Consider the following 72089-nt stretch of genomic DNA (forward strand, 5'->3'; position numbering starts at 1 on the left):
TAGTCTTGTAAGAAAAATTGCTCTTTTTGTAGCTTCTATAGATATTCTCTTTTAAAATATTCATTTCTCTTTAACTATATCCTTTTTAAAACATTCATTTTTGGAAGATATTCTCAACACAAGATATCTACTAATTGAAAAAATTAGTACCAAAAAAGTACACTTTTCCATGGCCATCATTTAGGCACATCATTTAGGCATATTTTGCACAAAATCTCTCATTTTTTAGTTTTTCTTTGGAAGCATCTCAAATATTTTTTAGCATGCTACAAATCCAAAAAAATATTCTTCTATATGTATATAAACTATTGGCATGCACATTCCATCAATTGAAGTTACTATTCTTTTCATACTTCTTAAAATAATCAAGGGCATTTTTAAGCCACTTTTAGTATTGTTCAAAATCACAGATCTTCTAGGTAAATAATGTTCTCTTCAAAAAGCTTATCATACCAACCAAATAGAATTAAGTAAACTCATATCTTTTTAATTATATCCGATTTTTCATAAAAAAATGTAAACCAACCTTGAGCTTTTTGTTTTACAACCACATTTATGGCTCAATTAGGACTAGGGTTGAAAAAACGAGAAATCCAAAAGGCTACAGTAGAGCTTGAAAAATGATTTCACATGGGAGGAAGAGTGAATAATGTAGCATGGGAATGTAAAAGTAATAAATATTGAAAGTTTAAAGGTGGGATATGGGCACTTAAGGAAGATAACATGAGCAACAAGGTGTGTATTTATTTAGAATTATGTTGGTAATAATCATCTCAGGTTATTTATGCTAAATTTATTTTTGTTATCTTATTTTCTTTTGTTATTTGTTCATTTTGTCTCTAAAGTCAATGCTTCATCATGATAGAGAGAACATAGACCCTTTGTTAGTAAGAAAACCATATTCTTCCATGATCCTTACTCCATTGTCACACTAGAATGCTCCTTTTGATAATGGGAGTTAGGAAGAGCTCTCTTTGCATAGATGGAGGCAAATAGAGATAGTCTTTCACAATGCTTCTCTCTCACACAAAGAGGGGGAAGAAGAAGAAGCTAATGCAAGAGGGAAACCTACAAGCAAACCTATTTAAGGAAGCATCCATCTAACATGTATGAATCTAATAGCATCATACAAGCAAGTGCAAGAGGAGCTCACAAGTATCCTATTAAATGGGAATTATTGTGCATTGCTTATTGATAAAAATGACTTATATACAAGTGAATAGATTTCACACTAGGCCTGCCAAACTTAAAAATGGTCCAACCTCTATTACTAGTCTTTTGCAAGGGAATGACTGTGTATTGCTTATCGATATAAAAATTACTGATATACAAGTGACTAGTTTTCACTCTAGGTCCGCCAAACTTAAAAATGGTCCAACCTTTATTACTAGTCTTAAACAAGTATGTAGTACAAGGAGTCCTCAACATTAAAAAGCACAAGGTAACTTTGTGAAGCACACATATTTTGAGCTTAAATTCCTATGCCATTGATGTTTGCCTAAATGCCTATTTCACACCAATGCCTCGAAGGTGTCTCCAAAGAGGTTGTTGAAGATGTCAACAAAATGGTGATGATGGTGAGAGGGAATTCTATCTAAAGGGTGTCATCTTGCTTCTGCATTGCTCATATAAGGGATGCCAAAACCTTCACAATGCCAAGTTCTTGGAATCAACCAATATGAAGAAAATAATCAAGAAAAATGTTAAGAAGCAAAAATCTAAACCTTTTTATTATGATGTTTCTAAGGCCATGAATTTCTCAGAGTTTTTATCATGTAACATGCATTTGTATGGAAATGGGGGCTCTTTAGCTCTGATTTCATCTTTGTAATTTTTATTTTTAGTTTTATTATTTTGTAAAGTGTTTTTAGACACTGCCTTTGTGCTACAAAGCCAAGTCATAAGACCACCCTTTAACATCATGGCCACATTTCAAATAAATAAATTCAACGGCATGGGATTTCACACATGGCAGGTTAACATCAAATTCACATTAATGAAAAAGGGTTTGTGGTCAGTTTGCAAATGGTAAGGACAAGAAGCCTTCCACTAGAGAAGGAGAGGGAGCATGGTTTCTAAAGGATGCTAGAGAAGGAGAGGGAGCATGGTTTCTAAAGGATGAAAAAGCTGTAGCTATTATAGCCTTAGGACTCAGTGACAAACATATACATCAGCTAAGGATGCTGTTTGATGCATGGAACACACTAGATAAAATATTTGGGGCCAAGGGTAAGCACTCTAATATTGGGTTAAAGATAAAACTTTTTGAGTTAAAAATGAATCCTGCAGATACTTTTTCTACACACCTCAATTATATGAAAAGTTTGATGGCACAATTAGCAACAGGTGAAGATCCTGTGGAAGAAGAAGATGCTATTGCAGTGCTTCTCAATAGCATGCCCAGTGAGGAATGTGGTCACCTTGTTCAACCTTACAAAACCTTCCAAAACCTACATTGGAAGCCATTGAAGCTGCTTTATTTGAAGAATTCAAGAAAAAGCAAGAGAACCATGGTCTTGAAGAAGGAGCTTACTTCATCAACAACAAAGCTAGTAAGAACACTAGTTGCACTCATTGTGGTAAAAACTGGTCATATAATAAAAGATTGCAGAGGTAAAAAAATAAGCCCAAGCTACAATGCAAATATTGTGGAAAACTAGGACACTTGGAAGATCAGTGCTTCACCAATGAAGCCAACATTATCTCTGAAGACTCATCTCAAAGTGCCCCCAATATGGAGGTAAATTTTGTTAAAGCAAAATGGCTTGTCAACTTTGTTCTTATTTGTTGTTCGACCATGATTGACCCATAGGGGGGTGTTGGAAGATGATTCATCCATGGCCATACCCAAACTCATTAGAGAAAATTTATTCGGTGCATTAGGAAGCTTGACTTTAGACATGGGATGGTATTTGGGACATCTATTGTATTTGGGATAATTGATTGGAAGAGTATGGTACTTTGTAAACCCCTAAATTTACATTGCGTATTCACATAGAGTCCAAAGATGGCCATGATGGAACCAAGGGGGGGTGTTGGAAGTTGGCTCCCAATGGCCATCTCCAATCATTGCTTGAATGGACATTGGGTATGGTTTTTTGTCATAGACACCATAGACCTTGGTTCATGTGATTGAATGGTTGTAAAAGGGTGCATTGGCAAAAAGTAGTAAATGGGTAAAGGGATCAAGAAGAAGGCGCCTCATGCAAGTGGGCAAGTGGATATTCAATAGCCTAGAATATAGCTTACTACCCATGTGGAGATGATGACATCATTGCTTATGTATCTCAAGGCTTCTACCTTGGCCTATTTAAAGGCTACTCTCATTAATTAAATTACATGCATTTTTCCCTGCTATCATGCTCATGGCTAGCTATTCTTTTGATCCACCATATCATTTAATTCAAATAATGGCATGCAACTTTTCCTTGACTTTTGGAGCATCTCCACCTCGCCTCTTGATTTTAGCATGGTTGGAGGAAGGTTTTTCACCTTAGAGAGAAATGATGCATAGCATAGTTGATTCTTGGGCTTGTTTTGGCTTCGGTTGCATTGCACCCACTCCTCTCCCCGATTAGGTTCTCTTCTTGGTTCTTTTCTTGGGGAAGGTTTTCATGCTCTCTCTCTCTCTCTCTCTCTCTCTCTCTCTCTCTCTCTCTCTCTCTCTCTCTCTTCTTTGAAATATAGTTATTTTTTAAGTTTTTTTAAATGATGTGACATTAGTGCCACATGACACATATAACCCTAATTTTTTTCAGGTGACGTTGTGGCACTAGGTCCCACATGGCACATGCAAACCTATATTTTTTTCCATGTGGCACATGCAACACTTTTTTTTATTTTTTAAAGATTCTTTTGGGTGTTAATGTGGGGGCAATCAGGTTTGCCACATGACACTATAGATATGTATGAGATATGTGGTACACAAAACCCTGTTTTCATATTTTTTGGATGATAACGTGGCACCTGATGCAACGTGGCACAATGAGCCAACATCATCAAATGGTAAATGTAACCATTAATGCCATTATTGGACACTGTGTTAATGCATGTTGCATTGCCATGTGGCACATATAACCTTATTTTTTCTAAGATTTTTTTGAGTGATGATGTGGCATCGAGCTTGCATTGCCACATGGTACATGTAACCCTTTTTTCAGGTTTTTTCAAGTGAGATGTGGCACCCCCCCATTACCATGTGGCAATGTGGGCGTGCATTGCCATGTCACACATATGCAACCCTCCTATTTTGATTTTAAGATTTATGTTTGCATGTGTGTGTGCATTTTCTCTAAGGAAATGGGTGTTTTGAAAATTTTAAGGGAGGAAATTTATAGGATCTACGGGGGTAATGCATGTGCATGTTTTAAAATTTGTCATTTTTAGTTTCATTTTGTGAGTTTCAAGTTTTTAATCATTTCTAGGTATATGTGCATCCATAATTAATAAGAAGTGTTATGTTACATACATACAATGAGGTTTAAGGTTTTGGCTTACCATGTGGCCTCATTAAGCTATGAAGGTGGAGAGTCCATAGTGAAAGCCTTGACATCACTGCTTTGGGGCTGCTTGATAGTACCACAAAAGTGTATGTATGGCTCTCTTTCGGTTTAGCACCATGGGTGGCTCTTTATTGATTGGAATAGGCATGGGTAAGTCCACTAGAGGCAAGATGATGCCTTTTGCTACTTGGCATCCATAGACTCCTCTGACTTCTCTAAAGGCGGTGTTGGCACATGAGCCAATGTGGAACCAAGAGGTGGAACAACCCAGTGCTCTTCATTCTTGCTTAAGCTTTGGGGTTAGCATGGCTTTTGTTCTCCGCTCCATCTTTGGTCTAGTGTTTAGTGTGGTTGTAGAGGCTTGGTGTAGGTTTTCTTGACTACTTCAGAACCCACATGTAGGGATTCCCTTTGTAGAAGCCTTGTGATTTTAGCAGTTTGGTTGGGACCCAATGGAATATTAGTATTGGGCTCGAACTGTCATTCAAGAGGCTGATCCGTCAGACTCCCTTTGGCTTTGGAGACTGGGGTGTGGTCCATGAGTTTTTTGAAGCACAAACATAAGGGTTTTTATCGTAGGAGCCTTGAGAGCTTATAACATATTAACGGGGATCCCCAACAGGGCTGGGGGGGTTGGGTAAAACTCTATTACATGAGGCTCTTGCTTGGAAAATCTTCGCCCAAGGTTAACAAGGGACCAGGGTACTTTTTCTCTCTTTAGGAGGTTTTTTTCCTCAAGTGCATATACACACTCCTATGAGTGTGTGTAAGTGACTTTACCTTCTCATCAGCCTACTTTGATGTATGTGTTGCTACCTTGATCTCCACTCCAACCATTAGTATCATGGTAAGTTCTCTTGGCTCTCACTTGCTTGTTATCTTCTCCTTGGGCTGCTCTTTTGATTGTCTTAGATTGAAATATCCTCTTAGGTGGAGAAGGCATACCTTATAGTGTGTTGTTAACTATGTTAATAGTTTTTTTACACATCTGGAGGAATTTTGAGTATGTTTTGGGGCTCATTCGCATGCTCTAATGTTTTTGCAGATATTCGAGGGAGTGTTAGTTTGAACTATCTTTGTTTGATTTTGGGTCTTTTACACTACAATATCATTTGGTGTACAGCCCTAGGCCAGTGTCATCAATGTGGCATGTTCTAGCTCAATATCAACAACTTTGAGAGCATCGTCATCGTTGCCATTGATTTCTACATTCCTCCTAGTAATATTACTACACTCTACACTTTGCACTCTATCATTTTTTCTATGCTTTGCAGGTTTCCTTTATCTTATCTCACTGGCATCAACCATCTCGATTGCGTTTCACTGGGCATTGATAGTACCTATAGATAGTTGGGATATTTCCAATCTATGTCAGAGATTAGTTATTTATAGGCTAAAATACTAGGCAGTGGATGTATTTGGGATGTTTGAGGATAAGCTTAATGGGACCAACTACCCACCAAAAAGGGCTTTGGAATGTTGTTACTAGCATTGAGGTATGCCCTACCTCACTAGTACAACAACATAGTACAAATAATTTGGATGGTGATACGAGTTTTGATGTAACTGTGGCATCCACCTCCGAACCTCCCACAGCAGAAAACAAGCTAGGTGGGATAGCAAGGATGCACAAGTACATGCATTGGTGGAACTTTCAGTGAAAAGGAGCATTATTCCTCATATTCGCTCATGTAAAACTTTGAAACATATTCGCTCATGTAAAACTCTGAAACATATTTGGGTGTGATGCTTGTTGTGCACTTTACTAGGTGTGTAACAAGGCACGAGCGGCCTACTTATGCAAAATCAATAAAAAGTCCAAGCATATGAATGAGGGAGATTTAATGGATGAGACAAAGACTAAAGATCTCACGGAGTAGTTTGCATGTATATATGAGGGAGATTTAATGGATGTGACAAGGACTAAGGATCTCGGGAGTAGTTTGTATGCATTGATGAGGCCTATCCAAACAGTTCTTTGGTGTCAAATGTTCTCATAGCTCTACTAGATTCATACCATGGTTTTGCATCTACACTTTGGCTCATGATGAAGGGTAGCCCCAATGCCTTTACCTTTGATGAGTTAGTTGCAATGCTCTTGTTACAATAAGAGGAATCTTGGAATCCAAAGGCATAATCAGCCCGCTCTTTTAGAAAGGATGACCCGAGAAGGGGGTGATAAGACTAAAAAGAAATGCAAATGCATCTATTGTCAAAAGAGCTGTTGAGATATCGAGCTCGTCTAGTGAGGCGGTGGACACTGATGACCCGCCTAGGGGATAGGCCCCACACTTACACCACTGGCATGGTTGGTGAGATCTTGGGTGATATGCGGCCAGTGGGATGACAGGCTGTGTGACAGCCATTCTAGAGACTGGCATAGTTATAGCACCAGCTCATTTAGTTGGGTTCACACTATAGAGAACCCTTGTATGTATTTGGTTGAGTACCTTTCATATTGTGTGTACTCTTATCTTGTATATGGTGTGTTGAGTGTTGCTTGAAGTAGAAGTAGATTTTCAGCCTCTCACCTTGTGTGTTCTCTATTAGGGTTTTGTGTGTGTGTGTGTGTGTGTGCTTGCAAGAGCTCAAGCTCTCTTCCCCCCTGCAAATTTTCATGGTATCAGAGTGTGGTTCGTGTTGTTAAGGGCTGAGCTGCAAGCAAGAGAACCACAGGAAGCGGTACGAGGGTAAGAGCCTCAACTACTCTTCCATTTTTGATATGTGAATATATTACTGGTTACTATGAGCTAGGAACTATCAAAAAGGCCCCTGAGTGGATAGGTGGTGAGCGTTCTGGTTACCGATGATACCATAGGTACACCGATGAAGGAATGATTGGAAATAAGGATTCAACCAGAGATTTTGAGGATTATGATCAATGACACAAGGGTTTCATTAAATGATTGTTTTCAAAGATAGATGATGCTGAGAAAAAAAAGGCAATTTCATATTGGGTGTGTAAGTGGTGTGACTAGTTTTAAGTTTGCATGAATATCTGGATAGGGGGCCTGGGAACTCTTTTCCCTGGTACCCGAGACAAAACCTAACCAAATTCTTAATTGGATCTCATCACTATAGTGGTTGGGTAGTTGGCTAACCCACGGGACTGGATGGGGTTAGGCTAAACTGATGGATCCCTAAAATGAGACAAAAATTTCTGTTCGTATGATAGATGAAGTAAATCCCGGATAAAAATTATTCTATGGAAAAGAATCAATAGCTATGCCTCTCAATGAGGAAAAAAGCATTGGTCTCTATGATCCAAGTGCAATCTTTCCCTTGATCTGACTATGGGACTTACGGGTTCGGTCAGATCAGTTTAGTTAGTTAAGGCTTTTGACTACGTTAGAGAAAAGTTATCATGGAGGAATCGCCCGTGCTTTCCGGGCAAGGGAAGTTTTTTAGATTGCTTTGATTTACAAGCCAATGTATACATCTCCTTCTCACTCTTGGAAAATTTACCAATTTGAAAAGTTAAGGAATAATGGATAGCTCTTGTATATCCTTGCATTTGAAAGATCTCAAAGTTACTGTTGCGTATACATTATGCTCTCATGTCATGGATCACGCTAGTATTTATGATGGCAACAGTAATATATTTATTAGCATGGCACTTAACAATCTATCTACATATAATTGTTTCCATTCAGTTCACAAATATAAGAGCACAATAAATTAGTAAAAGTAGGCTTTCTAGAATCTTGCATACCTGAACAAGGACCCACTATTTCCTCAAACATCTTCCCAAATTACAATCTCTTAAGATCGGCGAGGTCCTCTTGAAATGTATCTGGGAAAATTATTTTGTACTTATATGTTATTTCTCCAAGGACAGCCACACCTTGTGCTCTAATCTCATGCCATATGACTTCTCTTCTTAGCCAATCCTGAACAAACTTACATTTGCAGCGTTGCCATTGAAATTGTTATTCATACAAAATATAGTGCTTTGTATATATCAAGAAAATAACAAAAGTAATTATTACTTACTTTTAGGGATTTGTAAGTCCTTTAGCCTCTCGTATCTCCCTCAATCAAAATTTCTAAAATCATTTCTTTTCGGTCATTTGGCAATGAGCTAGATGCTAAGCTATAATTTGGTTTACCTACACTAGTCGTTAGTAACACAATACTGAAATTAAATTGCAACATTTAAACCATAATATGTCATTTCCTACCAAAAAGACAAAGAGGGAAGAGTATAGGCTTTCTTACTCAAAGAAACCTTTTCCTTGTGCAGGGTTTCCTATCACCACCAGCCATGAATGATTACTCCAAAATATCTCATTTTTTATTAATACTTCATAATTTTTAACTAATAAATCTAGTACTTAGTCAACTCTTCATCTTATGTGAGCATTTACTCATTTTTGGGTATTTTCTTTTATTCTTTGGATTTATCTTATCCCAACACTTGGATTAATCTTATTGGTCCAAAGGAACCTTTATCCAAAGTTTTCAAAAAATCTTGACCCTTAGGATAAGGTCTTCTAAATCATTTTTAATTAATTCCAATTGCACCTTGGAAAATCTATTTTGATTTTCTGTTTTAGGAAAACATTTTTTGAGATTTGTAGAATTTATTTATCCAAAAATATCCCAATATTGATTACCACTCTCTAGAAATTTTTATCTCACTAGGCCAAACAAGGAAAAATAATATTTTCTTGTATTCAGAAACATAGAATGATTACAAGGGATTGAAGTAGAGGCTTATTTGTTATTCAGGCCGAGGAGGAATCTTACATCCTCTCCCACTTGAAAAACGTGAGATGCCCTCATCTCGCAAAGTGGGGGTAATCCTTTGCCAAATCTTCTTCTTTCTCCCAGGTGGCGTCTTCTAGAGGGAAGAACTTCCACTTTACTAAGAATTCTCTGAGGACTCTGCTCCTGAGAATCTTCCCCTGAACGTCAAGGATTTCCTCAGGTTGGAGTACCACATGGCCCTTAAGTCCGAGAGATCAGTTGTTCATCATCAAGCATGTGACTCTCGGACTAGGTACATACTTCTTAAGCAAATTGACATGGAATACATCATGTACCTTGAGATGGGGAGGCAGAAGAAGTTTGTAGGCTAGATTGCCCACTTTCTTTATGACAGCATAAGGCCCACAGTATCTGGGAGAGAATTCTTGTACTTCCCTAAGGATAAGGAACTTCTTTTCGGTCGTACTCGAATGAAGACCATATCTGACTCTTCGAACTCTCTCTCTAACCTCTTTTTATCTGCATAATGCTTTTGTCTGTCTTGGGCTGCCTTTATATCTTTATGGATTGATTGCATCTGCTGGTCCATGTCATCAAGCATTTGTTTGGACATTTTGACTTTGATCAATGGGTCAGACCAAGTCAACGGTGTAGGGAAATCTTGTCCATACAAAGCTTTGAAAGGACTCATCCCAATGCTCCGATGATAAGAAGCATTGTAAGCAAATTCGACCAGATGCAGATGACTTAACCACTTCTTGGGTTCCCTACCGTAGCATGACAGAAGGATATCTTCTATTACTTGATTCACTCTTTCCGTCTGGCCATCTGTTTCGGGGCGATAGGCTGTGTTGAGATCCAAGAAAGTTTCTACTGCTGCAAAGAACACAGTCCAGAGTTTCAGTGTGAATTTGGGATCTCTGTGACTTACTATCGTCCTGAGGGTGATAGGCTGTGCTGAGATCCAAGAAAGTTTCTACTGCTTCAAAGAACACAGTCCAGAGTTTCAGTGTGAATTTGGGATCTCTGTGACTTACTATCCTCCTGAGGGTAAACCATGCAATCTGAAGATCTCCTTAAGGAAAACTCTGGCAACATCCACTGCAGAGTATGTTTCTTTCAGTGGAATCAGATGGGCAACTTTGGTTAGCCTGTCAACTACCACAAAAATGGAGTTGTAACCTGATTGCACTGAAGGTAATCTAGTGACAAAGTCCATACTGATGCATTCCCACTTCATCTGTGGGATGTCTAGAGGCTGCAATTTCCCTAGCATCTTGACTCTCTCTGCCTTGACTCTTTGGCACGTCAAGCATTTCCGCACATGATCAAGTACATCCTTTTTGAGTGTTGGCGGCCCAGAAGAAGCTTTTCTTCACAGACATACAGGTTTTTATAAACCTTGGATGTCCAGCTATCAAGCTATCATGGGCTTCTCTCAGAATTCTTCCCTTTATTCCCTCATCATTGGGGATACATAGCCGATTATTATAATACATGCATCCTTCATCCAGTTTGTATCCAAGAACTTGACTCATTTCTTGAGGAGTCTTGCTTTCCTGCATCAGAAGGGTAGCAATACGGGTAAAGAATTTGTCTTGCAAGATTTTCTCCTTTGCTTCATTGATTAATGGATTTGACACCACTGCTATTGCAAGCAAGAAGGCTTTTCTGCTGAGCGCATCTGCCAACCACATTTTCTTTCCCCAGCCGATACTTTATTTCAAAATCAAATTCTTGCAAGGTTTGCATCCATCTCCTTTGACGCATGTTGAGATCCCTTTGGGTGAAGATCCACTTTCGACTTTGATGATTTGTCATCAAGGTGAACCTTTGTCCCAAAAGATAATGTCTCCACAACTTCAGAGCATACACTACTGAGAGTAACTCCAAGTCATGGACGGCATAATTTCTCTCATGTGTTCTGAGTTTTCTGGATTCATAGACCACTGCATGACCTTCCTACATCAGAGCACCACCTAAGGCAAACCCACTAACTACCTTAAAGGCTGTCTTTAGCTTGTCAAAGGCACTCTGACACATTGTAGTCCACTGAAAAAGTGTACTCTTCTTGAGAAGGTTAGTTAAGGGGGACGCTATCTGAGCATACCTAGGTATAAAGATCCTATACCATCCGGTTAACCCTAGGAATCCTCTGACTTCCTTTACTGACTTGGGTTCTGGCCATTCTACGACTGCTTGGATCTTTGCGGGGTTAGGAGAAATCCAATCCTTTGACACTATGAATCCCAAGTATTCCACCTGGTCAACAGAGAAAGGACATTTTCTCCTCTTTGCAAAGAGTTGGTGTTTTCTTAGGATTTCCAGGACCTTGCGCACATGATCTTCATGCTCTTTGCAGCATTCTTTGAGTATACCAAGATATCATCAAAGAAGACAAGAACAAAATCATCCAAGTATTCTCTGAGAATATCTTGCAGAAGATGATTTAATGTCACCGGGGGATTAGTCAATCCAAACGGCATGACTGTGAACTCATAATGCCCATAGTGAGTATTGAATGTTGTCTTTGGGATGTCCTGCTCCTTGATTCTGATCTGGTAGTACCCGGGTTTGAGATCTATCTTTGTGAGCATTTGGGTCCCACTTGACCGATCCAGAAGTTCATCAATCCTAGGAGTAGGATACTTATTCTTAATTGTTAATTGATTCAGTCCTGTGTAGTCAATACAGAGTCTTAACGTTCCAGCTTTCTTCTTTTGAAAGAGAACGAGCGCCCCAAGGTGAGACACTGGGTCTGACGAATCCCTGTTCTAACAGTTGTCTTAACTGATCCTTAAGTTCTATGGCTTTAGGGACTGGCATTTTGTATGCACGCTGGGCTACTGGTGGCTGAGCTCCGGGGGTTAATTCGATCTCATGATCTACTTCATGAGATGGAGGCATCTCAGTCTTTCAGCTCTTCAAGAAACACATCTGCATACTCAACCACTCTGGTTCTTTAGCCTTGCATTTTATGTCTACTGGATTCATTTTAACGACATACACAGCTTGCCTCTTTCTGATCTCTTTTAATAATTTGGAAGCCCTTGACTAATTGTAGCACTGGGGATCCGAAAATTTCAATTCCTTGAACTTTACTCCCGTGAAGGTCAAGGAAAGAGATGGTTCTTTTGTGATGATGAATGTTAGCTTGATTCTTTTGGAGCCAATCCATTCCAAGGATTCCATCATATATTCCCAGGGGTAGGACTCTGAACTGGCACTCTGTTATGTTCCCATCTAGGCTAAACTGAATAAGGTCAGTCTCAAGGTGAGTGAAAAGAATCTTCCCACTAGCTAATTCCACTTGCATAGGTTTCCCTGATTTTTGATTTAGGACTAATTTACACAGACATCATGGGGAAATAAAAATGAGTATTGCCTGAATCAATCAAAAGCTTGAATTGCTTACCCTGGTACTCTGCTGGAGTATGGAGGACTGAGAATTAATGGTTATTCCCCTGATGCTCTATTGCTGCATAGATCTATCCTTTCTCTTCCTCTACTTCCTCAGCTATGGTGACTGCTCTGGCTGCATTCTGAGGTGGAACTCTCTCTCTTTGGTTACTCCAATTCTGGGAGGGAGTTTGGAGACTGCTTTGCATGGAGGCTGCAGGCTGAGTTGGCACTCTTCTTGGGTTACCCTGAACGGGGAACCCTGATTGGAGTGAAATGAAGGAGTCAGTCTCAGAACTTTGGGACCCTGGCTTCCTTGGCCTACCAAAGGAGATGGGGAATCCTTGAGTTGGTGCCCATATCCTTGATATCCAAAGCATTTGTTCTCACTTCAAAGCTGTTCCCTTTGCATTCTGGAGTTCCTAAGAATGTATTTCGGGGGAAAGGTCTTCCTTCATTTCTGAAGCTTCCCATCTCCACATTCTGGTTAGGATCTTGGTGTCTCTTTGGAGGCGGAAAGTTGGAAGAACTTCCCAGTGTTGTCTGAAATCTTTTAAAGGATGAGGGAGCTGGCTTTGGCAGGACTTTCACGATGAAGGCTTTGGCAAAGTCCTTCGCCATTTTGACAGCTTTTGCCATGGACATTGGCTTGGCATTCTTGACCAATGTGTCCAACGGTTCGTTCATTCCCCGAATGAATTTGGCCATGAGTTTCTCTTCATCTAGAGGTGGTGAATATTTGATAAGAAGAGCGAAGGCCTAGTAATATTCCTTGATGGTTTTGCTCCCCTGCTTTAGCTCTAAGAATTCATTCATTTTGGTTTCCAAAAACCCAGGGGGACAAAATCTCTTCCTCAAATAGGTTTTTAGGTCATTCCAGGACTGAGTATTCCTGTCCAGACGGTTAATGTCACAATGGTTCCTCCATGCCACCCTAGATGTCTCCACTATTTTCAGCCTGGCAAGAGCCATTTTGCTCCGCTCATTGTAGCCTGTGACGTCAAAATATTCTTCCATATCTTCCACCCATTTCTCCACAGCCTCGCCCAGGTTCTCACCTTCTCCTTTGAAGGGTCCTGTGGTGGCTGAGTTCTATGAAGAGCCTTACGAACATCGCAGTCAAGCTCATCATCTTCAAAGAGAGGGTCTGGCTGACGACCACGGTTTCCTCGTCTCATGATTTTGCCAAAAATGATATATTATTAATTTTATTTTGATATCATCCACGAGATCCTAAGACTTAAGGGATTCGAAACATAATTTCTTAAACAAGATAAATGATCTTATTGGAGATCTATGACATATGTCTGGTAACAGATTTTTCTTTATCAGTTCGTTCATAAACAATCACTTATACAACAGGGAAGTTTTCTCCAGAAAACATTTCTTTATTTATGTAAAAGTTGCAATATGTATATAGAGTAGCTTAGCTCCAGAAATCAAAATCTCCTCGCGGAGACGCATAAGACAACGGTATTGGGCCATAGCCATGCCCTGATACAAATGTTCACTTACTGCCAAGGGAGCTATTATCTTCTCCTTATTTAGGAATAAAGCAACTAAGGAGTCTGTAGATTTGGCATGAAAGTTTGAAATTCTGAGTCTACGGGTGACAGAGTGGAGGTAGAGCTTGGAGGATTGGAGCTTCTTAGTTGAGCTGGGAGAACTCAAGGGACACAAGTTCTAAGCATTCGTAAGTGCCCTACGCGATAGGTGTGTTCTATTGCTCCTCCTTAAAGTGAATGCATTGAGTTCTCTCTTGGAGGTGAGGTAGCCCATAACAATATATTTATCATATACATGGATACACATATATTATCTGTTATTTTTTGGTACTCTGACTATCGGTGATATCCAATCAATGTGCTCCATTTCATTTAAGAAACGTACTAAAACAAGTCTATCGACTTCTTCCTTGATGGTTCTAGAAATAGGTTTCATTATATGTGTTATCTGTTTGTTTGATTGGCCCATCCACCAATGGTGGAATTGTGTGCTTGTACACTTCTCGAAGGACATCCAAGTCTGGATGGAAAAGAAAAAACAAAGCTATATATGAGGGAAGTTAGTTCTAAAGATAGTGACCAAGAAGAGGAACAAAGGCAAGTATCTTCACATTACAAAAACTATAAGATAGAGAATAGGAAGTTTTGTGCACCAACACCAAAAAGAGAGAAGCCAAAAGAGATAGGGGTGTCTTATGATGGTCTGACATACGTGATTGGTTATAAAGGCATCCCATCGCTTTGTTGGGATATTGTGAAAGCACTATGGCAGCATGTGAGGTAGGTTGTTTGTAGAAGCCACTTGCAGATATGGAAGAGCCCATGGATAGGGATGTTATAATTTATTGTGATAACATAAGCAACATAGAGTTGGCTGTATCATGCTAGGATGAAGCACATTGAGGTGCATTATCACTTTGTGAAGGAGAAGGTTCTAGCTAATGTGGACACAGAGGTCAAGCAGTTGGCTCTTCACAAAGGCATTGGGTATAGGGAAGCTCCCCAAGTTTAGGAGCTTACTTGGAGCGGAGTTGCACTCAAGGGGGAGTGTTGAGATATCGAGGTAAACTAGTGCAGACATGGGTCACACAACAAGATGACATCTCCACACTTATACCACTTTTTCATCGTTGGTGAGATTATGGGTGATATGCCACCAATGGTTTACAGGCTGTATGATTGTTAATGGTTTTCAGGTCATATGATTGCCAATGGTTTATAAGCTATGTGAAAGCCATTTTGGTTCACTAAAATTATGGCATAGTTTTAGTGCCAACTCACGTTGTCGGGTTCACACTATAGACCGACCTTGTGTGCTTTAGTAAGAGAGTACTTTCCCTTATAGTATGTACTCTTATGTTTATGTTACGATTGTAGAGAAGAGAAGAGATTTGAAGAAATTTTAGCCACATCATCTCTCTTGTGTGCTTGTCTACTCTTCTATGTATGTGCTTGCTTGCAAGGAGATCACCCTATTCCTCGCATTCTTCTGAAATATGTTGGGGAGAACTTCACTTTCTTGCCAGATGGAAGCTTTATCATGCTTGATTTCTATAATTTGGCTAGTTGTCTCTCTGCATTGCAAATTAAGCTAGTACTCCTTCCATGACAGCTCACAATGAACTCTTTGAGGTCTCCTTTCTGTAGCCATTTTGCATAGTTTCATGCTTCTTTGGGGACAATAGAGCACGCGTTTGAATTCCACCAAATTTCTAGGGAGTTTTGATGGAGTTGGTTTGATGATAGAGAGCATGGGATATAGAGAGCACGATTGCAGAGAGTAGCAGTGCTAGAGAGTTTTGATGGAGTTGGTTTGATGATAGAGAGCATGGGATATAGAGAGCATGATTGCAGAGAGTAGCAGTGCTTAATAGACGTAAGGTCTTAATGAAGAGCAAAGGACAATCTACCCAACTCAAGAAGGGGCTATAGTTACACTGATGATCGTTGGCTCTGAGTACTTTTTTCAATGAACTAGATGTGCACTATCGAGACCCTTATGATTGAGTATAATCTTTAGCTTTTGGAGGAATTGTGTGAAAAGGCACACAAAACAATAGAAATTCTTGATCATGAGGGGATACAGGTATAAATTCTTGATGTGACCTCCATATCCTTTTCCCGATGCATGCCCTTTATGGCCATTTCCTTTGACAACATTGGCATAGCAAACCTAACAACTGACTCTTCTTCTTCCGTACGCATATCTATCATATGCACACCACTCAAAGGTCTGGAACATCACTATCAATCCTTCTTCTTCCTTCATCTTTCAAATCCAATTTCTTAATATGCTTCTCTGGGTACAACGAGGTCATATTTCACTTGTTTGAGCAAGAATTATGGATCCTTTTAATTGCTTATATGTTGTCATGCTCCATTATCATGCTTGTTGAATGGATTACTTTTGCACATAGACTTCTTTGAAGAGCACAACCAAATTAACACTAGACTTGAAGAAAAAAACCAGTTTTGTTCTTTTAGAGGCTTAAATTCAAAAAAAATGTTTCTTTTTTAGTGTATCATGTCAAAAAGATTCCTACTAGGGATATACTGTCAATACAAGGTATTTGTTGAATAAAAATATCAACTATAACAAAAGTCTCAAAAACATAGTCTTTCATGGTCATTATTTAGACACTTGATAAAAAAGATATAATTTTTTATTTAACATTAAAAATACATAATACCAATTAAAGACACCTCTTTATACTACAGAAACTCTTATATATGTTAAGGCCATTACTCTCACAACTAAAGGCACATTAGAATGCACCTACTACCAACTAAAGGCACACTTTTTTATACATGGACCCTTAAAGATAGACTATTTCAATTTTAAAGCTATTTTTAGTAATTTTAAAATAAAAAATTACCAATTACATGATTGTTTTATAAGACTAGGTAGATGCATGCTATGTTAAAAGATTCAAGATTTACACCATTCTAAGGTTTCCTGAGCCTTGCAGATGTGTTGCTTGTTTGGTAGAAATCGATTCCTACATCAAAGGAGGTATTGTAGGTCACCATCATCTCAGGAGATAATTCTGCATAGCTGACCTAACCACTATGATTTAGATGCATAATTCTGGTCACACCTACCTGATTACATCGGTAGAGATGAAGCACAACACGTCTACTAGTGAGAACTGCTCATTTGGATCATTACAAAAGCTTATTTCAATTGCAGCAGTTGGTAGCAAACTGAGGTGAACTGAAGTGACCAAGATAGTAAGCAAAAGCCACCTGCCGATGTAGCCTAAGTTGACACTCACAGCACTGTATGAATTGTTAGATATAAGCTATTTGAGTTCCTTAGTAATAGGATTAGGGTTTTGGGATTAGCTCATCCACAAATTAGACTCAAAATTTATCACTCTTGTATCTCATCTATTTCAAAAATATAAACAGTGCTGATTCAGCTTTAACTTATTCATTCACTATGATGTGTTGGTCGTCGTTATGTCTCATTTCCTCCTATCCTCATAATTTTAGCATGGTATTAGAGCCTCATTTACTCTAGTATATAGAGTCTGCCTAGGCACAATCTAGCCCCTCAGATCAAGCACACTAGCATCTACATCAGCTTTAGCCACACGCTGCCTCAGATCTGCAAGCCATTTGCTCCGCATCGGTGCTACACAAATTGCTAAGTTAGTCTTCTACATTCTGGCATTTAGCATTTTGCACTTGGTTTATAGTTTCAACATCAACCACTTTTTCTTGTAGACTCGTATTTGCAGAATCTACATCAGCTTTTGAGGTGCTAATGCCATGTCATCTTTTGACCTATGGAAGCCACATCATCCTCCAACTTGCTGATGTCATGTCATCCTCCGACTGTCGGATCCAACTGTCTTGAAACAACTATCGGAGCGTGCCGTCTAAAATGGCTATCGGAGCTAGCTTTTTAAACCATCTCTACAGGAGCCAGTTGCCTTGAATCAGTTACCGGAATCAGCTTTCTAAAATGGTTGATGGAATTAGCCATCTACATTAACTGTCAAAGTCAACCATGTGAGTCGACTTGCTCTATTAGACAAGATGTCGACCTGCATAGACAGCCGTTGATCTACTCTGCTAATAACCAGCGACTTGCTGATGATAGTCACTACTTATTGCCGCACAGCTTTTCGCATTTCGGAGTTAGCATTCAACACTTGGACGGGTTTACTCATTTGCTTGAGTTTACTTTCTTGGCCAGGTTTACTATAGTTAGAAAAAACTTTCGAAGTTAGCTGTCGGAACCCAAAAGGTAAAATCAAAGTGGGGGTTCTTTTGAGTCAATGGCACCCAACTTGAGTACCCTACACTTAGGAGTTGAAAAACTCAATAATACAAACTATGCAACATGGAAGCTGAAGATGGAGTCACCATTATTCTTCCAAGATAGTTAAAGTGGTTGTTCTTCTGAGTCAATGGCACCCAACTTGAGTACCCTACACTTAGAAGGAGTTGAAAAACTCAATAATACAAACTATGCAACATGGAAGCTGAAGATGGAGTCACCATTATTCTTCCAAGATAGTTGGGAGATGGTTTCTATGGAGAGACTAACTGATCTCACTGCTAAAGCCCTAGAGAAATGGGACAAGAAGGCCATGTTTTCTATCCACATGATAAAGCTAAATGTGGAAGATGACATCCTTAGCTATTTGAGGGAGGTGCTGACTCCCAAAGAAGCTTGGGACAATCTAAGGAAGGTGTATGAGCCTAAAAGCACTTCAAGATAGATTTCCTTGAGAGATGAACTCACAAATGAGACAAAAGGAAGCCCAATGAGAATGCTATAGACTTCATCAAGCAGGTGAAAGATTTGCATCAACAACTAATATAGCTGTGGGAGAGAAGATGTCTAACACTAAGCTTGCTACAATCATCATCCATGACCTGAAGGTAAGCTATGAAGGTCTTGTTCAAGGCCTCATCATTCTGAGGGAAAAACCCTCTCTAGAAGAAATGGAGCAGATCCTTAGGGGCAAGGATCAAAGACAAGAAACCATGAAGAACATCCATGGTAGCATCAACACTTCATCAAGTAACAATGACAAAGCCCTCTTCAAAATAAGAGGCACAAGAAGAACAAATAATCAAAGAGGACAAGGAAGACATGACAAATACCAATCCATCAACAACACCAATGATCAAGGTACTCAAGAATATACTTATTCTTCTAATGGTAGAGGTGATTATTCCTTTAGAGGTAGAGGAAGAGGTAGAACTTCTCATAACTCCATTCAATGTTATTACTATGGACATTTTGAGAAAGACTGTAGGAAAAAGCAAGTTGATTTGAAGGGAAAATCAGTTAGCTATACTGAAGATGGAAGCTCTCACAGCTTCACAAATGCCAACACTTTTCTCTCTATTGAACATATCAAAGAGGCCAACCATGTAGATCATGGCAGCGAGCAAGAACCATGGTGGATTGATAGTGGGGCAAGCTCCCACATGACTTCTCATGCTGAATATTTTTCTAAGTTGGATTCTACTCATGATGGTTGGATTTATACTATAAACAACACTCCTAATTCTACCAGGTAAAGGAGAAGTTTCTCTTGAGCTGAACACAGGGGGAAGGAAGCATCTTAGAGATGTCCTCTTGGTGCCTTCACTCACCAAGAACTTACTCTCAGTTGGAGGCGTGGTGGATAAAGGCTTCAGAGTGGAATTTCAAGGTTAACAATGCCTAATCAGAGATGCTTAACACAGCTACGAGGTCGTCCAAAAGAGATTAAAAGCATGGAAAACTCTTCAACTTGAGTGGATCAGTAGCAAAACTGTTAGCAATGCAAGCTAATAGATTAGCCTCCTTACCTTCATTAGAATTATGGCATAAAAGGTATGGTCACTTGAATTTCAATAGCATGTGTCTGTTGAAATCAAAAGGTATGGTTTTGGGCATATCATCTCTGCAAAAAGTTGATAAAGTCTGTGAAGCCTATTGCATTGGCACACAGTCCAAAGCACCATTTCCTAGAAGCAAAAGTAGAGCAAGAGGAGTCCGTGACCTCATTCACACAGATGTTTGTGAGTCAGCCCACACTCCTTCACTTGGTGGTAATACATACTATGTTTTCTTCATAGATGATTAGTCCAGATATACTTGGGCTTTCTTCATGAAATCTAAAGCTCAATTATTTTGGATTTTCAAAGAATTTCATATCATGGTTCCGAATATGACAGGTAGAAGCATCAAGGTCCTCAAGTCAAACAATGAGGAGAATACCTCTTAAAAGACTTTAGCAAATGCCTTCTTGAGCAGGCAACTGACTTGTAGTTATACACCTCAACAAAATGGAGTTGCTGAGAGGAACAATAGAGTCCTGTTTGACATACCAGGATGAGTGCTCTCCTCCAGTCGCTATCTACTATGATGACGGAAGTGCAAGTCGAGGGAGTCGAAGTGGATTTGTCTCCCTCACCCTACGTAAAAAAGTGAATAGGGCCTCTAGCAACATGAGAATAGATGGCTTGATGCATATCATTAGTGATAACATCATGATCTAAGGACGCTCTATGTGTTGCTAATTTGTGGTGGATAAATCTGGTGACCAGAAGGGAGCTACATACATAAGTGCCAAGGTGACTAGGGTGTCAAAAACCCAACCCTTCATCCTCGGCTCCTAAAAATGAGTATAGAAACACAACCTCTCCGATAGGGCTAGAGATGCATATCCTCTAGTGAGTCTGTCAGCTACTACCTATTTCATAGAGAAGCGTGGACTAGTGAAGGTAGCTCTGAGATATGAGCACACCACCTTAACTGTGCTACCCATGTAAGTGATCTCTGTACGGCCTGCAAACTGGGTCGGAGGTGTGGAATACCACAACCTTGGTTTTCCCAAGGTTGAATAAGAGCCCTCTGTGTGTGCAAAAATCCTATAAAGTATCCATGTGCTTTTGTAGCCCCTCCTCAAAATCTACAATCAGTATAATATCATTAGCCTATAAGAAGATAGAAACAAGAACACCTCCTAGAGAAGCTCCTTTTCCTCCGGCTCTTATCAATGGAGCATGAGATCTCATCTATGTAGATTCCAAAGAGGGTTGGAGATAGTGGGCATCCTTCTTTCATTTTGATGGTGCTAGAGACCTCCTTAGAGAGTCCTCCCGAGCATTTTACTATGCCAATAACTAACTCATATAAGGTAATAATAGCTCAGATCATGTCAAGCGGGACCCCAAGATGTTGTAAGCATTGTAGGAGACGCGGCGCTAGAGGCATTGTATCAAAAACTTTGCGAAGTCCACAAAGCAATATTATAGTTGGCAACCATCTCTATGATAGCCTAAAGCGTGAATATAACTAGTGTGGAGAAGGTCCTCCTAAATCCTGAATCCTAAATAAAAACTAGTGTCGAGAAGGTCCTCCTAAATCCTACCTACCCTGGTGCCATGTATCCCTCTCTCTCTCTGCCACTGTGCTGAGCTCAGACTCAAGCATAGATACATAAAACTTGGCCAAGATATGGCCAATCATGATGGTTGTGTTTCTTAGGACCCATGGGGTCTCCCACCTTGTGGATAGGCACAATAGTGTGTGATTACCACGTGGGGGGAAAACCCTTTGAGAGGGCCCTATTAAACATACGGGCTAGGAGGGGTGCCAGGGTGTCACCTACATAAGACGTGTGCTTAGCCATAAGCCCCTCATGATCCTATGATCAACCGTTCTAAAGCTTGCAAATAGCCTTCACCGCCATGTCTCCTGTGAAGAAAGTGGATGTGGTGGGACGTGCGAGAGGTGGATGTGGGAGGAGGGGTTGGTGGGTATGTGGTATAATGAGTGTGCATATGAGTGCTAGATGTGTGGGTCTGTGATGGTGGTGGATAAGCGTCATTCCCGAATCTTATGCCAAGCCTTGTCAGAATTCTCACTTAGGAACAGTTGGTATAAGTCCTGTGGTGTTTACGACAATGTGCTCGTTTCTTATGGCAAGTAAAATATTGGCTAATCCATTCAGCTTCACGCTTCTAGATTTGGCTAGTAGCTCACTCACGTAAAAGGTGTGCACATGTTATATGGACATTCCTCGTCATACCAATAATTCTGAGGTGTGGTACCTATGTGGGCTTTAGTGGTGGACCGACGGGGGTGTGGAAAGAAAACTAGGCACTCTCGAAACAAAAAAACCACAAAGATCGACAAGGGAGATAGCTGTCTTGTTATAAAAAGTGGGTCCAACAAGGAGACAACTACCAATGTCATCTTCCTCATCTGACGAAGAGAAGATACTACCATCCACCCCTCAAGAAAGAGAGCAAATAGACCCCAATTGGTTGCCCAAGAAGTTAGCCGAATATCCAAACCCGATCGAGGAGAACGGAAGGCCTGCTCAGGAGTTGGTCAAGGATTGCCAAGCTTGATTGGAGGAGTCCATCGTGCTACGAGATATGCTTTAGCCATATGCTAGCCATGTAACATCTTGGTCTATCACTAGCAACTTGATAGGGTCCTCAAAATCATACATCTATATCTGCTCACTCTTGGTCCTAGCATTGAAGTCCCCTAGTACGAGCACCTCACCTAGTCCCAAGCAGCCAGAGATATCCTTAAAGAGAGCTGTGTTTAGAGACTCCCTCCGATCATATTGGACAGTGTGTGAAGAATCCAAGACAAAAAAGCATACCACCACATAAATGCATCTCGAGGCTCTAATTTGTAACTGAACCCACATGTCGCGAGCCTCCTTATCCCTCCTGACTATGCTAACCATGGGATGTAAGTGTGTTGAAAAACCACTACTACTCCTGATCCCCTCAACCCTCTTGCTGTTCGGGTCTCCACCGGTGTGCTAACTCCCATTGGTATTCCGATGCATGTGGTAGACCCCTCTACTGACTTCAATGCCTGTTTGTGTGGAAGATGTCCCATCCTATGAAAGTCTCCCTAAATCCCCCCATGTTTGACCACAAATTCCTGTTGCAATCCCAGACTACATCCTCCAATGTGTGGTCCCATAACTCCAATGTGTGGTCCCATGGATCCCATGTCCCTATTTGGGATGTCTGAATGTGGTGATGACCTTGCCATCTCTGTAACTTGCCCATGTCCCTGCCTTTCGAATTTCAAGCACCTACATGTTCATTTTCCTATGCTCCACATGTGGGGGAGAGGTCATCACCAAAATAAAATTTCTCACCTTTGAGAGTTCACCTTAAGGTCTACAACTTTAGAGAGGATGGGGGGATTAATTTCTCCTCCTCACTTCTTGTAGTTCTCTAGAGAGAGAACCATGATGTGAAGAAAGAGAGGCTAATGAAGCAAATACTAAGTTGTGCGCACATACATGAAGTAGCTCTTTTGCTTTGGCAAATGCCCTCAATGCATCACTTTCTAGACATCATTTTCAAATGAGTATGTAAACTAGCAAGTGATGAGCATGGATTTGGGTGTAGATTTAGCGAACACGCTTGGTGTATCATGTTGGATCCAACCTCATATAGTGTAATGTTTGGGTGCCCCAAGCATCCCACCAACTTGAGAATGATTAACAAGTGCTTGAAAGAAGAATAAGATCTGACATGTTCAAAGTCGAGGTAGCTAGTTTCATTTTTGGTTCATCCCATTTAACACAAAAAAAAAAAACTGTGTTGCCATATACGTGTCATGACTAAAAGTCTATTTTTGCTATAAACTCGTCAACATTTGATAAGCTTTGAATGGATAATCATGCTCTAAATGTTTTCTAGGACTCAGACCATGTGCCTTGGATCTCCAGCAGGGCATCAGTGGTATTGGCCAAATACCAATTAAAAGTGCTCATCAAGCTGTTGTCTGCTGGATATTTTCCTCGTGGAAAAGGGAAAATACTAGTCTTCCAAGAACATTGTCATGCATGATGATAAAGACAAACATAATACTTCGCTGCAGAGGTCAACTCTATGAACTCACCACATGATACCAGATAACATAAGCCCTTCCTCCTGCCTCTCTACCTCTGCCCGCATCAACATTCGGGAACTTTTTACTGTGTTCAAGTCGCCCGCCCGCCCGTTGGTTGGCATTATAGCTTTTTCCCAAGCCAATCATCCTCCACCCCCCTACCCTAGGAGAAAAATCCTTTTCACCGAGCTTACGGCCTTGCAGACATATTTCGATAAAGAAGTCAAGACCACACTAATTGGAAAGTTTTTCCGGTCTCATCTTTCTCATTCTCAGGCTAGGGATTGGATCTCGACGGCACTTCCCATAGAACTTGCCTCACATTTTACTGTTAATGCCTGCTTACTTGGAAGGGGTTTCTTTGAGAACTTTCAAAAGCACTTACATGTTTACATAAAGAGAATGTCTTTTTGCAGGATTAAAACTGTCTACTTGGAAGTAATTAAACATTCCATTTGATGTCATTTAACAGTGTACATGGCATGATTAAACAGTCTACTTTGAAGTAATGTGGACCCTATCTATGAAGCCATGGACCCATCTATATTAAAAACTGATTATTTTCTTTGAAATATAAGTAGTCACCTTAAAGTAATGTAGACCCTAACAGTCTACTTTGTAGTAATGTTGGACCCAGCTTACAAGATGATTACTGATATTTAAAACTATTTATTTTCGTTGAAATATACGTAGTCACCTTGAAGTAATGTAGATCCTGATATATACAAGTGGGCCCATCTTACAAACGATCATAACTAAACCTGCTTCGATTAACTCCTACCTATAACTGCACACAAATCATCTCTTGTTTGATACCTGCAAACAACGATTTGAAGTGTTCCTCTGTCCACAGCTTCATGCATGGTGTGACTGCTAAATTCAACCAACATTACACTGGTCTTAACAAGACCTGAAATACACATCATATTTTGCAGCTTACAACACATAGGCTGTGTCCTGAACAAACAGGTCATGTGCCTGAAGGCTTCCCACCTACTCTTTGCTACATCCCAAGTTTCATGACTAGAAGTAAAAGTACAGAATAAGCAAGAAAACATCCTTGCTTGATTCGGACCTCACTTATGGAGAGAGGCTAGTGCATTCTATACTTGCAATTGATTTTTGTGTCTTCCACAAAAATTCTCTCTTTTTTGTGACCCTCGTAGCTGTTCAGTATGCTCCAGCCTCGGCCCTCCAGCACAATTTCCCAGGATAACGCGTCAGTATTTTTCTGAAGTCTACATTCTTTTCTGCATATTTGCTGATTCTCCATTTCTGTATCAAAAAACTTTCCCCAGGGATTTCACTATAATGCTGTAAGTCACTTCCAGAGGAGGCTCTTATTTCACCCTTTGTAAAGTAGCTTAATTCGATCTTCCTGCTTAATTCGAGGCTTTCCCACTCACTCCCCACTTCTATCCATTCCAGAGACAGCGCTTCACAACCTTGTATGCACCCTTCAGCAAGCTTTTGAAGCCCTCCGCTACCTCCTCTTTGACCAAGGATGCCCCATGCCCTGATATCAGCCATCATCTGTGTGCACCTTTCATGGTTGCATGTGTAGGAAGCTAACCTGAATCGGACCTCTATGTTTTCACCTTTACCCAAAATCCTCGGGTCCTTGTCTCAAGCATATTCTAAAGCAACGTTTTATCATACAGATGATACAGAAGAAAGAGCATGACATCCTTACTGGATCTGCTCGAAATCCATGCACTTCACAGAATTTGATAGACAAAGAATGATATGCTGCCGTCCTCTCTGCTCCTTTGTGTGCACAAGGCAGTGCAAAGAGACAACATTTCATTCTACAAAACTGAGTAAGAATCCACTCACAACTCGCCTAGCTAGAGTGTTGGGAATATGCCTGCACAGCCTTCCATCAATATAAGCCATGGCACTAGACACAACAAAACTTAACATAATGCCTTTAATACCCCTTTTGTTTTGCTGTCCACCTTCAGGCTCAGGCTGTGCATCTGTATCTTCTTGATTGCTATACCTGCCCAGATTTTCAGTAGTAGGCTTGCTGTTTCCAATGCCCCAGTGAAACCATGATCGTGCTTGATTCCGCAATGCACGGACAGCAAATATAACAAAAAGCTGTTCACACAAGGCAACCACTGCCGGAACAATCCGCTTGTCCTAGTGAAGAAACATATTGAGATTAACTTAATCATCCAAACATTTGAACAGAATTTGAACATAAAATGCAAAATAAACTGTGTTATTGTGGGCTTACATTCTCCCCCTGCAATCGGCGCAATGAATGCATGGTTGCAGCTGATGTTTCGCCTGCCAAAAGTCCTTCTCTGACAAGAAAGTCTTTGACAGTTCCAATAATATCATCAATGAGCATGCTATTGGGTGGCAAGTTCTTCAGCAACACCTGCAAAATTTAACATCCAAGTTAAATGATTTCCTGTTTGAATGTCTCGTCTGGGGAGACACAGCAGCCAATGAGTCTAAAGACTAATGTCACTCTAAGCACGACTTACTACCTGATCATCCACCACCTTAACCCTAAGATAGTTCTGTTTGAATAGTGTGTCAAGCATGGCCTGTAAATAGCCTTCAATGTAGGTCTGCACATATTTCGGTAAGTGAATGGAAAAGTCATGGAACTGCATTCCCTGTAATCAAACAAAGAGACGACCCCATCCAGGAACAACTGATATTACACGTGTACCTCGTCAGTACCAGTGCTGCGATCTAATTTGATACGCCTGCTAGAGCCACCTTTCACAACAGCACTCCGCAGCAATGATGGTTCCATTGATACATTTAGTATACCTCTGCGAAACCCATTTACCTGGGAAAAAAAGTAATATTGCAGTCCTTGAACACCACAAATCTCTAGATGAAAGAAAAAGATCATTAATAAATAAAATAATAAGATAATAAAGACCTTTTAACCCTTTGCATAAATATTGATGGAGGTCATTCAACCATAAAAATTTATTGATAATTAACAGGAAGCTTGTGCCACTGAGCTGTGATCCTTTCCCCAGTGATGATCTGGTATCATGGAACTAGCCAGTGTGAAATGAACTGGCATCCACCATCCACCTAGCCACTGGGATGTGGTTGCATACTATTTTATGGCCATCCTTGAAACAGTAATTTGCGCCATTTTTAGCATTATCTATTATGTGTCGGCCTCTGTGCATGGGTTGTTAAGTAGTGCACACCAAGCTTGGTAGTTGGCCAGAATTGGATGTCGTTTTTGAATATATATGTCTACTGGTCACTCAAGGCAGATATCCCCCTTAAAGATGAGCATGTTTACAAGAGGCATGTACTCCATGGGAATTTTTCTACATAACTCCATAAATAAATGCAATGTGAACAGCTGGTGCAAGCTAGATAAATATTAATCAGATTGCCTACAGTGCCAAGTGGAGGTATTGGACTGGGCTATAGTGTTTTAGCACCCAATGTTAGCAAGTCTTTCTCTTACTTTTGCTGCAACTCTTTGATTTGTGCATCCTTTTCTTCTGAGCTCTACCCACAAGCAGGGTCATCTTGCTAGAGATTGACACAGATCCAGAGGCCGCATTAGAAGGCGGCATGGACATACTCATAAGATGTCTCCCCTTAAAGCTGCTCCTACACCTCAGCATACTACAAAGTGACGGGTGCTGGTTAGGAATGGCAGGCATCCCCAGACCTCCATCCTTGCACTGGCGCCTCCTCTGCACTTAGTGGAACACCCTAACCCATTTGCATCCCTGGCTACACATGATGATGATTCTGGACAAGATGAGGATGCTTTGCAGTTGGGTTGTCATGGTGATGAGAATGCATTGCAGCTGGAATGTAATGAAGATGATACATCACGCTATGTATTGCAGTCGGATTGTAATGATGGTGATAAATTTTGGTCCCCTTCTCCCATTCTTGAGAAGGGAAAGGATTACTCCCCAAAATGTGAAGGAGAGGTGGACCTCTCCTTGGAGCGTTTCCCTGCCCTCACTTATGCTACACACATTCCCAATTTCCCACCACAAAGGTGGGTCCTTCTACATCAACCACAAGATCTGGTCGCTTCATGAGGATTGTTTCATGGAACATACAGGGACTTGGTGGTGTTTTTCAGCATCGTCTGAAACAACTTATCAAGAACCAGCTTCACTCTGTAGTCATGGAAGGTCCCATGGACATTTTATTCTTGTAGGAGCATAAACTTGATTGCAAGCCAATGCGGTAGATCTGGCAAGTTATTATCCAGTCTCACCTTTTAGTCAGGAGCTGTAGGGACCGAGGGTGGTGTATGTATTTCAGTGTCAGCCCCCTTGCATCATTGGGCATGGTGTCGTTTTTCCTGCTAAGAGCATGGTGACATTGGTATTCTGAAGAGGTGTATGCACCTAATCATAGAGGGGAGAGGATTTCCCTTTGGAAGGCCCTCACTAATTTGCTTCCTCATGCTGATCATTGGGGATGAATTTAATATGGTTGAGTAACCAACAAATAAAAGACGAGGGCATCCACTTGAGACAGTCCCCTTGGAGGGGTTTATTCTCTCTATACGTGGCAGGCATTGTTGGCTTGAGGATGATATTCACAAGAGGCCATCCTCTCTACTCTTTTCTTGGTCTAATAGGAGGAGGGATGCAGGTTGCATCTATGAACACTCTCTTTTGTGACATTTTGGGACGACTTTGGGCAGCGTATCACCATGGCCCTTCAGGAAACGTGGAACGGTCTCCTTGGAGAGGTTTATTCTCTCTATATGTGGCAGGCATTGTTGGCTTGAGGATGATATTCACAGGAGGCCTTGATTGATCCATGGAGAGTTCCTCAGATCTCTTTCGTGACATTTTGGGATGACTTTGGGCAGCATATCACCATGGCCCTTCAGGAAATGTGGAACGGTCTCCTTGGAGACGTTTATTCTCTCTATACGTGGCAGGCATTGTATGATATTCACAAGAGGCCATCTTCTCTACTCTTTTCTTCGTCTAATAGGAGGAGGGATGCAGGTTGCATCTATGATCGCTTAGACCGTTTCTATGTTGGAGTTATACTCTGAGGACATAGATAAGCATGTCAGAGTAATGTCTACCTTGATTGATCCATGGAGAGTTCCTCAGATCTCTTTTGTGACATTTTGGGATGACTTTGGGCAGCATATCACCATGGCCCTTCAGGAAATGTGGAACAGTCTCCTTGGAGAGGTTCATTCTCTCTATACGTGGCAGGCATTGTTGGCTTGAGGATGATATTCACAAGAGGCCATCCTCTCTACTCTTTTCTTGGTCTAATAGGAGGAGGGATGCAGGTTGCATCTATGAACGCTTAGACCGTTTCTATGTTGGAGTTATACTCATACTCTGAGGACATAGATAAGCATGTTAAGAGTAATGTCTACCTTGATTGATCCATGGAGAGTTCCTCAGATCTCTTTCATCACATTTTGGGATGACTTTGGGCAGCATATCACCATGGTCCTTCAGGAAATGTGGAACGCCTTTCCTTCTTCTCTTACTGACGGTCCTGTTCACCTTATCCCAAAAGGAGGTGATAGGACAAATATTGGTCAATGTAAGCCTATCACATTGCTTGGGACTGCCTACAAAATACTTTCCAAGGCAGTAAGCATGAGGTTACAGCCACCACTATTGCAGGATGTGATTCATGATATGCAAAATGGGTTCCTTCAAGAAAGAAGCACATTTGATAATATCTTCTCTTTCTGGGAGGCACTTGAATGGGGGCTACAGAAAGCAACCAGCCCCTGGCCATCTTATTGCTAGACTTTGAGAAGGCATATGATAGAGTTGATTGGGTAAGGAACCCTTAGATGTATGGGATTCTCTTAGAACTCGACCAGTGTGCTTGCATATGGCGATAGAGGTGATCACTTCCAGATCTCTCATTCTGTATCATAGAGATGCAGTCCCCCATGTTATATCTCATTGTTGCCCAAACAATGAGCATCTTTCTTTGCTCCACTGTTGGAGTTTTTGGTTTGAGTCTGCCCTTGCACAAAGAGGACGAGCTTTTGGACTCTGAGCTTGTTGATGATATTGCTATGTTCCTCGAGGCCCCACACATATGTTCATGTTCCTTTCGGATTGCATTAGAGGAGTTTTGCCTAGCTGCAGGGGCTCTCATTAATTGGCATAAGTTTGTTAGGTTTCCCCCCCCCCCCCCCCCCCCCCCCCCCCAGCAAGAGACTTCTATTAAGTATGAAAAAGACATACAACAATCATAGCTATAAGCCGGAAAAGAATAGAATCACCCCAATATGTAAGTTGATTCCAACCACTGAGGAGCATCATGATGCCATGAAAGACATCTGGTACTAGAGGAAAAGAAGATGCCATGGTCCCACTCTCGCATAAATATCACACGCTTTGCCTGCGCAAAACGAGAGGGCCCCTGAAAATGAGCCCAAGTAGCCATAAGAGTATGGATGATATCACCCCACCGCCATACCGTGTTAGTGCAGCCCAGCAAGAGGAAATTATGAGCCAGGTACAAGAGTTAATGAAAAAGGGGTTGATTCAGCCTAGCTCATCACCCTTTTGCTCAAGGAGGCTACTGAAAAGACAAGCTGGAGATCCACTTCTATAAAGGGGCCTCCAAGGAGGCTACTTAAAAGACAAGTTGGAGATCCACTTCTATAAAGGGGCCTATATAGTACTAATGCACTGAGACCCAAAATCTGGACACCCTCAATAGCCTCTGTGCATCTAGCTCTCAAGATCTGCCATGCTGTAATACTGGCAACAATCTCCCAACTGGTGTCAATCCTCTGTCTGGGGGGTGTATAATCAGAGTGAGGGACATCCTACAATAAACCATGCTGTGCAATACCTCTACGAAGGAAAATAGCAGAATCTGCAATTTGTTAGTTTTTGAATTAGTGACTCACAAAGAGTCAATTGGGATGGAGAGCTCGGGTTTAGTTGGATTGACACAAGTTGTACTTATAGATATTTGGGGTGTCCATTGTCAAGTTGAGGTTTAAATATCTCCTGCACAGTAGTTTGCCCCAATACTTTTGAGCATAAGGAAGAAACTTCTCCATTGGAATTCTAGAAGACTGGACCTAGCCTCTGGAGCCTTGGTGGTTAACCAAATGCTACTTGCCTCAGCTTGGTTCATTGCCTCATGTTTGTGCTTCTCTTATGGATGCATTGCCCAATTGTGGAGATTGGTCTACAACGTTATCTGGTTGGGTTTGGATGGTACACTTGACACCTAGGCTAGAGTCGCTTGGGAGACTGTTATACGCCTAAGAATAGGAAGAGGGGTTGAATATTGTAGATCAAGGTATACACTCCAGAGCATTGCTTTGCAAGTTATTGGTTAGAGGTTTCCTTCCACGCACTCATCCTTGGAAGAATTTATTTATATTTTTGTATGTCTCATGGTGGTGGAGATTGGATGCTCAGTTCTTTCATCCAATCTCCACCACCATGAGGCGTACCTAAACCCTAAACCCTGAACCCTAGACCGGTTCAGGGTTTAGGATCTCAAGTGTAGCCAATTGGCCCTCTTTTGCAACTATTTTTCCTACCACACCAGCTACTCTAACTAATTATCCACCTTTCCTAGGTTTCATTTCTATATTATGTATAGTTGTACCCAAAGGTATCTTGCTTGGAGAAGACCCATGGGCACCTTCCTGTCTACCATTATCCGAGCCTCAAGCACCATGAGACCTTTTTCGAGACAACGGCTTCCTAGATCTGAGGATGAGGTTGATAGACAACCCATTATGTGGAATGACCTCATTAGAGATGGGGTTGTGCGACCTTTGGGTTTATCTGGATATATGTAGTGGCAAGGCTGGGAGAGATGTGCATCGATAGTTATTACTTGGAAGACTTTTAAAAGCCTTCCTATGGATTGGAGACTTGCATCCACCTAGCACCTCAAAGGGAGTCTTCGAAGGATTGTTTTCTCCAGGATAGGAGTGCCATTACACGCGTTAGCCTTGTTGGTTCAAGATGAGGAGGGAGATCATGTAACTATTTGGCTCTCCTAGCTCTATTTCACATGATGGAACACATGCCCGGACACATGGACAGGTTGATGAAAGCATGTTAACAGGGATCATGAAGTTGGCTCGAGAAGGAGCACCAATTTTGGACAAAAAGCAAGAAAAAGCAAAAAGTCAAACTAAGTTGATCGCGAGCCAAGGGTACCATCGGAAAGAGGAGACTGAGCCGGATCAAAAAGCTAAAAGTCGCTTTTTCAAAAAGTAGCTCCACGGCCAAAAAGCAAGGCCGCCCTGAAGCCAGAAAGGCAATAAATTAAGAACTTTGGCAAAAGATGTGTAATATAAAAGCAAAAAGACAAAAGCAAAGCAATATAGCTTTTATGGCAAAAAGCGGGGCTCTTCCCAAGTATAAAAAGGTACTTTGAGGTTCTCTTTTGGCATGAAGTTTGTGGAGATCATCATCAAAATCACTGTCATCATCTTCACCCATTGAGCGCCGCCCAACTCCGCCGCCGCCTGTGCAGCGCCACCCACCGCCCATAGCCACCAGCCCTACTAGTGTTTTCCTCCAGAACCTCAGTAGGGGAAATTGGCTATCAGACTCATATATCTGCCACCTTGGTGTTTGATTTTTCGAGAAGCTTCTTGAGGATTTTCCTGAAGATTGGGTATTGAGTTCACTTGGATATCTTTGAGGTTTGGGAGTTGATTCAGACTTTGGACTTGGATTTGAATTTAGACTTGGATTTGGACTTGGACTTGGACTTGGATCTGGACTTGGATTTGAATTTAGACTTGGATCTGGACTTGGACTTGGATGTGGACTTGGATTTGGGTTTGGACTTGGACTTGGACTTGGACCTAGATTTGGATTTGGATTTTGTAGGCATATGCTCACTTATAGTAGTACTACTTGTGTACAAGGCTTAACCAAGGGCACCTTTTTCCATGTGGTTTTTCCGCTTGGATATCAAGTGTGAATGGACATTCTATCCATAAAACTTTATACTTCTATATTATATGGATGTGACTCACATGCAAGGGTTGACTTGGACTCACATGCAAGGGTTGACTTGGATTTGTGATCACCACATTGGCACTTGGTTCACGCACCGCCCAGGAGGTATGGTTCAGTACGGTCGATACATACGGTTCGGTACGGTACGGTCGACTAGGATTCGACCGTTTTTTTGCCCTTTTCTTGTTTGACCATTTTTTGGTACTGTTTTTTTATCGTTTTTTCACTGACAAGTGCTCATTGCTCAAGTCTATATTCTCCCTTGAGCTCTCCTTCAAGGCTCAAGCCTCTCTCCCCTCTAGACTCTCTCAATCATCTCCCTCTTCCTCCACCGTATTTTTTTATTTTTAAGTATTTTTTAAATGGACCGTACCTCCACCGTATTTTTATTTTCAAAATTTAGCAGTGCGTTCCGAGATTGTATTTGAACGTACCGTACTGAATCGAGCTTTTCGTACCTGACAACTATGGTGATCACTACACATTTTGAGTCTAGCTCTCTCTGGAATCATTTTGAAGACAAAGAGATACACATAGCAATCTGGAACTGTAATGGAGTCCTATGGACACATCTAGGGAGACTTGAGGAGGTGATGGAGGGCCGGGATATCATCTTGATGACAGAGACACATGAGAGCCCGGAGCTTACCACGGGTTGAGGGTTATCAGTGGGAGTCAGCTCACCGACAGGGGATGAGACAGGCCACCTCCCGAGGTTCAGGAGGTATTGCAGTGCTTTTCAGACATGGGTTACATGAGCATGTTCGAGTCGTAGCAGGAGGCGAGATACATGTGGATTAGCTTACGCCTCTCGGAGACCAGATGGATTTGTATCGCCCTTTGCTACTTTCCTCCGAAGGGGTCACGGTTTGCCACCACCGAGTAGCCGGGTGGAGGAGAGGCTAGTGAGTCTCCATACTCTGTCTTATCTGAGTAGATCTTACACTATTCGACACTCGGAGAAGTCTTCTTGATGGGGGACTTCAATGCACGGACTCAGAGCAGACAGTGCGAGATCTATGACTTTGAGGATCCCTTGAGACTAGAGCCGCTAGCTACAGAGGATACAGGGACCACTCGGATCTCCGCTGATGGAGGAGCTGACAGCACTGGATATGGGCAACATTTGCTGGAGCTTGGGGCCCGACACCATCTCGTTAATTATAACGGGATGACTCAGTGGCCAGATTCAGGTGGGTTGACTTGCTTTCCAGTGGGAGGCGGCAGTAGTATAGTGGATTATGTGATGGGATCCCGGGAGGCAACAGATATGGTGTCTCACTTCACCGTACCACCATGCCCCATTGGGGCGGATCATACATACCTATCCCTCACTTTCAAGAGCTTACTGGAGACCCACCCACCCATCATATAGCCGCCATGCACTATTTTTCACTTCACTCAGGACCTAGCCGAGGTGTATGACTATCATGTTCATGATCAGCTATTTGCCTTAGATCCATCGGCACCCATGGCCATGCTCACCTCCCAGCTCTCACATGTACTGCACTCCGCAGCCGCGAGGAGTTTCCCATACCACATACAGACAAGACGGCCACCTACATCTGGGAGCATGCCCCAGAACCGATGGTATGATGATGAGTGCAGAAACCTTTACCGCAGTCTCCGAGTGCAGAGGGCTCGCGGGGAGATCACCCAGAGGTAGGCAAGCAGGAGGATGCATACTCTCACCCGCCGTAAGCGGCGAGCTTATGAGGAGGCTCAGTACTGGGACACATATCACATGCTCATGAGCAGAGATGCTGCTGCTGCTTGGACGAGACTCAGAGAGCCCCGTCCTCCCACACCTATTGCCGATCCTCAGACCTGGCAGACATATGCAGAGAGACTTTATGATGTGCCTGCACAGCCCCCTATACCACAGCCCACAGAGCCATGCTCCACAGTCTCCACCTTCTTCACCCCACCTATGGTTAGGAGGGCCATATGCCGACTCCAACATGGACAGGCGACAGATCATACAGGATTACAGGGAGAGCATCTCATCTATGCTATTGATACATTGGCACCATTTCTTGCTCATCTCTTCAACAGAGCTCTGTCAGAGGGGTTTCTGGCTGAGTGGATGATGCAGACTATTGTGCCGATCCATAAAGCGGGAGATGTACTAGACCCCGGGAACTACAGGACCATCATGATTGGCCATATATTAGCCAAACTATACGGGGCAGTTTTGGAGGCAGAGCTGAGCACTCATGCAGAGGTTGGGGGATTGAGGGCAACAGGCCAGGCAGGCTTCCGTCGAGCCTTCTCGACCATCGACCACATTTTTACATTGAGGTGTCTGATTGATCAGGCCAAAGGCACGGAGGCAACGGCTCTATTGTTGCTTTGTGGATTTCCGCAAGGCATTTGATATTGTGCCCAGAGAGCGCCTCTTTCGGCGACTACAGACACTAGGCATACCTTCAGACATGATGTGGGGCGTATACAGGCTACATGAGCAGGTCTTTGGGAGAGTCCAATGCCCAGGAGGCTTGTCCGACACAGTTGCTAGCACCATTGGTGTGAAGCAGGGGTGCCCGCTCTTTGGGCTCTATATTGATAAGGTGGTCGATTACATCACACAGGGAGGAGACTTACTGTCCATGTTATGCTTTATGCTGATGACATCGTCTTGGTATCCGACACGCAGGTTGGGCTTCAAAGACACCTTGTGGCTCTTGATGACTTCTGCGCACAGCAGGGGCTCACAGTGAACCTTGGGAAAACCAAGGTTATGATCTTCCACACTTCACCCGCAGTCAGGAGCCACACTACTCTCACATTAGCAGGAGGGCGGGTCGAGGTGGTGAGCTCTTATGTTTACCTTGGCATCACATTTACTAGCTCAGCTGGACGCTTCTCCATGGCTCAGGTAGTCCGAGACAGAGTGACCCGGGGGTATGCAGCTCTTGCTGGCCTTGAGCGTTGGTGTCATCAGGCACATTTTCAGGAACCCCGCACGAAGGGGTGGCTCTTTGATACATTAGTGACACCAGCCTTGATGTACACAGCAGCGGTTTGGGCACCAGGGCTTGCAGCCTCCACATGGGTACAACTGGAGAGACCACAGATCTTGATGCTCTCGAGGATGATACGCAGCAAACCATCCGTCCTGCACAACAAATCATGGGATAGACATTGAGCGGTTGCCACCTTTTCAGTATGATCAGTCTGCTCCACGGGGTTACCTCTCTCTCAATGAGAGGAACAGAGTGATGAGACAGGACATATGGCAGCACTACATACAGGAGACATGGACAGCACCAGAGAGCCCACTACCACCGAAGATGCTGTATTACAGAGACCACTTTATGAGCATCTCAGGGGATGGGTTTATACATCGACTGCGGTACATGGATGTATACATGCCACACAGCTCTCGCGTTGCTATTGGATAGCTACGAGTCTCATCACATCACCTAGAGATAAGAGGCTGGGAGAGCGGCACGGGTTCCCAGAGCTGAGCGGATATGCAGATTGTGCCGCGAGAAGGTGGAGACTGAGGATCACTTTGTATGTAGATGTAGAGCCCACCAGGGGTCAGAGATAGATATGCACGATTGTTTGAGGAGCACTCTTCACTACATCAGTTGATGGAGGCCTAGGACCAGCGACAACTTGGCAGACTACTACTAGAGCTTCATAGTTCTCGAGAGACTCCTCTCGACACCCGCTCCCACTAGGGGTGGGAGACAATCCCAGCTCACAGATTTCTTCCAGAGAGCTATGCCAGTGCCAGCTGATGTACCACGTGGGGTGACCGCACAGAGAGCCGAGGAATAGACTGAAAATAGAGCACCCCGACTCCGTCACCGAGAGATAGCAGCTATCCGAATGAGACACTAGATGGAGACACAGGAGAGGCTAGCTCGCTTTCATTCAGACTCAGGGTACATGTTCACGCCATTCACAGCCTCAGCATCGACGATGTATGATATCTTATATCCCTCTTATGGCACTGGACGGAGTTAGACATAGATCTGCATAGCATGCTTGTACTACCCCTTCAGCATATAGAGATGCATCTTGCCTTAGCACTCCATCCACATCCCCACCCCCCCTTATATTGTTTGTATATGGGCTCCACCGATCCATGATGATTCACAGTTATGTCCAGACACATGCACACTTTTTCTTTCCTTTCTTTTCTTCTGATGACCGGAAGAACACAGTTGTATTATTTTTTGTCTCATAGGCCGACTTTGGCCTCTCATAGACGTTAATATATCTTTCTTTTTTCTTTCTTTCTTTCTCTCTCTTTGTGTGAGCTTCTTCTTCCTGCAGTTAACCCTAATTTGCAGGAACCCTTGCTGTGTGTGAGTGTGTGAGTACCCCAACAAATGGTATCAGAGCTGGGTTGCACTCCCTGGACGTGCAGTTCCATCGTCGCTACGTTTTCCGTCGCTACACAGTTTGTCCGTCGGAGGCCAGGTTCAGTCGATCGTTGCACAGTCTGTCCGTCAGAGACCAGGTTCCGTCCAGCAGCCTGCGGATTTCCGGCCATCTTCACTGCCGCCTGTGCTCCGCCGGGTCTGCCCTCTTTAGCCACCAGATTGGACGGCACTAGTGGGGAGGGCTCCACCACCGCCCTGCCCACTGACAGCGTTCGCAGCAGAGCATGCGGCTCAGGGTGCCGCTCAGCCAGCCGGAATTGTGCCTGCGTCTAACAATGAATCCGTTGTTGAGAGTTCCGACAGCCAGCAAAAGCTACCGTTCGACTACACCTCGCCTTCGACGTCGACTTGCTGCTCGTCAACATGGCTGGTTGCTGCTCCTTTTTGTCGACGGTTCTGACATTCAGTACCCCACCAACACTTCTGCTCGTCAACATCGCTGACTTGCTGTTCCTGCCCGTCTGCTGCCTCGCCGTCTGCCATCTTTCGACCTACCTGCAGCAGTCCTCTTGCATTCACACAGCACGCTTGCAGAAGCTCCCACCTTCTGCACCAGCAACAGCAGCAGCCCGCCTGACTCCCACAGATACCACCAGCCTTACCATCCGTCCCCTGCAGCTCTGTCGCCACCTATAGCTTCCCTTTGCTCCCAACAGCACTACAACTTCACCTCAAGGTCACGTGCAGCTCTCCAGGTCACATGCAAGTAAAATAAAAATAAAAATAAAAATCTTTTGATTTTTCAAATCAAATTAAGACACTTGTAGGTGCAAGCATGTGGGGATTTCTGTCAGCTGCCCTATGCAATTTGGGGGATTCTTCAATTTGATGCAGAATTGCCAAAAATTGAACATGCTGTTTTGCTTAGAATTTGGGGGGTTTTGCAAATTAAGGTCAAAATCAGCACATTGAGCCTCTTCCAATTGCAAAAATTTGGGGCTTTTGTGAAAATTGGGCAATTGACCGCACATTGAAGCAATTGCAATGCATCAAAATTGGGGCTTTTCAATTTGGAGCATGTAATAGGGGACTACACAAGTGATTTGTCACATATGTATACACATTGAGTGTACTTGGACAATTTGGTGCAGGTTTATACTTGCTTCAGGTTGCAGGCAAATAAATTTGCACAAGACATTTGGTTGCCTGGCAGTGCACATTGGTGCTTGGTTTGCTTGTAGGCATATTTTGTCTACATGGCTCAAAATGCTACAATTGTATTTGGTGTGCTCACCCAGAAGGACAAGTTGGATGGATCAAACTACTCCCTGTAGAGTTTCATGATTCGTAATTTGCTGGTAGCCAAAGGGCTTTGGGGTATCGTGTGTGGTGACGACATACGCCCACTTACCATACACAGTCAGCAACGCCTCAAAGGGGAGGTGCTCAAAGAGCTCCTGAAGTAGAACTTGCTCCCACACAAGAGCATAAGTGTAAGCTCAACGGAGCATGCAGTGACAGATGCAACCGCGTATACGAGAGACAAAGATAGAGAGAGAAGGGGGAGAGAGAGATGGGAATAGGGGATTTACACGGTACACCACACTGAGCTAGGAACAGGCCCCGCCCCCTCTTCGGGAATTTATTTCAGGAACAATCCATGGGCTTTTCCAAGCCAGGACCAATACAACAAATGAATAGAATATCAAACAAAATGTCGATGTCGAGATCGGGCCGAGGTTGATGTCGAGGTACAAGATAACTGATAATGAGCTCACTTCGAGGATGACCCACAAGAGACTTACACCGGGCTAGTACCAAAATCCTACGAGTCCCACTGATGTTCCCAAGTATCCACCAAAAGCTCTTTGTTCTCAATCCAGTCCGGACAAAGGTAATCTCAGGAGTGGTAACACCAAAAATAATGAGGAGGTGTCTTCCACCAAGTAACTTCCTTCCTTCAAGGGTCTAGATAGGTTGGTGATGCTGAGGCAAAATACCACGTGGAGTCGGATGCTGAAAAACAGAGGTGTAGGGTGGCGATATTCACCGGGTAGCAAACAGAGGTGCTGTTGATGGAGATGCTGCTGGTTGGCTCTTTTAGACTGTGCAGGCAGCGCTTCAGTGGCAGCTGCAGCAGAGGCGGCGCAGATGGGGGCAGCAAGCAGAGGCAGCGCAGATGGGGGCAGCAAGCAGAGGCAACGCAGGTGCTGCACAGCAGGTGGAGGCAGCGGCTAGTCTTCAAGGTTGCAGGTCGGCTCTGCTCAGGGTGGCACAAAGAACTGAAGTAAAGCGGTTGCAGCAGAGTACACAGGTGAAGAGACGCAGCCGGCTGAGGAGGGCACTACTAGGCGGAGCGCCGGTGGAGAAGAGTATTATTGGGCGGAGCACCGGCTGAGGAGGATGCTGTTGGGTGAAGCACCAGTGGTATTTTTCCAAGATGGTGGCAGCGTATGGTTGTAGGAGTAGCGCACAAGGAGGTTGATGATGTTCTTGCTTTTCCCAAGGGAGTTCTCCACACGGACTACTTTTATGAACCTCCAAGAGTTCTTCTATGATCCACCAAGAGTGCTTGGTTCTTTAAATACTTGAGGGGATGCCTGCTTTTACCATGCTTTGCTTTTGTTTTTTTACCACTTGGCTTTTGTTTTATTCACTTGCTTTTGCTTTTGTTTTAATAATAGTCAAAGTTCTTGATTTTCAATTCAGGGCCTTGCTTTTTGGCCCTGGAGCTGCTTTTTGAAAAAGCGGCTTATAGCTTTTTGACTCAAGTTCGACGAGCTCTTTCTAACGGTGCCCTCAGCTTTTTGGTCAACAAAGTTTGACTTTTGCTTTTTGACCCAGACGAGTACTTTTTCCAATTCCAACTTTAGGAACCCTGTTTCCATGTGTCCATCATCCTGTCCATGTGTCCGGGTATGAGTTCTATCATGTGAAAAGATCATGGAGGACCAAATAGTTACATTCCCTCCCTCTTACATTCCCTCCCTCTTATATCACAGTTGTCCTCAATTGTGGAATAGATTTGGTACTAGCCCCATTTGGTGCTCTTTGTGCATCTGGTCTTTCCTCGTATATGTGGTGCCTTCTGCTCCTTTGGCAACATCTTTATGCCTTTCTTTCACCGATATTCTTGTTCTTGATGGTATATGTTCTTCATAGCCTGTAGCAAGGGTTAGAAAATAAATGCATACTCACCTTCTACAAAAACTAGACACAAGCTAGTCAACAAACAAGTATTCATCATTTGCGTCTACTGGGTAGACCAGGTATGGCCAGGTAGTCTGGAGCCCAGTGGACTATCACATGCCATAAATCCAAGCATTGTCCACGCATCAAAAACAACACACAAAGTCAAAGAAATTCAAACATACATCAGTATGTAATGCACAAGTAATGATCCTCCTGTTCATGGATTGTCTTGTCTGGTTTCATCGAAACCGTGCTGAGCCATCTAGTCACTAGGACCGCTCAGACTTTTCCTCAAGGCCATCGGGTCACTAGGACCGCCCGAGAGTTCATCAATAGTCATCTGGGCCATCTGGTCGCATTGATCGCCCGACTATGAAATCCAATACACTCATCTGGGCCATCTGGTCGCAATGACCGCCCGACTGTGAAATCCAATATAGTCATCTAGGCCATCTGGTCGCAATGACCGCCCGACTGCGAAATCCAATACAGTCATCTGGGCCATCTGGTCGTAGTTATCGCCTGACTACGAAGTCCAATATATTGGCATCGTTGCCATATACAAACCTCGTTTTGGCATCGTTGCCTGTCCATATACAAATCTTGTTCCTTGGGCTTTCTGGCATCGTTACCACACCCAAACTAGAGCATGCCTAAATAACCATTATAAGCAAAATAATGATCAATTCTAATTTTATATATATATATATATATATATATATATATATAATGAACAGGTCTTAGAGATACAATCCCTCCCTCTTAAATCTTTCTTGCTAACAAAATGTCATAAAAATACGTTCCATTATAGTTCTAGAGATTCTCATCTAAAACTGTCATAAGCTATTACATAGCCTTCATGATACAAAACTGCTCCAAAAACTTCATGGCAGGATGTCAATTTGATGATCTTCTAGTCTCTCTAGCTTCTTGATCTGTCAGGTTGGGACAATTTGTAGCCAAGTGTCCCTTCTTTCCACATTGTCCTCGAAAGGGTGGAGGTTTGTCCTCACTCCTATTGTTCTTTTCTTGTGACTTGGTTCTTGATGGGGATCGGTTTCTAAACTTCTTCCTTTGAGATGAGCCTCCCTTTTGATTCTTTGATTTATCCATCCAAGGCATATATAGAGCTTCGGCTTGCAAAGCTTTGTCTTGGGCTTCTTCCAAGGTTTTAGGTCCCAACATATAGACTGCTTGATAAAGCTTTGGTTGCAATCCATTGACAAACTTTCGCATTTCCATCAATGATGGGATAAGAGTATATGAGGTAAACTTCAATGAGACGGCTGAAAAGTTATTAAGATATGTTGCCACACTTTCTCCCGCTTTTTGCTTTACCTCGTTCCGTTCCTATTGTAGATCTCCTTCAAAGGTAGCGGGAAGGAACTTCTTGTTGAACATGGTTTTGAAATCAGCCCATGAGGTAGGGTCGGTCCCTTCTTGAACCACCTTTAGCCACCAATTCAAGGCAACGTCTTTCAAGTGCATGCGAACCTTGCGTAGTTTGGACTTTTTGGATAAGTACTCTCCTCCAAAGGTGGCGTCAAATTGTTTGATGAAGGATAGAGCTTTCTGAGTGTCCCGCTTTCCATAAAGGTATCAAACTTTACACTTTTCTCTCCTTGCTTGACATCTGCTTTGCCGGTTGAAGGCTCCTTTGCCTTCTTCTCTTTTGCTTGGCTTGAAGAAACTACATTTGATAAAGCGAGTCTGGGGGTAGCTTCTCTCTGTCCTCCATGAGTGATAGATCGGGTGGCTCTGGGTTCTTCTCTAAAGTATGCTTTAGCGGCTTCCACACCTTCGGATTCGATGGTCTGGTCGGGCAATGATCGGATTTGATGGTGCCAGGCATAATAGCAATGGTGCCTCCTCTGTCAAAGGACCAATCATCCACATAAAACTTGTCCAGACGTGCAAAGATGCTCTCATCTCCGCTCCTACGGTTATGCCAAGAGAAAGATAAGGAATTTGGCCTTCTCTGGAAGTCATCCTCAGTCCAGCAATCCCTGCCAAAAAAGGAAAGCGTGAACCTCTCCCATGAGCCTCGCTCCAAAGGGTGTAAACCCCCTTCGCGTCCACCCTTCTTGTCAGAAGGTTGCTCAACCATATTAAAATCTCCTCCCACTATCCAATGATCAACCTGGGGAATGACATTTGTAATGGTGTCCCAAAAGGCCACCCTTTCACCTCTCACGTTAGGTGCATAGATATTCAAGATTCCCAATTTCTGACCCTCATGCATGATCAAGATCCATTGCGCTCTAGCAGGGATGATAACACCGTGCCCAATAACATGAGGTATAATAGATGCTGCCACTGAAATACAAACACCCCCTTGAGTCCCAACTGCCGAGGTCCAAAAGGTATGGCCAGAAAGCATCTTACTAGTTTTGCCACATTGAGATCTATCCAATTTGTGTTCCTGCAACAAAAGCACATCCATAGACCCTCCTGTAACAGCAGGGTGAAGTTGCTCCTTCAAAAGGTGTTTCCTACCACGGGTGGGAAGCCCTCCAAGGCCTGAACATTCCATGAGACGATTCTCATGGAAGAGAAGAGGGTTTGACCCCCGATCCAAGAAGACGATGGGCAGCCTGAGGACGCCTCTCATAATGCTAGAGGACGGAAAAATCCACCGGGAAAAGTCCACTGACATACCCTTGTCCGAGGCCCTGCACTGTGCCTGCATATGTACGAGAAACCTGTTTGCCCTGCGGGGCATCAAGGGCAATGGCATCATGCTAAAAATCCGGCAATACATGATCCCCACTGTGCTCAACATCCTGCATATCGCCCCTCCAAGTAGAGAGGACTCCACAAAGTCATCCTGATTTGAGATATCATCTCTCTACAAAGATGCATCAGCTGACACATCCCTCTGACCCGAAACATCATCTATCTGTACATGATCCGAGGAAGCCTTCCCATCAATCATCGCACCAGGGGGGCGGGCGTGAGAAATAGCTCGCCAACTGAAGGACGGGAGGGAATCAAAGGAGGTGGCGCCTGAGAGGCACGATTACGAGGCCTCCTGCGACCTCGAGCCCGAGGACAATCTCGAGCAAAGTGACCTTGTTGGTGACACACCCGGCACTGATCAGGTTTACCTGCAATCTCCATACATTGCTTCAAAGGGCCACAAGGGCCCAGAAGCAAAACATAGTCCTCAAAGAGCTCAATGTCACGGGCAAGAACCATGACCCTGGGAACAGCATCCGCTGAGGTAGTGACCACCTGGGCAGAAGATGTCGGCAAGGCGTGAAGGGGGGGGGGGGCACTTGAAGAACAAGCCCAAAGGTAGACCCGATGGCCTCTAACATAGGCCAATATGCGCGAGGAAGACCTGGGAATCTGAGAGTAATCGGGAAACGGTTCCGGTCTTCCTCCACAGGGTCAAAATAGCTGGAGTAGGGAAGAAAGAATATCTTCCTCGGCCCCAATGGCAAAGGGCTGCCCTTCAAAACCTATGAGGCTGCGTCCTCAGAATCAAAATCCACTTGGAAGAAACCTCTTCCAAGCAACCTGACATCTCGAAAGTGTAGAGCGAGGTCGGAAGGAAGAGCCGCTAGGACCCAATCCTGAGCCTGGAGACGGGACGGGTGAGATCCAAAGATTCTGGCAATGAGGGTCGTTTTGGAGTGTTTCTCTATTTCGGCGTAGAGGACCACGAGCTTGGCTTTGGAAAATACAATGGTTTGCCCGGCCGAGGGAGAATGATTAGCCATGATGCTAATCGAAGAAAAAGGCCGACTTGAACCCAAATGAGGAGCAATCCGAACCAAGGGGAAGAGGAAGGCGTTCAGGCCGAGGAAAGGAAAGGAGGGTGGAAAAGGGAAAAGCAAAAAGGGAAGGGAGGCAAGGGGGAGATGGCTGGACACAGAGGCGAAGAGGGGCGGGGGAAGGGAAGCACAACACGGCTGCACAGAGGGAAGAGGCGGAGGAAGGAGGGGAGGCGTTTAGAGGAGGGGAGGCGAAACGATCAACAGGAGGGCGAAGAAGGGCGGGCAGGGGTAGGGGCGAACAGAGGGGAAGGAAGAGGCGAATTAGGGTGGGCAGAGGCAAGGAGGGGAGGCAGAGGAGGATGGGGGGCGAAGCAGGAAGAGAGGCAGCGAAGGAGGAAGGAGGGGCGCAGCGATGGAGGAAGGAAGCGAAAGCAGAGGAACAGAGGCGGAGGGAAGCGATTCAGGCAACGAAGGAGGAAGGAAACGATGGAGGAAGGAGGGGCACAACGATGGAGGAAGGAAGCGATGGCAGAGGAACAGAGGCGGAGGAAGGATCAGGATCAGAGGCGGAGGGGAGCGTTTCAAGGTTCGGGGAGCTCGCGGTCGTAGGAGCGCTCATCGCATGATGTTCCTGACACCAGCTGATGCTGACACTTCCACAACCTTGCTCACGAAGATGACGATAGTTAGCTCCAACCCTCAACGATGAAGAGAAGGGAGTGGTTAAAGCCTTTTTATACCTTAGGGAAGCCTTGCTTTTTGCTAAAAGGCTTGGCCCTCCGAGCTCTATTTCACATCATGGAACCCTTGCCCGAACACTAGATAGGTGGAAGAAGGCATGGGAACAGGGATCATGAAGTTGGCTCAAGAAAAAGCACTACTTTTGGACAAAAAGCGCCTTGTAGCTTTTTGATCCGGCTCAATCTTCTCTTTCCAATTGGCTCACTGTCAAATCAGTTTGAATTTTTGCTTTTTCCTACTTTCTCAAAAAACAGGCCAAAAAGCAAGGCCTTAAAGCCAGAAAAGCAAAGCACAAGACTTTATCAAAAGTTGAGTAACATTTTATAAATAGAAGTAAAAAGAGCAAAAGAAAAGGCAAAAATAGGCTCACCGACAACCTATTATGTGGGGAACGAGTTCATTAGGGATGACGCCGCTCACCCAGTTGGTGCATCTCGTTACATGCAGTGGTCAGGATGGGAGAGACGTGCATATACAATTCTTGCTTGGAAGACCTTCAAGAGTCTTCCGGAGGATCGGAGAGCAACATCCATTCAGCATCTTAGGGGCTCTCGCATACGTATTGATGAGATTGATGAAGCTATACCGCATGAGTGGCTCTCTAGATCTTTCATGGAGATTATCCAAGATGGCTGGGAGTCTTTTCTAGGATAGGCGTACCTTTGCCGGTCATCGCTCTCCTGGGCCATGAGGCTACAGATTGCATCATCTATTCTATCATGCCTAGTTGGAGACTTGGGATACGTAGCATGGAGGGGATCATCTCAGACACCAGGCTTAGTCCAGTGACCATTGTTGGTCGCTCCAGTTCTTCTCCTCGGATAGTGACTCATGGCTCTTGGTGTCTGCAGCGGCTGTATGGTGGTAGTCCTCTCAGATATCTTCAGTGGGATCCAGGTGAGTGGGAGTGGATTGATGCTTGTGATCCATTGAAAAGCCTTCCCTTTTTTAGTTACACTAGGATGCCAAGCTTTTCATCACTCGACAAATGCATAGGATCCCTACTCTCAGGCCTCATTGGGAGAGTTATGGCATCACTCCAGTGATATAGTGCAGATATTGTCACAGCTTTGGCATTCATACAGAAGGAGCCACACCTCTCATTTCTTTTGGTTATTTCTACATGGTGGTCTCGGGGTAGCACTTACCTGCCCAAGATGTGCAGCAATTTTTGAGACTAAACAACTTGGTTTATGGGGATGCAGCACTGCACAACACATTTGGGTTTCTATAGCCCAACTTATGGCCAAATGGAGTGGGTGCACCATGTATGTTACTTTTACTTGTGGAGCAGTTGCTTGCCTTTTCCAGTCAGGTTCGCAGCTTTTCTACGAGGGCAGTGATACAGACACTGCTATTTTCATTTGTAGAGGTATTGCCCAGCATGGTTTGTTGCAGGATGTTCCTCCCTCACATTGTACACCCCCTAGACAGAGGATTGACAATAGTTGGGAGTTTGTTGCCAGTATTACAACATGGCAGATCTGGAGAGCTAGATGCACTATTCTATTCCGGCTTATAGCCGTGATTGTTGTATGCTTTTTTCATACTTAATAGCAGTCTCTTCTTCGAAAAAAAAAACCCCTTTTTGTTTGTTTTTTTAATCATACTTAATAGAAGTCTCTTTTCTGGAATAGTTGCCAGTTCTTGCTGTTATAGTGACCATCCTACACTGCAGACCAGCTACCTGCTGTTTTAGTGACCATCCTACGCTGCAGAACAGTTAACCTTCTACATGCACAGAAGATCCATTTAGAGCCATCATAGTGACTAGCCTGTGCTAATGACCAGCCTAGAACAGTTTTACTTTACGAGGTGAAGATCTTCCTCATGATTTTGAAGACTATTATTTGCTCCAAAAGGGAAGACAAGCTTACCATGCCATCAATACCTCCTGTTTCAGCACCTTTCAATACATTGTCAGACACCTCAGTCAATATTGCAAAAATAATATTTGATCCCGCTGTCTTCATCTGTTTCAATTAACACCAAAATGAGCTTACACATCAAATATCTTTCTTAAAATATGAAGAACCTTAGCAATCCGATTTCAAACAACGGACTATTTGAGACTGCAAGAGCTAAGGTGAACAACTGCACCGTGCGCTCAAGGTCTCCAATATATCGACTTGTGCCAGTGAACCCTCTCTTATTCAAACCCTCGCTGAGCAGATTAAACATGCCTGAAATATTCCAATGTCTAGTTAGGTTGAGATGGAATTGCAGCCTGCCAAAAAAACTAAACCATTTTTCGGTGATTGCTCATGGATCACAATCATTTCATGAAAATGACTCCTATTAAGTATGACAGAAACATTACAAGACCCAAGGCTCAAGGAGTCCATATGCCATGCATAACATAAATAAACCACATACTGAATGAACTCTAGAGCATGAGAGCAGTGTGGGCATAAAGAGATTAATCCAAAAACGTGCCTCCACTGATTCATTGCAATCCCTTCAAAGCAAAACATTGCTATTCATGAGGGAATTAAGAAGTTGACTTGCACAGCAAGGAAGCCATGGTGAATCAAGTGTAAATATATTACCAGAAGCAACCAAGAGGCATATTCCATGTCACCTAGAAGCTCTCAATCAAGCATGAATACGCAAAGCAGAGGAACCATCAGATTTGGCAATTACACAACCATCATGATGGGCCACACATTGGCCAAAGTTTATGGATCTGTGTTAGAGTCTGGGGCTCAGCTCCATTGCAGAGGCATACAGGCAGGCTTCCGTAGGACATACTCCACACTGGACCACATTTTCACATTGAGGGCCATTATCGAGGCGGCCACATCTCAGAAATGTCAGGTTTACTGTTGCTTTGTGGACTTCCGCAAAGCTTTTGACAGTGTCCCCTGGGCATGCCTCCTTAGGCACTTGCAAGCTTTGAGTGTACCCTCGGAGATGATAACAGCCATCATAGCACTTCTGAGTCCGTTACTGGCTGCGTCAATGCTCCAGGAGGTACGTCATCAGAGGTCACTAGCAATATTGGGATGAGACAGGCCTGCCCTCTTTCTTCAATTCTGATTCGGCTCTACATTGATAAGACCTCTGACTTCATTGACAGACTAGGTGGCACGGGCTCTCCACCAGTAGGCACCTTGGTCCCCCTCTTGTTATATGCAGATGATATAGTGATTATTTGCATTCAGCCAAGGGACTCCAAAGGCACCATTGCAGACCTTGGGGGATCTTACGGTTTACCTAGTATTGGAGGACGGGGACTATTGAAGGGCATCCTAGCATACCTCCCCACATTCACTCCGAAGGGGGTGGGTTCTATATTCGGAGCTTCAGTGTGTGAACACTCCCTATGAGTGTATGTGTGTGAACACCTCTTAAAGGTGAATGCATGCAAGTGTGTGTGAACAAAGGCTTATAGCCACCAGTTTGTTTATGTATGTGCAGATGAACAAGGGCTTATAGCCACTTAAGTGTTTGTCTGTGTAAGCAGTGATGTCATTGATATAGCCAAGTGTCACTGCCCCATGAGTAGAGTGTTGAGAAAGAAAAGGCATTTTATCAATCAATACAAGCATCACATTGTACTATGCAATCATCATCTTTTAGTTTGTTACGTCACACAGTCCCTCTCTTCTGCACATACACCATGGAGGTCCATCATCCTTCATAGCTGCTGGTCTACTAACCCGAAAGCTTATAATGGTCATCCGCCTTCATAGGCAATGCATACGCCATTGCAATGCCATATCTTGGCCTATGTATGGCCATGGATTATGCATAGCTATGCCTATGTGGAGCCTACATGCATGCACAGCCATGGCTTACAAATTTGGGTGGTGGCATGCGTCATGGCATACCCCCAATCTTTGGCTCCTCGTGGTTCGTTTCTATTCTGTTGCAACCGAAACCTCCTCCATGCCATGATCCTCCCCCCCCCCCCCCCCCCCCTCCTAATCCATCCCATTTTCTCACATCAACAAGTGAAGGTAAGCTCTCTCTCCTCCCTTGTTAGGGATTCATGAAAGGTTTGTTCCTCTCCCTCTCTTTTTCTTCCTCTTAGTTTTCTCCATTCGTATTAATTTTTACTTGCCCTAAATCATAGATTCCTAATGCTCAATGTAGGGTTTCATGAGCATGAAGTGGGCATTAAAATGTGATTAGAGAGTGATTGGCGCTCATTTGTGAGAATGGAGAAGAGAGAGAGAAGTCTCCACCTACAAAAGGTAAGTGCAAAGGGGTCCAAGGTGGAGGTGCACATGACCGGATACTTACTTTGGACAAAGAGATAAGGCTTGGGCACCTGGACACTAATTGTGACAGCCTCGTGACTTCAATGAGTGTGTACATAGGGTTTCATGAGCATGAAGTGGGCATTAAAATGTGATTAGAGAGTGATTGGCGCTCATTTGTGAGAATGGAGCATAGAGAGAGAAGTGTCTACCTACAAAAGGTAAGTGCAAAGGAGTCCAAGGTGGAGGTGCACATGACCGGATACTTACTTTGGACAAAGAGATAAGGCTTGAGCACCTGAACACTAATTGTGACAGCCTCATGACTTCAATGAGTGTGTACATAGGGCTAATTATAATTTATAAGAGAGTTTTGGTCGCCCAAAACTTATTAAAGTGTGAATACACTCATTTATAAATTAACACTATATCGAAAGAGAGAAATTAATGCAATTTACCAATACTTACCACTTGTCCACATGCAACATAACCATGTTAACAGGTAGTTTCACATGTATGGTTCAAGGGTGAGCGTCCCTTTACCGAGAACTACACATTTCGTCAAGCAAGCATGACAATAGCATGCAAATTTAATTTGCAGGCAAGAACATAAAGACGCTATGCAATGCAACATTAGTATGGACAATCCCCATTCATGATGAGACTATACCCAAGGGACGTTTCCAGGCAAGTACACAAGATACCAGACCCAGCGGCGGAAAGCCAATCCTCCAAGCGTTTCCGAGCATGTACACACAGGCACAAGTCCTAGCGGAAAGCCGATCCTCCATTCATCTCCGAGCATGTACACACATGCACAGGTTCCAACGGAAAGCCAGGTCCACCAGATATTCTAAGCATGTACACACAGGCACAAGTTCCAACGGAACATCCAAACACATGCCAATTCTCCAAGCATTTCCAGGCATGCCCCTACATACTTGTAAAGGAGACTCACGTGAAAAGCATTGTGTATATGTCAATGACAACCTAAAAGCCACTTTGTTGATCTTCTTGATCACTCGAAAAGGCCCATAGTACCTCATTGCAAGTTTACGGTATGCACCCTCTTTGCCAAGACTCTTTCTAGGTTTTGCTTTCTCAAATTTCAAAAATATGTTGACATCTGATTGCCTTCTATGCTTATCGGCAACCCTTTTTATGTTTGTCCTATGACGTTGCAATGGTTGTTTGAACCTCAGCAAAGGCATTATCAAAGTCTCTTACATACTCATCAACTGTAAATATCTCATCCTTTGTCAAAAGAATGGGTGGCAAAACGACCTTACCATAAACATCTCAAACGGGGCCTTTCTTCAAGATACATGCACCGTATTGTTGAATTCCACAAGCGGTAAGTACTTCTCCTAGGAAGTCTTTTGATCCGCCACCTAACATTTCAAGAGATCCAACACTGCTGAATTTGTAGCTTCACTTTGCCCATATGTTTGAGGGAGATAAGCTTATGAGAAGTCCAATTTGGTGCCCATGTTATCAAACAAGGCCCACCAAAAGAGACTTGTAGTCTTGGGATCTTTATCTCCTACAATGGAGGCATTAGAAGATGTTTGAACACTTCTGCAAGATGTATCGTAACAATATGCTCAGCTTGGATGGTCTTCTTGACCAACAAGAAGAGAGGTTGCTTGCTAAACCTATCCACAATTGTCCAAAAAGCATCATTGCCCTGTTGAATCCATTGTAATACTTTTCCATGGCTACGTGGGAATTGGCAATACTGAAGCAACCGTGGTGCCTTTGCCTATCAAGTTTCACCCTTTGATAAGCAATGCATGCACGTACATGTGCCTCCATGTCTTTCCGGATACTTGGCCAAAAGAAATACCGCTCAATCATGTGCGTAGTAGGCATTATGCCTCTATGACCAACATACGGAGGAGCATGGCACTCATCCAAAACCTTTTGTCTCATCTTGGAGACTACACATAGGCAATTATCTTTCATAAGATAACCCTCTTTGATAACAAAGGAGGCATGTGCATGACCAGCCATCAAATCAGCCCACATAGTGGCAAAATCCCATGTTTTCAAATTCTGAGCCCAAATTTAGAATTTGTGCGCGATTTTACCCTAATATAGGATTTTACAGCATCCACCAAAACGGACACCGGATCAAGCTTATACGTAAATTTCAGTCATTTTAGTTAAAAAGCGACGACCTTTAAACCTTAATAAATACATGACCGGGTGTCCGATTGATGAACGGTCTGCACCCCAAACAACGACCAAGAGAACCTCCCGGTCGGACAAAAAAAAAATTTTCGCCCTCGCGATGGTCCAGCACGCAAATCACGATCGGCGACCCAAATTTGGGGACCTTGCCCCAAAATTTAGACCGTACACACTTACCAAGGTGCCCGTACGATGGATGCACAAGAACTAAAGGCCACTGTGTGGTCCACACGATGGATGCACAAGAGCTAAAGGACGGCCACACGTACCGCTACGTGGACACCCATGCTGCCCCAGACCAGATAAGGTACATGTGTACCACTCCTTTCCATGTCAACCGACACCGTCCTTTTCCCAAGAGCCATGCAGGCCACTGATCTATAGCCTTTGCTGGTACATCGTTCTTTCGTCCTTGCTTTGCGCAGCACCCGTACCCGTACCCCACAGTTATATAAACCCCCGCACCGGGGTGCTCCATGGGCAACACGAATTTTTGCGTAGCTTATGCTCTGCTGTGCCACAGTCCGTACCACCGTACGTCCCTGTGCAGTGTACTTGCTGTAGTACAGCCACCCCTCTCACACCCCCTCATTTGCCACTTTTCAGATAAGGCAATTTTCCTCTATCCCCTTTTGCTAGGAGGCAGTGTCCTTAACTCTTCTCCCCCCACTTACAACAGCCCTCAGCCCTTCTCCCCTTTAGCAAAATGTTTTTGTGTTAAGGACATCTCACAAACCCCCCCCATTTGCGTGGACTTTAGTAAGAGGTTTTAGCCTTAAGAGAGGGTTCATGCGCTGTGGTCTTTTGCTCATACGGTGAGCAAACGATCTCATATTGAGATCCGATTGGAGCGTTTTGACCGCAACAGTGAGCCCTACAAGACAACGTCCAAGATGGCCCCTTCTCGAAAACGTCAGAATATTGCCTCGGGAAGAGCACGCAACAACGAGATTAGAGAAGATGCTCCCGATGTGGCCCCAACCCCCCTTTACAGGATTTAGGGAGAGCTTCTCATGAAGCCACAAATGTGCGACAATGCTTTTCATGAACATGCTTACATGCTAGATTATGGATTTCTGAGTGAAATGCTCATCACTGAAGGCAATATCTAACTAGGAATAAAAGCAAATGCCTTTGATGCATTATATTCCCCATGATATGTCTCAAACTTAAGAGATTTGTCGCCGGATTTGAAGTCACGAAACTTTAATACATTATCATGCATCTCAACAAGTTTCCTTGTGTGCACATCCAGTGGGACAGTCCCTATGACTGACATCATTTTGGGAAAAAAAGGAAATGCATTGGGCATAAAAACATGTGCCATGTATCCTTCTCACTTATGCCACTCAAACTATAAGAAGCCTAACACAAGGAGCGCAACGAGCTGGAGCCCCCCCTGTGTGCTGAGATCTGCCATTGCCCCCCCCCCCCCCCCCCCCCCCCCCCCCCCCCCCCCCCCCCTTCTATGCGCAGCCCTCCCTCTTCGTTGCATTCTCCTCCTCCGCCTCACCTCCATCCTTGCTACCTCCCTTGGACCACTTTTCTTGAACCCTCTGCCCCTGCTGCCCTATGCGCCCCGTTTTCTCTCTTCCCCTCTCCCTACCTACTCGCCTCCCCCTCTTCCGCCAACGCCTCCCCTTTCTCCTGCATACACCTCCTTGCTTGCCTCTTCCGCCTATGCCCCTCCCCCCCCTCCTCCTTTTCTCCTCTTTTTCACCTAACCCCCGGTGGCCTTTTTCGTTTCCCTCACGTTTCCGTCTTCCCTCACCGTCCCTTTCACTTCTCGGGTTTTTCCCTATTGGCAAGCCTCGGCCCCTTTTGGTCTTGACTCCTCAAGAGGACTCCATGGCAGCCACTCCATCATCCCCGACCGAGGCCGCCGTTCCTTGTTTACCTCCAGCTCCTTGCTACAACAGTTGCATCTTTAGAGGCCTCCACTCTGGTTTGCAAGATTGTTTGTAGTCGCCCTGCACGCGGGAAATTTAGGGATCTTCTTCAGGCTAGCCTCCTTGGAGTGCCTTGAAAGATCACAGACGTTCATTCTTTGGGGCGCGGCTACTACCAAGTTGAGTTTGACTCACCACCAACGTCACAACGAGTTATGCAGTTGAGCCCCGTCGCATTGCGTAGAGCCCAAGTCTTCTCTACGATGTGGCAGCACGTCTTTGACTCAGCATCTGACCCACTGGCTGGTGCTTGAGGCTTGCAAGTGACAATCTGCTTCCTAGGCCTCAGGAAGGAATACCTTCCTCTTCTCCCAATGATTGGTGGAGCCATTGGGAGAGTGATGGAAAGCCCCCCTCCCACTACCACTTCGTCCCTCGCACAGTTGGCTCAGATCCCATCATGACACATCTATATCACCTTGCCGGAGACAATGCCTCATGTCATATCCCTTCCTTGTCTCCGGGGACACCCCATCTTGCAGAGAGTCCTTCCTGGCCAATGTTCATTTGTACACCTCGCCAAAGCTTGCCCTCGGCGCTAACTCAGTAGCCCCCCCTCTCGGTCCCCACTCAGATCATCACCAGGGGATCGAGAGAGAGGCAGGCTCTCAGGCAGCCAAGCACCAGGACCCGACTGCGGATGACTTTGCTGCCACAGAGTAGTAGACCATTGGCCCGCACTAGGGCTGCTAGCCGACTTCCAAAGCTGAGCGCCGCCGCCGTGTGCACCAAGCTGGCAAAGTACAAAAGGATTTGGTTCTGTCAAAGAACTGTTTTGAGCATTTATTGCAACACCTACCCGTCGGTGATAGGCCCCCTCCAATCATTGCTAGGGTCCATAGTCACAAAAAACGCGTTTCAACGAAACGAAATGCTAGAAACGTTTCTAGCACAAAACATTTTGAAACAGATTAGAAACCTCTGAATTTTTGCCGTTTCGCCCAAATCTGGATTATTCTATTTTTTTTCTTTTTTGTTGCCTGTTTTCGTTGGTTGGCCAGATCGGCATTTTTTTCTTCTCTTCTCGTTGACGTGTGCACGCAGCCCGCGGCCCACGTTCGCCGCCCTGCTCGCAACCCACCACAACCCACTGCTCTCCCTTCTTCTCCCTTTCTCCTCTTTTTCTTCTCTCTTCTCTCTCCTCTCTTCTCTTCTCTTCTCCTTTTCTTCTCCCATCTTCTTCTCCTCTTCTTCGCTTCTTCACTTCTTCACTCCTTCTCCCACTCTTCTTCTCTCCTTCTCCCCTTCTCTCCTCCTTCTCTACTTCTCTTCTTCTCTCCTTGCTCTTCTCTTCTCTCTTTCTCTACTTCTCCTTTCTTCATCTCTTTTTGCCTTCTTTCATGTCTTGATTATTGCCCAATTTCTCCATTCTTTTCTTCAATTTTGAAAATTCACCCTTAATCAAAGCTAATTTGGCATCAAATCAAGTGATTTGCCCATAATGCCTCGCTAAAACAAGAAGGATGGCACCCGTGAAGTATGGGAAGACACCATTTTCATTCATAGGTATGGGACTTCCGGTACCAAGTGTGTTGTTTGCAAATATTGTGGTGATACCTAGCAAGGTAGTAGCACATGGGTGAGGGCTCATTGCTCATGGGAAGGAAAGCAAGGTTCACGTGGCTACTATTGTGTGAATGAGGGCATATTTTATGCACATGGTGGCTCGGAGCAAAAGTTTAATAGAGTGTGGCCACTTTTGCGCACTTCATTACCTCGAGCAAGAATTGAAGAGACGGTTGAAATGGCAAGGCAACTTGAGGCTTCAAAAAAACGTGGGGGAGAGGAAGCACCGACCAGGAAGCACATCAAATGTGGGTACTCATGCATCCGGCAGTGGTGGTCCTTCGGCTTCACTCTCTACGGCTTTTGGTGGAGCACCCTCATGTCTGGCTGTGGCGGAATCTCCTCTCATGAGTGAGTCATTGTCAAATTTACCCATGGATGAGCCACATGTTTCCATGCCTTCCAAGTGCTCGGCCCTTCCAAGTCTATACAAAGAAGAGGGGTAGAGAACCTATACGTGGACAAAGCACCTTAGAAGCACAGTATGCTCCAAGGCTAAAGCAAGAGGCTCAAATTGCCGAGCATAGGTTCTTCTACCAATGCAACCTTGCTTTTAATATTGCTCGAGTTCTCGTCTATCACAAGTTCTACTATGCATTGGTAGGCGCAGGGCTAGCAGCTTGCATCTTGTCAATTCTGAGTCTTTGAGAACCACACACTTGACAAGTCAAGTCAATCAAATCCAAAGTGAGTTGATGGGATTGAAAGCATGTTGGCATCGGTATGGATGCTCCATTGTCTTTGATGAAAGGAGTGACACTCCTTTTCCCTCTTTTAATATTCTTACAAGTAACAAGTTACATTTCAATGACTTAAATGTTGTCTCTTGAGACTTGAAAACTCATTATAACTCATGGACTTGGGGAGTGTCTTGACTCTCAACTCTTATGATTCTCTCTTTTTATGTTATGAAATTTCTAGAGGCGACGACACATGATCAATATCTTAGTATCTTGTTCTAGCACAACATTATTGCGTGTCATTGATGCCTCCGCCCCTAGCTTGCGCATTACTGGGTGAGTGGATTTATGAGCACATTAGGTAGGCTATTGAGGAGATTGGGCCCGAACGTGTGGTCCAAGTCATCACAAACAATGGTTCAAACTGTACAAAGATGGGAGAATTTGTAGAAAGGGATTACCCAACCATTGTGTGGACTCCATGTGCTTCTCATTCTCTTGATTTGATGATGGAGGATGTGGCATCACTTAGTTGGGTAGAGCCCGTCTTAGAGAAAGCTATGCGCATCATAAAGTTCATCACTCGCAAGACACAAGCTTTGGCCCTTTTTAGAGGGATTTGCCATTATGATCTTGTGAAGCCCGCAAAGACTCACTTCGGCTATCTTTTTCTTGTGCTTCAGAGGTATGAAAATTACAATTTAAGTCATGATTCATGAATGTCATGAATGTCATCTTTATCTCTACTAACATGAATTTAAGGTTGTAATTGATGACTCTATTCTCTCGCATAATCCATTTCAGGATGGTGCAAACCAAAGACTCCCTGCGCCGTCTTGTTTGTAGTGAGGAGTGGGGAATGTGGGCTGGAAGTCGAAAGCTCATCTCATTGTAGAATACATCTTGAGCATGGACTTTTGGGATGAGACTGAGGCTATTACATAGTTGCATCCAAACTAAAGGTTGTATAGTATTAGTAAGTGCTTTAATGTTCATTGATGAGTCTTCAAACTTCATATTTCAAAATTTTATAAGTAAACTATAAATTTTGTATACATATATATCGAGGGCAGTGTTCACTACGTTTGGAATCTTTTTAGCACGTTTTCCAAACGTACTAAACATATCGTTCACTATGTTTGGAACCACCTTGGGCTATTAGGCAAGCCGTTGCACCCCTCTATTTCATCTTACGACTCTTTGATCATGAGGGGTGCACCATGAGCTTATTGTACCACTACATGCAGCGCCTTAGGCAATCCATGACGACATGTAGAGCTTTGTCGAGGGACAGGTATGCAATTGCAACTCTCTTTGCTATTCAAATTGGTGCATGCAATGATCAATCATCAATGTCATGACTCATGACTAATGGATCATTAGACAACTTGCCACTTGATAGTATCATAGTATTGAAATTTCTAAAATGCAATGTGTAACTTGCAGGCTTTCACATCTCTCTTGCATTTGGACCAAAAGACGGAATTAGTTTCATAAACCAATCCATATTGTTTCATACATGCTTCATCCTTTGTACAAGGATGCAACCCACTGGAATGATCGCAATTTGATTTCTGGCTGGACTTCCTACTTGGATAGAGTCTTTTCCACGAAGCAACAAGCCACACAAATTATTTTACTCTTGAGTCTTACTCTTACCTCAAGTTTTAGATTTTCAAGTTTCAAATAAGAACTTACAAACTTAAGTTTTCCTATCTTGATTCTTGAATTGAATGTATGTACTATGAATAGGATTCAGGAGGATGTCATCCTCTTTACACACGATCGTGACCAGTTTGTACGGGAGGTTGCCATGAGGCAGGAGCAGAGACGGCTTGCCGTCTCTTGGTGGGAAATAAATGGATGCTTAACACCGAGTTTGCAGACCTTGGCTCTTCGTGTACTCTCCCAAGAGTGCACGAGTGGTGCAGCCAAACGCATAAGGAGCATATGCGCAGATATTCACACCAATAAGAGAAACATGTATATGTGCATTGTATTAGAGTCTTGAGAATCAAAACTCTAAATTTTAAATTTTAAATTTTAATTAGAGTCGTGGCAGTGGTTCACTTCTCATGCAAGAGATGCTACCTTCAAATGCTTCAGACGAGGGAGAGCTAGAGGCCTCTGATTCTCCTAGTAGTCCTCATATCTCTGACATTGATGATTCGGAGGAGGGAGAGTCCAGAGAGGACTAGCTTCTAGGCTCCTAGAGGCTATCATGTGGACTTTCATGTGACATTGTCACATGATACAATTTATGTTTACTTTTTTGATCTACTTTTTTGCTCATGGATTCATGTCATGTATCCAGATTCTACTATCTATTCTACTTTTTGAGATGACTGTTGAGTCTTGACGTGGATTTATGTGATAGTTTTGAGTTGGTAACTTGGTTTATGAATGACCATTGATGACTTGTGATTCTTGAGTCCTGACTTTATGAATGATGAAATATAAATTGTAATATGTATCTTATGTTTTGAAGTTTATGTTTCATGTGTTTTTCAATTTTAGGTAGCTTCTATAAGTTTTTTTAAATATTTAAGAATTAATGAAAATATTGATTTTTCGAAACCTCACGGTTTCTTAGCCGAGAGACGAAACCTTACGAAATAGAACTCCAAAAACCTCGAAACGAAAACAACCTTGAAACGTTTCGTGTGACAATGCTAGGGTCCCTTCAGTTTGGCGCCTGCTTCCTCGTCGAGATTCCTCCTCTAGTTCTCAGTTTCCAATGAGGTGAGCTCGCCCCACTGAACCCCCAGTGAGCCCCTCCCAACACCCTCCCTCTCCGATGGATCACTCCCAGCCGCTCCCCTCCACTTCCCCACCCCCCTTTGCCTCCTCCATCCTCGCCTCTAACTCTTCCTACAGCATGCCCCTCTGCCCCGTCCTCTTCCTTTGAGCCCACACTCCCCCCTCCCACCGCCTCTCCAGAGCACTCCCATCACCCTCCGCAACACCTGACCCAGAGCGAAGATAGCTAGTGAGCTCCGTCCACCGCTTGATCCATCGTTTCTAAGAGCCGATAGAGATGACCATTGTCGCTTCCTCAGTGAGGGCTCTGCCACCAGAGTCCCCAGGTGGGCCCCCAGGATCTTGGGGCTGCCTGTGGATTACAGTTTCTTCCAATGTCTTCCGGCAAGGGACATATATTTTTGAGGAGACAGTAGCTCCCATTCGGATGTGTGTGGTATTTCATCACTCCAGACCTTCCACGCTAGAGAGTCGCGGCCTTTCCCTTGAGTGCAGCCCCAAAGACGGAGTGGGATTCGGAGTCGGTGGTTGCGCCCATCCACGGGTAGCCAGTAGAGCTCTCACACCATCGTCACGATAGAGACGAGGACGAGGAGGTGGTGGCCTCTAGCCTCGAGGTGTTGCTCTTTGTGTTCCTTCATATCTCAATCGTAGTACCCACCCCGTTGTGTGAAGATCAGAGTACGTCTACTCTTGCGCACAAAGATTGATATGTGGATAGCTTCATGGAACATTCAGGGTTTAGGGAGGCCTCAGTGCTTTCAAAGGCGAGCCGTCCTCAGAGGAGAGCTTCACAGAGCTACAGTTGGGGAACCCATCAACATTCTTTTCCTCCAGGAGCACCACCTTTCCGAGGGACGTACCCACCGTTGCGCGAGGATTTTTCCAGGCAAGAGCCACACTTTTTGGTTTCCCTCCTTCGGCCCCTTGGGGACACGAGGAGTTTGTATTTCTGTCAGTGCGCAGCTCTTGCCGGCAGTGATAGGCTCAAGTATCATAGTCTCAGGGCGAACACCGTGGGTTACAATTATGGTTGGAGAGGACTGAGTGGGCTTCCTCAATGTTTATGCTCCGAACGCCGTAGCAAGTAGATCCATCTTCTGGAGCATAGTCCGTCAAGCCCTTCCTCAAGCTGACTTTTGGTGCATGGGTGAAGACTTTTAACATGATTGAGGCAGTAGAGGACAAACTGGGAGGAGACACGGCTACAGTCTTAGGCGCAGAGTACTCTGCATGAGAGGAGTTTTTCTTGGCACTCAGGGACAGGATCCTTGGCATCTCCCAAAGTTTGGGCGCAGCCCCGAGAGCCTGTGCTTCTTGCAGTCTGATAGGAGGAGCACCAGCCCCAACCTCTCTCAACTTTACAGATTTACGTGGATGAGTGGGCTTGTGGCCGTGGGGGCATGATCGGCATCTTGGTGGGCACTACTTTCTCTGACCACACTCTAGTTATTCTATCCTTAGAAGACCCCTGGAGGTAGCATAGGCACACGAGAACTATGATTCCAAACAGCCTTATACAGGACCCTAGCATCCGTAGCAGGATAGAACACATATGTGCAGGATTGGATTTTATTTCATGTTCTGTTGCTTGCACCTTGGAGACGGGCCTTCATGAGATCAACAACTTTTTGCAAGAGGCATCTCAGAGCAGTTCGTGAGCGGTACAGTCGTCTCAGGAGGGGTCTTGCTTCTCTCGAGCAGCTTTACGAGAGTTTCCCCGATAGACCGTGGATTGAGAGCCATCTTGCTACCGCCTGTACGGAGATCAGATCTATTGAGGAGAGGAGGGTGGAGTACAGGTACCATGCCAGAGCTCCCTTTTGGACCCAGGAGGGCAATAAAGTCACCGGAGACTTCTTTGCGATAGCAGGCTCCCACAGGTGGAGAGATTGTATTCATAGGTTGTGTGGCTAGGATGGAGCCATTGTTTCTGAACCCCCCAATGCGAGAATCACCGCCACTCATTTTTTTTGATCTCTCCTCACGGGTGCCCCATTATGCCCAATGGTGATGGTCATGCGTGAGAGGGTCTGGCAACACACGAGAGGTGGTTCTCCCCGCTCTTTGATCCTTCTTATTGACACCTTTCACTGCAGAGGAGATGGCGGAGGCATTAACGGCTCTTCCTAGGGGAAAATGCCCTGACGCGGACGGCCTTCCAAATTCTTTCTTTGTTTGCCACTAGGACCGCATGGAAGGCGGTCTTCGAGAAGCCTTCAATGAGATTATGTCCACAGGTGCCATGCGAGAGAGGCTTTCAGAGGGTTTGATACACTTGATTCCTAAGGAGAGTGGTGACAGATTGGAGATCCGACAGTGGAGACCCATCACTTTTCTTGGGACCGCCTACAAGATCTTGGCCAAGGCCATCGGCCGGAGACTTCAACCTTTCCTCCTTGACTTGATCTATGACACTCAGACAGGTTTTGTTCAGGACCGGAGCATTCTGGACAACATCTTCACCTTCCCGGAGGCGACAACTTTGGCCAGCATGCAACAACAGAACCTCATAGTGCTAACTCCTAGACTTTGAGAAAGCCTATGATAGGGTTGATTGGAGCTTTCAGGAGGGCACCATGAGCCGGATGGGGTTCCCAATGGAGTGGATCCGTGGTGTTTCAGGATTTTACTCGGTCTCTCACAACCAGGTTCTCATTCAGGGAGCCCGAGGCGACAGATTCCCCCTTTCTTGCTTGGTCCGGCAAGGCTGTCCTCTGGCACCTTACCTTTTCTTATTCATCGCCGAGGCCATGAGCAGTTTTCTCTCTACTCAGAAGACGCGGCTCTAGGGATTTTCTGCCCCCCTCCGTACTCACGAGGAGCTACTAGACTCAGAGTTTGCAGATGACACAGCAGCTTACCTATCAGGAGATAAGGGGAATCTCCAAAGTTCGCTGAGGCGATCGAGATCTTTTGTTGTGCATCGGGAGCACAAATCAACTGGCACAAGTCGTGTGGTTTCTGGGTGGACTTTGCATCCACTCTGACCTGGCGACCACTTGAGGCTTTCCAGTGCATCCCGAGGGGCACTCCAATCCGCTACCTTGGATGCCATGTGGACATCAATATCTCTCCGCAATAGAAGCTCGCCCCTCTTCTTCTAAGTATTGAGAGGAAGCTTTTGTACTCGAGTTCTGCCAGACTCTCCCTTAGCTGGTCGAGTGGTGGTGGCGAACCATGTCCTTCTTGCCACGATGTGGTACATTACTTCTTGCTGGACCTTCTCCCGAGCATGCATTAGTCAGGTACAGTGGTTAAACTGAAACTTCTTGTGGACTTGCAGTGACAGGAGGTGTGACTTGGTTGAACACAATGCTAATCAATACACTTAAATACACCAAGATTTAATGCACAACATGCTCAATACAAGAAGTAATTTGTTGAATTGACAAGAGACGCATAATGAGCTAGAACGGCCAACCCCTCCCTCAAATAAAGTAGATTGATCTTGGGAGAATCAAGTACATAGTGTCATGGGTATTTTTGACCAGATTTACATACCAACGCACATGAATACAGTATTGCAAATAATGTGTTGCCGGTGTACACTTGCAGCTCACACTACCCACTTAAGTGCCCATGTTCCTTACCATCTACTCCTATTGTTCCACCAACACATGGTAGCAACAATCTGCAAGAGAGCACATAGGACAAGAGAGCACTACACAAGGTATGTAATCATGGAGTCCGGTTCCTCCCTCCTCCTACTTGCTTCCATATTTAAGCATCAAAGCTTACCAATTGCAAGTAGAGTCGATGACACCAGAAGTCTTCGCGATGAAAGTGTTTGGAGTGTTGAAATCTTCGATTTATCGCGATTCTTCGCAACAAAAGTCTTCAAGAGGATAAAGGAACCCTTGGAAAGTTTCCCCTATGGTTCAACTTGAGAAAGGACAGCTGGAATTAGAGTTTTCAACAAAAAGACCAAAAATTACAACAAAAATAAGAGATGTTTTGCTGAATTTCAATCAATGGGAGTCTCTGGGAGAGTGAACACCACCAGGCAACACTCTTGGAAACTTGGAAAACACACTAGCAAGCATGGATATGGAGTTGGAAAGGAGAAAGTGCAAAAAATACAGCCAAAGAGGCCTCATGAAGGGGGCGGCTACTTCTAGAGAGAGAGGGAAGAGAGAGAGAGAGAGTTCTCCACTCTAGGTGTCAGGTAGAGATGACAAGTGCATTGTGGTGCAAGCTAGACCGGACATATGGCTGGTTGCTCCCTTTGTACAAAGGGGATAAGTCTAGGCCATGGGCATTGGGTTTTGTCCACCTGACGATATCAGTGTGTGCTAACACACGGTTGGTCATAACTTATAAGTGAGATTTGGTCACCCAAAACTTAATGAAGTGTGTACACACTCACTTATAAATTAGTGTTGATTCCTAAAGCTAGGTTTATGACCAATACTTACCACCTGTCACATGCCACATAACCATGTTAGCATACAGTTACACGCACGGTTTAGAGGCGGGCATCCCCTTACCTAGAACTACACATTGGTGAGGCGAGCATGAAAACAGCTTGCAATTTCAATTGCAAGTAAGCACATAAAGATACTATGCAATGTAGCATTGGCATAGGACAATCCCCGTTCATGAAACTATACCAAAATAGACGTGCTCCAGGGTACCAGACGCAATAGAACACCAATCCTCCAAGCATTTCCCGATATGTACACATAGGCACAAGTCCCAGCGGGAAGCCAAGTCCATAGTATCACATAAGTGGCATCAATCCCCGGCATATGCAACTCCCATGGACATCAGTCCAATGTACATACATTATGAGAAAAACATGGGTGGCCAAAAGGCGACAGGCTTGCCCAAGCTAAGGTGGCATGGAGAGTGATCATTCACCCATGACGTAGAGGGTTCTAGGCATCATTGACCCTGCTACTCATAGCCATGCCTTGCTGGGCAAGCTGATTGTTAGAGGACTAGTGGTAAGCCTTGGAAGGATTTCCTCTGGGCTCGGATTTGTGCCCGCACTCCGAGCCTAGGAATCCCCTATAGCCATAGAGTACCAAATAGATCTTCACAAAGATTAGGACCCTCGGATTTAGCCCACCTTTTGAGGATAGATTTGTAGCCAACTTACTTTGAGCTTGTGCTCACCTCAAGTTAGGCAGCTAGCTCCCGTAGCCTCAAAGGAGCCTCTTTGACAACCATTGATCTCGAACCCCCTAACCATTTACCCAATGGAAATATGTTGGGGGGCTGACCTCATGTATCATGGGGCGCGCATAGGACCTACAAGGTCCCTTGGAGATTGGCTTGCACACAGGCAACTACCCTAGGAGGTTCAGGAGACAGAATTAGCCTCGAGATCGACTTTGCTATTCCTCAAGAGTGGCTGACACCTATCCTAGACCCCCCCCCTTCCCCCACAGTGACTACATGAGTTTACTAGGCATAATATTCTTGGCAGTCCATGAACTAGATGAGCGTTGTGGTTTTCTCACTTTTTCTTTTTTTTTTTCCATGAAAAGATCCTTTCATTAGTTATAAAAAGAAAAAAGCCCAATGGGCTACAAATCCTCTCCTGCTCATAAGAAGGCAGAGCAGAGATCCAATCAAGGCAGCTAGGGACACTCTCCCTAGGTGCAGAAAAGTACAAATAACTGAGAGGCTATATCATACAATAGGAGGGGGGAAAATCCAAACAAGTGGCCTGTAGTGCCAACGGGGGTACCCGCGTGTAGAGTATAGAAAGGGCGGCTGCGCCAAGTGGTGTGGAAGGCCTGGCGTCGCAAGATCGCTCGATCCGAGTCGCCCCGGATGCGGTCATACTGGCCTCGCAGGGTGTGAATCAACTCTTGCCAGATAGCCCGAATAGTCTCTGCTGGTGGCTCCAGTCCTTGTCAAGGGTGTAGGGAACAAGCGACCAGCTCCCAACACGTCCGCTGGGCTAGTGTGCAGCGAGTGGTGACAAGCGCACAGAGGTTAGCGACCAAGGCTGTGCATAGAAGGACGAGGGCTACACACAGAAGTGAGCTCACGACTAGGGCTACCTATAGAGTGTATAAAGATGAAGATACAGAATGTCTTGGGCTCCTGCTCTGATACCAATGTTGGCTCAAGAGCTATGGCGGGTGTGCGCGCAAGAGAGCCATGGCTAGAGAAAGAAGGAAGAGAGAAAGAGTACAAGGTAAGACACAGTAGCTTGGGTACAAATTACACTGCTTGATTGCTTGATTGATATATTTGTAAGAGTACATTGGTGCCCCTTTTATGGGCTGAAAGTACCTCTTCTTTGACCTTCTTAAATAAGGTGTGACATCATTGCTTACCTCAAGGGAGATTCCTACGCTAAGAGATAGTTCCCACACTTAACTCCGATTTCCCAACAAGAACACTACATAGCGTATGTGAATAAGGAGTCGAGTCCTGCCTGCCCTTCCCTCTTGCTACTTACTACCATAATTGGCCATGTGAGCTTACCAATTGATTGGGAGTGTTTGGAAGGATGAAATCTTCAATTTGTCGAAATCTCCAATTTGTCGAAATCTCCAATTTGTCGTGATCTTTTAGGACAAAAGTATTCAGACAAGTGCAGGGAACCCTTGGAAAGCTTCCCCTATGTTTCTACTTAAGAAAGGATGACTGAAATTAGGATTTTCAGCCAAAAAACAAGAAATTACAGCAAACAAATGGACTATTTTGCTAAATTTTAGCAATTGGGAGTGTCTTAAGAGGAAGAATATAACCCATAAGAACTTGAGCCATGGGGAGTGTGTAGGAGGAAGAATATGATCCAGAAGCAATCCTAGATGCTTGAGAAACACTCTAGCAAGCTTGGATATGGAGTTGGGAGAACAGAAGTACAAAAAATACAGCCATAGAGCCCTCTTGAAGATCACACCCATTTGGGAGAAGGGAGGAGAAATGAAATGAAATGTTATATTAACGTCTTCAAAAGGCCATAATGACCTATGAGACCAAAAGTTACATCATGGTGGATCTGATACAATGTCTGGATAAAAAAACCCAGAAAATGAAAAATAAAGATGATACTACTGGCACCTAGAAAATGAAACTGGAACTGGAAGGTACACTACGGAGGTGCCTCCATCTCATAATATGTGCCGCATCGGACACTGGCGGATCTCCTCAATATCCTCTGTGGTCAGCACCCTGACTGGGTGTCCCGCATGCCTCGCAAGAATAATCCGAATCTGCCGCTGCAACCTCCGTCTATGCTGGGATGCCCTCCTCCGTAGAGTCGTGGGCGTCTGGACCACCCAAGCTCAATCGCACGATCAATCAGTGTACCCCTGGTGTGGGCGGTATCCATGTCCTGCTGCTGCTGTGGTCCATCTGGCGCAGTGATGGCCGGACTAAAGAAGTCTGCAATGTGCCTCTGAGTCTGGCTCTCTGTGCGCCTAAGCAGGCTATCTCTATGTCTCCGCAGCTCAAGCAAGAACAATCCCAAACACCTCTGGTCTTGGTACCCCATGACTCTGGAAAGTGGTCCAAAACCCTCTCTGAATAAACAGTGGAAACGACCACGTATCTCATAGTATGCAGTACAATGGCATATATAATGCAGCTCTGTCTCTGGCTCCCCATGGCATACTCGGTATATCCTGGCCTCAGCTGGTATACCTCTATATCGGCCAATCTCAATCTTAAGCTGGTGTGAGGATGTGCGAATCTGACCAATAGCACACCGTACTGCATGAGACAAGTGTACATCCATGTAACTGGGTCTGATCACAAAACCATCTACTGTGAGCTGAAGAAAATGCTCTCTGTAGAAAGCCATCTTCGTGCCCAGCTCCTCAGTCGGCTGTATCCATGTCCTCCTAATGTCCACCTGAACTAAATCCTGACGGATGAGTCTGGTAATCTCTGTCCGTGTGAGAGTGAGAGAGGGTGCCTCCAGAGAATACTGGAAGGGAGGCAATCTGTCCATGCTAAAACCATGTGCCTGGAACCAAGATGTCATCTGTCCATACCAACAAGCCCTGTCTCCCTGTAAAGCTAACTGTCGGGAGGACTCCAGGGCGAGGCGTGCATATCTGTCTCGGGGGAGATCCCACAAGCCATGTATGTAGGAGACTGATCTCGTAAGAGCCTCAATCACCAGAGGGGCAGCCGCCAGCTCTGCTCGAATAATCTCATGAGGTACCACAGCCTTGGCTCTAATAATCCTAGCAATCATAGATACCAAGGGCCTCTCCATACCTCTCCACCCGCCTGCGCTGTGATGGCCCACTGAAGGTCCCCATATCTGCACTCCATAAAGCATAGCTGATGTCACTAGAGTGTCAAAAAGCCAAAGTAGAGAGGTGTGGGGTCCAAGGAGGAGGTGAGACAGGCCTGGATACTTATTGGACAAGGCGATAAGACTTGAACACTTGGACATTGAGTTGTGACCGCCTCGGGACTTCAATTAGTGTGTTCACTGGGCTGGTCATAATTTATAAGTGAATTCTGGTCGCCCAAAACTTATTAAAGTGTGAATATACTCACTTATAAAATAACACTAAGTCCTAAGAGAGACATTAATGCAATTTGACCAATACTTACCATTGGTCCACATGCAACATAACCATGTTTGCACAGAGTTTCACACACACGGTTCACGGGTGGGCGTCCCCTTACTCGGAGCTACACATTGGTCAGCATTCAAATTCAATTTGCATGCAAGCACATAAAGATGCTCTACAATGCAACATTGGTATGGATAATCTCCGTTCATGAGACTATACCCAAGGGACATTTCCGAGCAAGAACACGAGTTAGCATACCCAGTGGAAAGCCAATCCTCAAGGCGTTTCCGGGCATGTACACACAGACACAAGTCCCAGAGCGGAACATCTAATTCCAAACATGACATTCCAAGCATGAACACATCAAGTCCCAGCGGAAGATCATGTCTACCGTATCACATGAGAGGCGTCAATCCCATGCATAAGCATAAACCAATAGCCATGGATGCCAATCCAATGTATACATATAGTGAGAAAGCAAGGGTGAACCATTTGGGTGGCCAAGTGGTGACAGCCGCATCAGTTGTGGCCAAGACAATGGGCATCCCGTCCGCCATCAAAGTCTGCATTGCTTCCCCACATGTTACTGCGCTCTCGACGAGCCTCCAAGGCGATCTCCTTGGTCATTGTTTCATTTGCAGACAGATGAAACACTAGCTAGGGCGATCTCCCTAGCTAGTGTTTCATATGCAGGCATATGGGTAACCTAGCTTGGCTCTGCCCTCAGCGAAAGGCCCACCGACCCTTGCCCAAGGCCTCAACAGGTGGAACACAAGAGAGTGAGGGATTTAGGACTACAGGTCCGAACACAGGTTTCTGTCGAGCCTCCCTCCCTACGGCCCAGCCTCCCTCCCAAGCACATGTTATTGCGCTCTCAACGATCCTCTAGGGCGATCCTCTTCTTTAACGGGTGATCTCCCCAGCTAGTGTTTCATCTGCAGACAGATTGGTAACCTTGCTCGGCTCTGGCCCTAGCCATTGGTAGACAGTCCCCCCGCCGCCGCAAGTGCCACCCCCCCTCCCCAAGGTAACGCTCCATACTGGCAACTGTTACGAGCATTTAGTTCCTCATGAGGTGATGGACAGTGTGGCAACCCCCCTGTGCCGCCAAGGAGATTCCTGCAAATCTTGGCTTGTCCTCGGAGATTCGAGAGCGGGTGAGCCCCCCCCACCCCCACCCCCCTGTTGCTAGAGGTTACTCGTTGAAGAAATTAGTTGTAGGTGTATGTTGGCTAGTTTTCCTTTTAACTAACAGAAGGATCATTTTCCGCCCCCCCCCCCCCCCCCCCCCCCCCCCCCCCCCCAAAAAAAAAAAAAAAAAAGTTGTTGGCTAGCCTCTGAGCTCCATCACAAAGGGCACATCCAGTCTCAGCAGCAGCCTTGAAGAAGCGCATGGATTGATGGTATTGATAGCTTTAGGAAAGAAGAGCCGATGGTGAGCTACGAGGTACAGCAGCTTCCTGTGGTGGTGTGGTCAAAAGATATTTGTAGGCTTGTAACAATGCATGGTCCACTAGATTGCGGGGAAGAGGAGATGCTTCTGTAGGCTTTTCTTCAGTTGAAGTGGCTCCTCAAGCCTTCTTTTGGGGGCACGGGTGATCACTATGCAGGGGTATCTTGTATGAAAGGCACATGTACTTGGAACTTGGGATCATCTTTTGCTGAGTGGTTCGAGAAAGAGCCTGGTTTACGCACCATGAAGTCACCTTGATGGGCGGCGGGCAAGCACGCCACCAAGACAGTTGCCTATGTCATGAGCTCTGAGACTATTTCACCAAGAAGCGCTTCAAGTTGTGGAGTTCCTAAACACTCACTCCTCAAGATTGCTTGGATGGAAGGTTCTGGAGGTGGTGTCCTGTAGGACTGTCCACTGGCAAAACGGTTCACCGGAAACCGACTGAACCATTTGTTCACCAACCCCTCCAAGGTCGAAGGAAAGAGCACCACATAGGCATCCTCCTTGGCCAGCCCTGTCTTTGTGGTGGTTCTGCACACAAGCATCCTCCCGGTCCAGCCCTGTGCTTCTGTGTCAACGTCTTTTGTGGCGGTTCCCTTTAAGGTTGGCAGTTTGACGTTCACACGTCCCAGCACAGTCGCCAGGGATTCAGTTCTGGCCAGATTTGCACTGGCCATGAGTGGAGGTCAGGGTAGGGTTGGAGGACTACGAGGAGAAACAAAGTTGAAATTAGGTTTCCTACGACTTTAACAATGCATTGACAAGGGCCTTTTCAGTGGACTTGATAACCCAACACAAGAGCACGTGTCACTAGACTCTAGAACTTACAAGATACTCCTGACTCAACAGTTCCCCGACAAATGGCCAAATTTTTAGCGTATATGTAGCAGAGACTTTGCTGCCCTCCACACTAGGGTTTGTGTCACGGGTTCACTCTATGACAGTATGCCTACGAAAGTTGCTACTTGACAAGGGAGACGTGCGGTTGCACTACCTTGCTCCACTACGCACTCAACAACTCTGACAAAACACTATGCTTATCATGGATCCCTCACCTGAGAGAGACAATCAGCAAGATGACTGAAGAGACAGTACACAAAATGAAAAGCGCATCACTAACACTCATTTCAAAAGTCCCTCTGGCAACCCAGCATTACATGTTTATACAAGTCATTCCACAGTTTGGCACTGAGAAAGGTGTGATTACTGCGCTGTATATCCACTAATTGCTGATTTGGTGGCACCATCCACGGAAATTGTTGTAATTTGCGGCTGATCCAGTAAAAGTGCAGTGGGTAGCAAATGGAGATGGCAAGTGGATGTCACTTGTCAGTTGGACACTAGTCAACCAAATGCTTCTCAGCTGGAGACTTGTCAGCTAAACAAGGCAGTCTGGCTAGATACATTTCTTTGATGATAATTTTGCGAGTTCCAAGACGGAATAAGGGCACCATGCACAGTTGGCCATTGCTTCGAAAGCATCAGCTCTTTATAAAGCATCAGCTCTTCGAAAGCATCAGCTCTTCATAACCGCAGAGCGAGTCAAACAACTGCATAAGGATGAATCCTATCAAGATTAACACTATAAAAGAATGGCCCAAGCTGAAATCAGTGCATCAAGTCAGAAGTTTTCTTTGCCTATCAAGATTAACACCATTAAAGAATGGCATGAGCTGAAAGCAGTGCATGAAGTCAGAAGGTTCCCCCCCCCCCCCCCCCCCCCGCGAGAAAAGATCCTTTCATTAGTTATATAAAAAAACGCCCGTAGGGTTACAAAAGATCTCTCCTGCTCATAAGAGAGACAGAGCAGTGAATACAGCATGGCAGCCCGGGAGACTCTCCCTAGGTGTTGCAAAATACAAGCATCAGTACAAAGAACTGAGAGGCTAAATCATACAATAGGGGGGGGGAAGAGCCAAACAGGTGGCCTGTAGTGCCAACGGGGGGATCCCGTGTGTAAGGTGTAGAAAGGGCCACAGCGCCAAGTGGTGTGACAGGCCTGGCGCCGTAAGATCGCCTCATCCCGGATGCGGTTGTACTCTCCTCGCAGGGTGTGGATCAACTCCTGCCAAATCCCCTATACAGTCTCTGCTGGTGGCTCCAATCTCCCCTCAAAGGCCGTAAAGCACCGGGCCCTCCAGGTGAACCAGATGGTGAGGCTGCTGAGGAGCTCCCATCGTAAATCCCTCTCCTGTGTCCAGCTGGCGCGGACGAGAAATCCGGTGCCAGAACCAGGCGAGGCTGGCCCCTAATAAATCTGATGGCCTAACTGCCTTGCTCCATCTCATAGCCCATAGCAGGCCCTGACGAAGTCGACCAAGCAGCGGCACCCCACGTAAACATACCCTCTAGAGAGAGGGGGCCAAAATACGCAACATCCGCAGCCAAATCTGCTGCGCTTGAGGGCAATCCCAAAGGCAATGTCTCTGTGTCTCCATAGGGTGGCCGCATCGGACGCAGGCCGCCGGAAGACCGCTGTAAACAAGCCAAGTGCCAACTGCAGAGCCCCTGTGGGCGACCAGCCACTGAAAAGTCGAGATCCTGCGGGCCTGTCGACTAGCCCAGAGCCGAGCCCAAAAATCCTCCGGGAACTCCTGTGAGAGTCCCTGTAGTCGCCAATGCCCCACTGCCGCTGGAGAGACCGTCCTCCTCGCCGTCAAAATATGCCGCCCCAGCTGAACATTATACTAGAAAAAGGTGATCTCTGTGGCCTCAAGGGATGCATAAGGATCATGCCACTCGTACTCCCCCGGGGTCCCACTGTAGCCGGGCCAAGGGGCGCGCTGCATATGCCCATATGCGCCAATCTGGGAGCACATCAGTAGGGTCGGGGTCAATATGCCACTTCCGAGAAGCGGCGGCCACTACCCGAATCCTTTGAAAGGTGCACTCTGTAACCAAAGGCGACTCCACCTCCACTCTCTGGAGTCTGCCCTCATCTTGAATCTCATAGTAGAGGCAACTGCCATCCTCAGTGCAAGCTCTGACAGCAATCAGGATCTCCAACTGTGTAAAGGCTCCCATCCACCGTGGGGCCACTGGCTCGAGAGGCGTGAACCACTCCTCTGGGAGTGCCTCCTGAATATCATCCCTCATAATCAACCCCCCTCTGAAGTGACTCAGCCTCTCCACCTGGATCTCCTCTTGTAGACTGTAGAAGGCCTGCCAGTCTCCAAAACTACGAGTTGGGCCTGCCGCTAAAGGCCCCCAGGCTAGCCGAGGCCGAGAACCCAGCATATGACCCTGCTCTGTGCGAACCGCTGGGCTCCAGATGAGCGGCTGTCTGACCCGCTCCTCAACACAAGAAGGAGGTAGCTGAGAGAGCCCCGGTCTGAGCAGCTCCCAAGCTCTTAGGATACTCAAAGCAAATCTATCCTCCCATCCTCTACTGAGGCCTGTCCTCCTCATCTCTATAAAGATCCAGCGAATCTCTGGTGCCCAAGTGCCCCCTGCTGGGGGCGCCCGAGCCTGCAGCCGCGCTGCAAGAGGAGCTCTTTCCAAGGCTCAGCGCCTAGAAGCAACCCCCGAACGATAAGCTTCCCCAATAAAGCTCTACTCTGATCGACTGGATCTATAATGCCCAAACCTCCCTGAGCCAGCGGAAGTGTAATAACTGCCCATGCAACCTTTGCCCGAGCTGGCTGACCGTCCCGCCCAGGCCGCAGAAAGTTCCTGATCAGCCTCTGTACCTGGCTGATGCAAGAGCTCGAGAAGATCCAGCAAGACGTAATGTACCACATGGTCGCTAACAGCACCTGATTTGCCACCACCACCCTCCCAGCCAAGGATAGTCGAGCTGTACTC

At 44.8% G+C, this 72089-nt stretch overlaps 1 protein-coding gene across 1 annotated transcript; it reads right to left on the bottom strand.

The window, feature by feature from the left end:
* Positions 1 to 24654: 24654 nt before the first annotated feature.
* On the bottom strand, positions 24655 to 47230 carry LOC147630073 (uncharacterized). The gene is made up of 6 exons (XM_086811698.1): positions 47076 to 47230; positions 46853 to 46948; positions 26695 to 26817; positions 26507 to 26590; positions 26248 to 26394; positions 24655 to 26150 (listed from the first exon to the last, which is right to left on the bottom strand). The coding sequence occupies exons 1-6, from the start codon at positions 47154 to 47156 to the stop codon at positions 25809 to 25811; spliced, it is 873 nt and encodes a 290-aa protein (XP_086667824.1). The 5' UTR covers positions 47157 to 47230; the 3' UTR covers positions 24655 to 25808.
* Positions 47231 to 72089: the final 24859 nt, after the last annotated feature.

The sequence above is a fragment of the Cibotium barometz genome, chromosome 17 (assembly GCF_041138505.1).
Source record: "Cibotium barometz isolate CiBa-2024 chromosome 17, ASM4113850v1, whole genome shotgun sequence".
Lineage (NCBI taxonomy): Eukaryota > Viridiplantae > Streptophyta > Polypodiopsida > Cyatheales > Cibotiaceae > Cibotium > Cibotium barometz.

Coding starts and splice junctions, on each gene's coding strand:
- LOC147630073 (XM_086811698.1), bottom strand. CDS start 47,156: ATGTTTAATCTGCTCAGCGAGGGTTTGAATAAGAGAGGGTTCACTGGC. Junction 26,818..46,852: donor CAGGAGGTATTGATGGCATG/GTAAGCTTGTCT, acceptor TTTTTTTCCCAG/GTAAATGGGTTTCGCAGAGG. Junction 26,591..26,694: donor GCAGCACTGGTACTGACGAG/GTACACGTGTAA, acceptor AAATATGTGCAG/ACCTACATTGAAGGCTATTT.